The sequence below is a fragment of the Stegodyphus dumicola genome, chromosome 4 (genome assembly GCF_044657685.1).
Source record: "Stegodyphus dumicola isolate Sdum_Otavi_A_Nest chromosome 4, ASM4465768v1".
Taxonomy (NCBI): domain Eukaryota; kingdom Metazoa; phylum Arthropoda; class Arachnida; order Araneae; family Eresidae; genus Stegodyphus; species Stegodyphus dumicola.
Genome location: NC_140771.1, coordinates 75,847,329 through 75,919,417, shown reverse-complemented (window position 1 = coordinate 75,919,417; position 72,089 = coordinate 75,847,329). Strand labels below are relative to the sequence as shown.

General features: G+C 31.6%; 2 protein-coding genes across 2 annotated transcripts; one reads left to right on the top strand and one right to left on the bottom strand.

The window, feature by feature from the left end:
• Window positions 1–13,926: 13,926 nt before the first annotated feature.
• On the bottom strand, window positions 13,927–22,992 carry Clp (Cleavage and polyadenylation specificity factor subunit 4). Its single transcript, XM_085815100.1, has one exon. The coding sequence runs from the start codon at window positions 22,890–22,892 to the stop codon at window positions 22,044–22,046; it is 849 nt and encodes a 282-aa protein (XP_085671226.1). The 5' UTR covers window positions 22,893–22,992; the 3' UTR covers window positions 13,927–22,043.
• A 360-nt stretch (window positions 22,993–23,352) lies between these two features.
• LOC118200892 (transmembrane protein 208) lies at window positions 23,353–62,629 on the top strand. Its single transcript, XM_085815099.1, has 6 exons — window positions 23,353–23,509; window positions 30,224–30,322; window positions 38,549–38,608; window positions 43,820–43,956; window positions 46,274–46,358; window positions 62,364–62,629. The coding sequence occupies exons 1-6, from the start codon at window positions 23,504–23,506 to the stop codon at window positions 62,487–62,489; spliced, it is 513 nt and encodes a 170-aa protein (XP_085671225.1). The 5' UTR covers window positions 23,353–23,503; the 3' UTR covers window positions 62,490–62,629.
• The last annotated feature ends 9,460 nt before the right edge of the window (window positions 62,630–72,089 follow it).

Below are 72,089 nucleotides of genomic sequence, written 5' to 3'. Positions count from 1 at the left end.
TAATTTGTGTTTTTAATACATAAACTCAGTAATTTACACACACACATATATATGTATAATATATATATATATATTTTTTATGTTTTTATTATTATTATTATTATTATTATTATTTTGGTGTGTGCGGTTGTGGTCTTGTATTGTATATGGTTCTATGTTGTTAGTCTGCTGCTGCTTTTTGAAAAATGTATGAAAATGTTGGGAATGAAAATAGCATAAGTTACTTTGGTTAAATTAATATATACTTTTGTTTGATGACTTTTGTTGATATCTCAGAATGCAAGCATACATATTACTTTATATTTCATGCTTAATACCTTGATACGAAGCATTTTAACACCGTCAATATTTGTTTTTTCCCCAGTAACACATCTATTCACCATTACCAAACACACTCACTACACACACACACCTGTGAGACACTATTTATTGTAAATGAAGACAGATTCTTCTCCTTTTAACTACACTCATGGACACAATCGTATTTTAGGATATTTTCTACTTCTTTTCCTTTTCTTTCTATAGGCCCTTTTTTTTCCTCTATTATTTTTGGGCCATGCCATTTATTTAAAATTTTATTTTGTCCCATCTTTTCTTCCTGGCCTTTTGAACTCGTACAAGATGTACGAAGTTCCTTTTTACTCTCCTCAAATACGAAATTGCCCCTCTTTCTATATACCTTTCCTTTGCACCTATGCTTGATTTTTCGCCCATCGGTGCAAAACAAGACATCTGTCTGTCTGTCTGAAAAATGAAGAACTCTAAAGTAAATAATATGCTAGTTAAATAATTCGAACGCATAATATTATCGCATATTTAAAATGAATCTAAAATCATTATACTGCCACCATCTAATACATATATTGAAAACTATAACGAAGATTGAAAGAAATTAACAAAAGCAATACTTGTGCTGCTATCTAGTAGCCAGAGATAGAACATTACATAAAAATCCTGTACGTCGCAAAATAATAAAAACAGAAATAAAAGTGAAAACAAAAACAATATATATATAAGGAACAGAAATGGCCCTGTATTAATTCATATGTGCACACTAGCTGTGAAAGTATTCATATATTAAATATATGAACAAAATAGGAAAAGATTAATAGGAAGGGAGTAACTTCACTTCAGAGTTGTAGCTATAGTTTAAAATAAAATCAACTGATTATGTTATTAAAAGTGAAAGAAAAGCAAAAAATCATAAAAAAGACGTCTTTTACTTAAAGATAGATGTAAAACCCAAATTCAAACAAAGGTTTAGTTTTTAGAAAAAGGTTTTAGAGGATTAAAAATAAAAGAACTCGATTAATCGCTTTAATAAACTGTATCGAAAATCGAACTTAAAAAATATATATATATATAAATTACCTAATTACAAAATTACTTACACTATTTTTTAATAAGCTGCAAATTACTTACTCATAGTTTACATGAATTAATTTTCTTATTTCTGCATAATGTGAATACTTCCTGTTATTTTATGTTCCTACCATATGAAAAATATTTTATGAGGAAAATATACAAAATTATAATTTAATTTTTCAAGGCGAAGAAGCTATTTTAAGGACATCAGTTTTGCAGATCTTATAAGTTATGCACCTAAATTTAATAAAATATTTTTATTTTGAATATGTAACTTAGTTTCACCTATTGTAGATTACAAGACTAACTTGCTATTTATAAATACAACAGTTATATTATTTTCAATTGTCATTCATATTTGGATCCAAATAATACAAAAAATAAATTTAAGTAGAAATCTCAAGGGTTTGGCTCAGCAATAAAATTTTTTGCACAGTACAGTTCTGAGAGCTATAACATTCTGGTTGCTTCCTAAACAAGTGTTAAGTTATTAAAAGAGAATATTTTTATATTTTGCAACAGAAGAGAGGCTTGTTTTTAAATCTGTAAATTTTTTAAAGGTTCCAGTTAAATAAATAAATTTATATCAAAAACACATGAATTTAATTTCTATGTTTTTAAAATACAACATCTAAATTGGTTGTTTTAATTAACGTATCCTGTTACATTCGAATTTTACTAAAATGTAACTTAATATGACAATTTGTTTGATATGACAATATTATGCGAGGCATGGTTTTTTAAATAAACATATTTTTGGTATTACATAATTTTGTTTCCAATTTTATTTTTACATGAAAGCTTATGCCTTGAATCTATTTTTAACATAATTTTCATCTACATTAAGGCACTTATCGTATCATATAATCAACCTCTGAATTCATCTTCACAGAAGTTGATTTGATAACAATTTTTCATATCCAATGTGAAAAAAAAATCCAATAATCCAGGGGTTCTTCCATAATTTTATACTAAACATTTCTTGAAATTTCAGGAAGCTTCATTAGATAATGGTGAAATCATAATGCCTGTTAAATTTTTATCACCTTTGCACCAGATCATTAACTTATTGAAATACCATAAAAAAAAAGCTACTTTAGGTCATTATTATTTATTTTTTTTATTAAATGTGAACATTTAAACTTAAATGTTCCCTAATGTCATGATTGTTAAACATAATTTTATACATATGCCTGCTTTTTTAGACTATAATTAGCTTGTATTCATTTGTGTGCATAACAAAAAATTCTATTGGACTGTTGTATCTTCTTGAATACAGAGGTATGGTCTTATTTATTAGAATATTACCTAGTAATGGTATTTAATGGTACTTATTCAAATGATAAGAACTGTTGTAGTCATATGCATTTTTGGCTTGCAGTACTAAAATTTACTTATTTAGTGAATTTTAAAAGTGTCCATATTTATATCATGTCTTATGAATGAGAACAAGAAAAACTAATGAAATCATGGGACAGCATTCTATCTGAAAAGTAAGATGACTCATTTTTAGGTACTTAATGTAGATCTGAATCTGAAATGACTCCTACATCTATCTCTGAAAGACTTCTGATCCTGACAGTCCTCTCAAAAAGAAAAGCTGTAAAATACATATTGCCTACTCCATCAATATTAAAGCAATGGTGACTTATTCATAGACGTAGTAATTTATCCTTTATCTATATCAGTAGAGAATAAGACAAATCCTGATTATCAAAGTTTCACTTACTACTGGTTCACCTAAAAGCATTACTTCACTTAATTATACATAGAATTTGTTTCCTTTAGAATACACATGACCGAATCTGAATAGCAGATCACAGTATCCAAACTAATACAAACAGCCCATTAAGCCAATATAAAGCCTGTTAGATATCCCAGTGGTATTAAGGTTATATGTATTTCGATGCAAATAGCAGTTAAAGTGTTAAAGACAAATTATCACTCACTTCGCCCTTTATCATTACTTAGGAAATTTTCTCAAGTTTTAAGAAGTGTTTTGTACAGAACTGTAACAGAATGCTTAAATTGTTAGAAACTGTGCGTATACTGGTACCAAAAATGATTATCAGTTCAGGAGGCAGATTAAATGAAGATGGAATTCAGAAGCTGGTTGTATGATACAATAAGCCCCTTAATGTAGGTATGAACTATGTTGAATAGAAGATTAAGGCCTATGCTTTCATGTAAAAATGAAAACTGTGCTTATATCAAAATGGTAATTAATAAAAAAAACATGCCTCACATAATACTTACTATACCAAGTGCCCAACAAAATAATGCATGATTTATATACTACACTTAGCTGCTCGGACGTGGGCAAAACATTGTAGTACATGAAGTGTCTTGAAAAGATTGCATGACTAAATTTCTGTTGAAGGAATGGTCTATAATCACTCATTCAACGGAAATTTGGAAATGAATCAAACATGCAAGCCTTCAGTTTACAATAGTTTCAATCATATGATCCTGCTCAAAAAATACATACACAAAATCTTCTATATAATCCTCATAAAATAAAATAGAAAACAATTTTTCAAAGTGAAATCAGTTTCTATAGCCGAATTAGTGAACTGCAGGCATATGAAACAAGTGTCTCCTTGTGTGATCAACATTAACAAGAAATTCTTAATTTAACATTTTCAAGGATTGCATATAATTATTATCAAAGATAACTATGCATCTAAGTTTTCAAATTAATAATCACAGTAAAAAGGTAATCTAGAATTTAGTTAAATCTACTAGTTAAACTCATAATTAATTATTAGTTATAATCCACTAGTTAAGTTTATTATAATTAGATTAATCTGGGCCACCAAAGGTCAAGGGGTAATGTTGCTAAACATTAGTAGTTTTATTCTAGGTAAACAGGTTGGCTGCATGTGTAAATGCAGATATGAAATACTTTCCTTTCAGTAGTCCTCCATGAAGGCATCCCTTCCCTTAGGGAAATAGTCCTTGCATGCTTTGCCATAGTCATATAAACCAAACTATATCAGTTAAACTTATGAATGTGAAATCTAGTTTAATTTCAAATTCCCATTCATACAAACAATAAAAACATTTGAAATTCTTTACCTATGTAAATTCAGTTCTGATATTATCATAAATTTGATCTTTTAGGCAATATTTTGGTCATAAGATATTTAATTTTACACCACATATTTTTTAGAAGTTTTTCCAGTGTTAATTTGCATAGTAATTATTTTTTCACTCAAAAAACATTTCTAGTAAAATAAAGAAAAACATACTAGCTGGGGCTTCCACCGTGGAAGATGTGAATAAAAATTTTAATTTTGTACATTTTACTGAAAGAATTTGGATTTATTAATTAACGGCAAAGCACACTAAGGCTATCTGCCCAAGGAAGGAAATGCCATCATGGAAAGCTTTCTAAGGAGAATTCACTGAAATTAGTTTTGCGTATGAAGAAAACCATGAAAACATCCATGTAGTAGAGGTCACCGATCAGGATTTGAGACCAGGTTGAACAGCATCTAGTGGTCCTATCTGCTTGGCCAATGGAAGGCCTTTACAAGGAGTCATGTCATTAATCAAACCAGTTATAGTCTTGAAGCTTGCTTTGATTGATTCATTTCTTAGATTAGAACTTGGAGACATATTAACTGTTTAAGAGAATTTACTCCTGAAACCTTTTTAAAATATCTAGTATACAGCAACATATTACTAAAAAAATACCTATAGCTTTGCTTTTATTTTTCATGTTCAGAAATATAAAATATTCTCAAGATAAATCTTAATGAAATGGTACTTACATATTAGCACAACCACCTTAACAGAATTCGTGGAATTTTCAGAATGTGGCAGACTTTGGCAAACATGCCTATAACAGTTCTTCAGTTTTAATAAGCAACATTACCATTTTTAATTCATTTGTTGTGTTCCAAGTTCAATGATTTTTTTTATCAACAAATCATGATACTTTTTGCCTTCAAATCAATTTTAAATTAAGCACAAGTGGGATTTACCTGCAGTGGAAGAAATTGCAGTGAAATTTCTCTAGAAATACAGTATTTATCACAAAATCACTAAAGGAAACAATTACTCTGAATCTATTCTTAAAGCGATTGCCATACAATTTTCACCAGTACAAAAGAAACAAAACTTTGCTTATAAGTAGGGTTGTGGTTTGATTATAGGAATAAATGAAGGTAAAATGTATGTGTAATAAGCAATTCTTTATGATTTTAAGTCTTTCTTATGCAGAAAGTCACCAATTATGCCAAGGTATGCGTATTATGTAAGTACCAATGAAATAAGTATGCACTGAAATAAATAAATAAAATGAGATGAATGCAATTATTATTTCAATAAACCACTATTACTACTAGCTTACAACTAGCTCCATACTAGCAAAATTTGCTTTTTTCTTAGAAATAACTACATAAAATGTTTCATGGCGGTTTATTATTCACTCACAATCTTTAATATCATACAATGTTACAGTAACAAAAAATTAGCTAATTACACACATTAATGAAAAGACTACTGAAAAAAATAATGAAGTGAAAATAAAAGTAAATAAAAATCTAATTCTTAAGAATTCTTATAATACAGAAAGAAAAATGAAACATTTCTTAGATGTAATAATTTAAATCATTTTACATAAAAAAGTTTAAATTAGTAGTGATCAAATTCATACAAGTGGAAAATGTGTTAAAAATTATAATACAGTTTAAAATATACTCCTGCTCAATATTTTGATTCGTAAAGATATAAAATAAGTAAATAGAATGTAAGGGGAAAAGACCATGCAATCAAAAACAGAATTAGTCAACAAACAAATATTTAAATATAATATTTTTTTAATTAGTAGTGGGAGTTAAAGACATATAGGTGCAAAAGAAAAACAGGGGGAAGTAACTGGAAACTAGAAAAAAAGCTCATCACTGTCGAAGAATTTTGACTCTCATTGGTTGAAAGTTTGTAATCTCTAAATATAGTACAAAGTCTGTAATCTGGACTCATCGGGACTTCGGCGATTCCAGATTAAGGGTTTTTCTGGATTATAGACCATCAATTTAAATCTGGTAAGATAGCATGCAGAAATTATACAATTAAAAATATGAAACCGTAATTTATGAAATAAAGAGCAATTATGATCTAAAGGGTATCAAATTTTACAAAAAAAAGCTTAATATTTATTTGTTTACTTTATTAAACATTTCTTTCAACGCGCGCATGTGTAATGTATGCCCATTCTTTACGCGCATGCATAAAGTTTGTGGCTTTGAGGTCCGGATTATAGACAGGGTTCATAGCCACATTTTAGATAAAAATATAAGCACCTATAAGCACTTATCAAGCACATTTTGAGAAAAAAAATAAGCACTTGTCTAATTACATTATACACAACTGCATAACCTTAAAAATTAGACTTGTAGTTTTAAATAATGAGAAATGGAGTATTTATTAAGAGAAAATAAGCATTACCTCAACCATGGAAAATAATTACTTTTTTTTTTTTAATTTTAAATAACAGTCCAATTTACAGAACTAGTTTACAACGAGAGGAAAAAATCTATGCAGAACTAAACTATATTACAAGATTTACTGATAAAATTTCAGTTCAAAAGAGAGAAAATAAATAATAATAAGGAATATTTATTGTATTCGCTTGGAACCAAATGATAAATACAATTCATTTTCCCACTCATATTGATATTTAAATAATTTAAATCTAAATTCTGAACATTTTCTAAATTTTCATTGTATATCAGTTTTCCCTTAACAGATATTGCAAGCAAAGTAATTTAAGTAAAAAAGATTAATATTTCTGAAATCAGAAGACAGAAATTTGCTGCATGCAGTCATCCTTTTAAGAGTAAAAGCTTAACTAACCCGTATACTTGGAAATTGGCGAATATTCGGACATTCGAGCGTAACTTAAAAAAGAGGAGCGGAAGGAGGGTAGATTGTAGCCGCTCTTTAGATTTCTCCGCTAAATAAATGCTTTTGACATTTTGATATATGCATCATATAAAAATAAACCAATGGAACTGAAAAATATTATGCTTAGCAAGCACAGTAAAACTCTTTTAAGTGTTCATAAACAAATCTCGGACAGAACATCAAAATTAATTATCTCTGCAAGATATCGCAAACGTTATTGGGCAATACGTGCGCCGTAATTCTTCCCTACCTGATATTACGCAATCGGAATCAACAGCTGCCGGTATTGGGAGAATAAAGAACTAAATAACTGGGATGTTTTTCATTCTAATTTTCAACAGACGGGGTTAAATTTCCGGAATAGAATCATTCTTCGCTTGAGTTGGTAGACGGCAGAACTCTTAGTCCTATTTAATCCAGATTGGAAAGTGACAAAAAAAAAAAAAAAAAAAAAAAAAAAAAAAGGTCCGTGGCTTGTTTTGCAGCGAACTGTTAACAGTTTCAATATTCCAGATTTTGTGGAGAAAATGGAGAACCTCCCAATCTACGTACTGTATAATGTATTGGCCAAAAAAATGAAATTATTTTGACTATTCGATCGATGACTTTCCCTTTATTTAAGCCATTCCGAATATTATTCCTTAGAAAGCTAATCTGTGTTAAAACACAACCATTTTTAGAAGTTTACTATACTTCAGCAGTTACTGCAACTATGTTATTATAAACATTCATACATATGCTCATAATATAAGCATAATGATCATAATAAACACGAATATGAACTGACCAAGCGGAACGAGAATGCAAATTATTAAGATCTTGATAGAAATTCAAACGTCTGTAGTATTTGGGTGGGAGGAAAAGAATGCCGAATGTACCGGAATTTTCTACTGTATTCGCAATTCTTTGACCAATAGAACGACGGGCACCGGTCTGTACTCTTCGTGCACACCAAAGGTTATGTTAATGCAGAGATAGGGGGAAAAGCTATTTCCGGGAGTATGATTCACCATCTGACATTCCATATTAGGAAGAAAAGTTGTTTATTTAGTTTCGGCTTTGGTACCGGGAAAAATAGCGCGTTCATTAAAAAAAAAAAAAAAAAAAAAAAAGCACTAAAAACAAAAAAATAAGGGCTTTAAAGAAAAAGTAAGCACTTATAAGGGCGTTTATATTTTATTTTCAAATATAATAACTTATAAGCACTTATAAGGACCGCTACGAACCCTGATAGATCATTTCGGATAATGGACGTCTGGATTAAGGACTTTGTACCGTATTACATGCCGATATGGAGATTTCCTGTTATGTTTTTACCACCAATCCTCGAATTCCATATCACAGATTATGTTCTTACTGCATTAATATAATATTAACAAGACATGGTGCACAATAAAAATTAAGCTTTATTTAGGAACTTCGCGCACACTGCCCGACAGCCTGCCTGTTTCGCTCTGCTCGCTACTCGTAAGAAACTTCTCCTCTAGGGTTGCCACACTAATCGGAGGGCGCAAGGCGCGCTCCTTATCGCCATCACCACAGAGTTTCCCCCCAGTTCCTTTAATGGCTATTCAAAGGAACGACATAGGTTATGAAATTATCTCAGAGTATCCGTACTGTCGGGTATTTTTACATGATTACAAAATTAGAATATAAAATTAGAAAAGATCAAAATGAAATTCAATATATAACAAGGTATTGGCACATATAATAAACATGAAATAACAAGAAATATGTTAAGATATGAATTTAAAAAAAATGTTTTAAATTGTTATGTAAGAAGCATGTTTCTTAGGGAAGTGAACATGTCTTCCCGATCTGGTGACAGTTTGTGTCTTAGAGAGTTCGTTTGCAGATTTATTCTGCTGAACTGTCTTTAAGTCTTTATTTGTTTTCAGTTCAGGCAAATTAGAGTCCGAAAGCAAATAGGCTGGTTTCACACGGTCTAAAGACACAGTAGATTTCAGACCGTTAACATCAATTGTGAAAGTTTTGTCCGTTCTAGAAAGAACTTTATGCGGACCTGTATATGGTTGGCACAGAGGTGGCTTTACTCGATCGACACGTAAGTATACATGCGTACACGACTTTAAGGTAGCACTTACGTAACATTTTTCTTGGCAATGTGCAGATGTTGCTATTGGATTCAACTGTTGCATTCTATGCCGAAGATTCGTGATAAATTGTGTGTCATACGGAGATATCTTAGATGACGTTATCATATCACTAGGCAGCTTGAGAGTTGTGCCGTACACCAGTTCAGCACAAGATGACTGTAGATCTTCCTTTACGGCTGTCCGAATACCAAGCATAACAACTGGTAGTGTTTCAGTCCAGTTATTGGTCTCGTGAGCCTTGAGAGAAGATTTTAAATGTCGATGAAATCGTTCAACAATGCCGTTGGACATTGGATGATAGGCTGTTGTTGTGATTCTGTTCGTACCCAAAATGCGCGTAAATTCTGCAAAAAGTGCGGATCTCATTTGAGAACCTTGGTCTGTTGTTATGATCGATGGGCAGCCAAAACGAGATATCCAACAGTTGAAGATGGCTCTGCAAATGGTTTCCGTTTTCATATCCGGGATGGGAATGGCTTCAGGCCATCTGGAGAATCTATCTATTAGAGTCAAAAGGTACACGTTGCCTTCTGATGGAGGTAACGGTCCGACGATATCCATATGGATTTCTGAAAAACGTGCATCAGGAAGAGAGAATGTGCCCAGTGGTGCTTTAGTATGCCTAGTAATTTTCGATTTTTGGCAAGATTCACAGGATTTCACCCAATTTTTGATATGACGTTTCATATCGGGCCATACATAACGAGAACAAATAAGCTTCGTAGTAGCTGCAATTCCTGGATGTGACAGATTATGCAGATGATTAAAGATGAGTCTGCGAAAGGAATTCGGAACAAATGGACGAGGAATGTCTGTTGATATGTCACAAAGAATATTACCATCAGAATATTGGCACGGTTTAAATTCCAGTTTCAAAGATGATGTGTTGTTTTTGAGAAGGTCTTGTACCTCCGGATCATGCCGTTGAGCTTCCGAAAATTTTTTAAAATCCAAAAATGGAGATTTTGTTATGGAATCAATTTCGATTCTTGAAAGAGCGTCAGCAACGACGTTTTTTGAACCTTGCACATGCCTAATATCAGTAGAGTACTGAGAAATAAAATCTAAATGGCGCAATTGTCAAGGTGAACATTTATGAGGGTTCTGTTTAAAAGCGTATATTAACGGTTTTTGATCCGTATAAATTATAAAATTTCTGCCCTCTAACATGTGTCGGAATTTCTTAATTGCAGAATAAATAGAAAATAATTCCCTATCGTACGCGGACCATTTCTGTTGACTTTTACTGAGTTTCATAGAGAAAAATGCTATAGGTTCCCATGTTTGTTGAGACAACTGCATAAGTGTGCCGCCGATTGCGACGTCTGAGGCATCTACCCAGATGCTTAGCTGGGCTCCGGGAATAGGGTGTCTCAAAAGGGTAGCCTGAGCAATGGCATTTTTGGCAGCAATAAAGGCTTGTTCAGCATTCTCGTTCCCGTTCCAATTTAATTGTGGGGATGAATCCTGAACACGAGAACGAGATTTCTTTTTATTAATATAGCCTTCTAACAATTTTATTAAAGGAGAAAGAATATGTGCTGCTTTAGGTATGAAACATCTATAAAAGTTAAACATGCCTAAAAATCGGCGAAGCTGAGTGAGAGTGGTAGGTTGAGGAAAATCTAAAATACATTTGACTTTGTCAGGAAGAGGTTCAATTCCGTTTTCACTAAGGTGAAAACCTAAGAAATCAATAGATGTTTGACCAAAGGTGCATTTTGAAACATTTATGCAAAGTCCATATTCCTGAAGTTTGGAAAATAAAGCTTTCAAATGCCTGCAATGTTCCTCAGAATCTTTAGAGGCTATGAGCAAGTCATCGACGAAAGCGTAAACACCTTCTAAATCCCGCGTGACTTCATCTATAAAACGTTGAAAAGTCGCGGATGCATTGCATAAGCCGAATTGCATACGGGTACTTTCGAATAAACCGAATGGTGTGCATATGGCGGTTTTGTGGATGTCGGCTGGGTTAATTGGTATTTGATGGTATGCCTTAATCAGGTCGACATGACTAAAAATTTTAGTACCGTGCAATGCAGCAGTAAAATCGGCTAAGCATGGAATAGGGTATTTGTCTTTTATTGTTTGAGCGTTCAATGCTCGATAATCTCCTACAGGTCTCCATTCCAGACTTCCCTTTTTTGGAACCATGTGAAGTGGGGATGCATAATTGCTGCTCGAAGGTCTCAAATGCCCCAACTGCATCATAGTTTGAAATTCTTGTTTTGCTATTTTTAAGCGATCTGGAGCTAACCGACGAGGTTTTGCAACCACAGGTGGACCTTTAGTTATGATATAATGAACGGTGTTATGTTTAACAGGTTGGTTAGGATCTGGTAATCTAGTAACTGAAGGAAATTCTTTTAAAATTTTGTGATATGGTGTATCACTAAATACAGTTTTTACTGAATAAATGCTTGCATTTTTCACGCAACCGACGGTTTTAAAATGCGTTTTTAAATCTTTGAGACATTTGTTTCTGAGATCAGGCACCAATTCAAAGAAATGGAGAAAATCTGCTCCAAGAATGGGTGTACTAACATTTGCTATAAGAAAAGTCCATGTAAACTGTCGTCTTAATTTGAAATCCAAGGAAAGTGTTTTTTGACCATAAACATGAATAGTAGAAGAATTAGCAGCGAAAAGTGTTTGTTGGGACGAATTCCGTTTTTGAGAATTATTTGCTGGAAGTAAGGACACGTCAGAGCCGGTATCGACCAAGAATGAAAGGTTTGTTCTACGGTCACGAACGAACAGGCGACGTGAAACTTGAGGCAAAGAATAAGTCGCCTCTATTCTTTGCTGGTTTCGTTTCCCTGCCATGAACAAGGTTTTGTACATTTGTCATCTCTACACTTTTTCCCAAAACGTCTATGATACCAGCAAACAGAATAATCTCTCTTTTTGGAATTGCTTCTTTCCTTAATGCGATCTCCGCGATTTGGCGAGCGACCACGAGAAAGAGAAATGCGATCAATACGTTTGTTTAATTTTTCTATTTGTTTAAATAATTTATCCTCAAGAGACTGATCGACTGTGCGAGAAACGGCACAAGTCCCTGGGGTTGGATTTACTTCTAAAATTCTGTCGGCAATTTCTGCAGCTTTATCTACAGTTAAATTGGAAACCGCTGCCAAAATAGACTGAACAGTCGAAGGCAAACGTTGAAGGAATAATTCTAACATTAAGTTATCAGGAACATTTAAAGATTCTGCTCGACGTTTCATATTTCTAAGCAAATCGGAAGGTTTTCGAGAACCTAATTCTTCTCCAGATAATAATTGGCGAATTTCTTGCTGAGAAGATTCTCCTGAACGATTTATTAACTCAGTTTTAAGCTTTGCATATGGATCAATAGGGTCTGGTTTCATAAGTAAATCCCGTACTAGTGATGCGATATCTGGAGGAAGATGAGAAACTACATAATTATATTTAGTAATGGATTCTGTGATTGGTTTGGGGGTGGCAAGAGCAAAAGTACTTTCACACATAATAAACCATAAAGATGGGTCTGATCGGTTATAAACCGGAATTTGGACGGCATGAACATCAGACATTGTGCAAGGTTTTTAAGCCAAAATAAAAGAAAAAATTTAACTAAAGAAAATTAAATTAAATGATAAGTAGAAAACAGAATTATAAAATGATCTATAATTACTACTCATCTGTGATCCGGAGGATGAAAATCGATGTAATCCATTACTTCTGGTTTGGAGATCTTGAGTGATGGCTTGTAGTCAAAACCGAAAGTGCTTGAGAACTGTTCATACGATTTAACACAGTCCGGGTTACCATTATGGTAATTTCCTGTTATGTTTTTACCACCAATCCTCGAATTCCATATCACAGATTATGTTCTTACTGCATTAATATAATATTAACAAGACATAGTGCACAATAAAAATTAAGCTTTATTTAGGAACTTCGCGCACACTGCCCGACAGCCTGCCTGTTTCGCTCTGCTCGCTACTCGTAAGAAACTTCTCCTCTAGGGTTGCCACACTGATCGGAGGGCGCAAGGCGCGCTCCTTATCGCCATCACCACACCGATAACACATTTGAAATATTTATAAATGAAACTAAAAAATGCTAATGGTTTAAAACTTTAACTTTTGGTTTTGTCAAATTAAAAAATTTAAAAACTCTTCCAACTCCACATTTAGTGAATTTTCAATTTACAGTGGAGAAAAGAGTATATTAACCACATCTTTGCTGTCTAAACAAAAAAGTTTGCCTTGGACCAAGGCATTTTGATTACCGAGTACCTTTGCAATTAAATACAATTACTTCCACATCGCTATTAATAAAATTGAATCAAATAAAAATGAGAAAGCGATCACTTAAAAAAAAAAAAAAAAAAAAAAAGGAAGAAGCCATTGTGGGCTAAAGAAAGAAGCTAGTTACAAGGAATTGCCCTTGGATTGCTTGTAAATTTGAGTTTAATATGGACTTTATCCTCTGTATTACCTCGATCAATTGGTAGTTGATTGTAATTATTTTCATATTAAAGATTATTTCATACAAATACAATACTATCATTTTTAATGGAAAATTAGTGTACAAGACACTTGAAACTATGAAAAAATAATTAGTTTAAAAAGTTCATATCAATTACAGTTTAAAACATATTTTCAAAAGTGCAATAATAATGATATAACATAATGCAAATAAAATAATACATAAAGAAAAAGGTACTTTTATGTTAAAGCCATGTCACTTGGTGATTTCTTTATTTCGGCATATTTTCTTGCGTGAGATCTGATGAATTTGATTTGGTCTTTTTTCCTGGATGGATTCTTCTTTAATGCAATGGATTCCATGACTTGGGATTTGCCAAGAGATGAAAAAGTGGCTATTCAAATTTTTCCCGAAGGAAAACACCATTCCAATAGCCAACGTATGAAAATAAATTACGACTGAAAGTTAAAATGGCTCATCCCAGGAAGAGTAAAAGGTATCAGAGTGGAAACAGTTTGTTGGATTGTGCATTCCATTTATTGTTGTCATACAATATTGGTACTTGCATATTATCCTGTTGACCGTTAATGTTGGCTATCACTGAACCATGAAAGTTTGCCGAGATCCCACTACAGTTACACCAATCATTTTTATGGAATTCTGAAGGAAGCAATACTGCTTTATTTAAAAAATAATTAGTACTCAAACTGCTTTGCTTTTACAGTTTGTAAAAAAGCTTTCATCAATTTCTACTAATTTGAAAGGCTTTCTGATTTTACCAGAAGTACTGTTTACAATGCTATGAGTACCAACTTCATACAGGTAGTTGTACCAATCTATTAAATGTTTCATCAGCCACATTTAACTGATCATATTATGTCTATCAATACACACCTTTTTTTAATGATAGGATCCTTTACTTTGAAAATAATTCATTGCTTGCTTTGTAGAAGGCAGATCCAAAATTTTAACCACTTTTTTCAAAACTCTCCCAAAAATATAACAGTAACGGTTAATTTATATCTTTGTTCATAAAAACAAAATGTGGGTTATTGAGAATCTATCAGGGTTACATCAAATGAAAAAGCAAATTTTACGAATGCGTTTATTTATATCATGCTTATCCATAACTGGCACTAAATCCCAGTACTTGGCGAGAGTTTCACAGTCGACAGGATAATAGGCAAGTATCCAGTTTTACTTATATTGTCAGAAGTTAATAATATTGAGTTTTGCAAACCAAAGATTATTTCAAATGAGTCACAATACATGGACAATAATGGAATAATCACATTAGGTATCAATTTTTTATATGCATGTTCCAATTTTTTTATCTCATCTTCACATTAAAAGCAATAAATATTAAAAAAATTGTAGAAATTTATAAAAATTTATTCATGAGAGCAAAAAATAAAATAAGTCATATGGATTTTTGGAGGGATTTGTCATGAAATTAGAGAATGTTTCCTTGTTGCTGTTTCATCTAGTATCAAGACAAAGGTGTGACGGAAAAAATAAATCAAAATGCATTAATATAATAACAAAAATGGAAGGTATGGCTTTAATAAAAAAGGATCACAGAAAAATAACTGTATTTATACAATGTAAACATCAAAAAAGAAAAACTGGAAATATTCACATAATTACAGATTAATTTAGATAATCATTTAGAAATTGATTATTCTAAAAAAAACTGAAAACTGAAATTTATACATACATAGGTGATAGGAGACAAAAGATGGAAACACCTGGTGGCTAACACAGTTTAACCAAACATACAAAATAACTTTCATTTTCCCAATAGAATTTAAAAAAAAAATCATATCACAAATAATCACTCTTATTATTTTTATCTGATGGCAATACATTAAGTAAAAATGCCAAGGTAATATTAATAAATTATAATATTCAAAATGTAAATAGCTCTTATTTTATTAAAAAAGGAATTAATTACAATTAATTACTGAATGTTTATCCGAAATTAAGAAATAGCATATACAAATAAATGTTTTTCTTATTTAATATTTTTCCATTAATTAACACATATTCCCAAATTTGTATTTCATTATACAGACCCAAATGAACGATATTCTTTCAGTTTTCCCCAAAAAATGAAAGAAAAAAATTTGGAATACTTTGATTATCTGCAGCCATACCAAAAAGTTGCAAAAAAGCATTCACGAAGCAAAGCAGCATATTGCCAAAATAGCTATGTGCATAGCATATCTGTTTTAGCCAGTAAAAATGCTAAACTGCATGGATACTGTGTTTGTGCAATTCTCTCATTTTTCTTTTAAGCATAAACATATAACTGTGAATATGGGAAGAACAACAGAGAGAGAGAGAAAGAGAGGAGAAAAAAAAAAACTTTTAAAAGATAATTGTTTTATTACTGATTTTTCTCACTTTTAAAATTCTACTGCTCTTGTATGGAATTCTTAGTGTGCCACCATTTCGGAAAATACCCGTTTCTTTTGCACATTAACCTGAAAAAAAATTAGTCGGCAACGAGTCCACGACTTTTTGGTGAAGGTGCGGATATTTAGAAGGTACCAAATTTTGATTTAATAAATATTTTATTTTCATTAAAAAGTCAATGAATCAATCTAAATTTTGAAACTTTAAAACATCCCCCCTCAGCAACAATCATCTTTGTAAAAAGGAATAATCCTCACTTCGAACACTAGGATAGAAGAGTTACGTTTCTTCTGCCACACTTTGCAAGTGAACTAGCACCTTTAAATATGACAGTAATTTGATAATTTAAAATAAAGTAACTGAAACTATTACTCAAATAAATACTAAACGATTTCAGAGTATTACCTAAAGATGATTTTTATCCAAAATTCCTGAAATACAATTATTTGAAAAATTGCAAATAGTTGTTTTAGAAGAATTTATATTAAAATGCACAATCAATCTGTTATCCCATTAAACTCTCAGATGAATAAAACTTCTCAGATATATACTAGTGGTGCATAATGTTGACATTGGCCTTCAATAATGAAGCAAACAGTAAGTCTTACTCTGACAACATATAGGAAAGGAACAAATCACACTTAAATGTGCTCTTCTTGATCTAGAAACTAAAAAACGTTGTTGGGATATAAAAATAGAAGACAGAACATTTAAACTCCAAAATATTATTACAAAATGTGAAGAAAGCTGCAAAACATTTGAATATTTTTTAAAGAAAGCATTTTAATATTGGATCAATTCTCTGCACAGTAATGTATTACACAAAATAAATGGTAATTTTTTATTATCGGGAAGCCCACTAAAAACTTGTGAAAAAGTATTTGTAAGGCAATGCAGTCACCAAAATAATTATGTGGCAACTCATGATATCAGCAAAAATGTGACCCATGTATATGTGTAGCAATGTCTGTTTTGGTTAGTGTGCAATGCCTATGTTCTACACACTGCCAGCTGTACAATTCTCTCTTTTTTTTTAATAACAAAACAGATCACCTGTGCACATGGAGAGAACAACAGTGCCCCCCCCCAAAAAAAATACAGCAAAATTTTTCAAAAAAAAAAAAAAAAAAAAAGGTAAGCATTTTATTACCAATGATTTTTGCCATTTTAACCCTCTGAGTGTTATGAATTTTTCCCTAAAATTTCATGAAAAAGTGGTATTTTCTTGATCATAATTTCGAGATGATCCTCTCACTTTGTACTCTCAACTTTTTTCCTTTTAATAAACATAAAAAAAAAAAAAAAAAAAAAAAAAAAAAAAAAAAAAAAAAAATCAGATACATCAGGGGCTAGTAGAAATTTTCATGTGCTATGAATCGCAAAACCATATCTATATGGAATCTTATGTACATAACCACTGGAGCTTTAATTTTATTGACCGATTGCTCTTTTATAGAATTTTTAGTGTGTTGCTATTTTGAAAATGGTTCTTGCATTTGGCACATCAGTTTAGTGAAAAATCTTAAATCTCACCAAGAGATATGCTGTTTTGGTAAAAACCCTGCTTCTCTGGAAACTCACCAACAAGTTCCAAGACCTGTTGGTGCAGATGCAGGTAAGGAGAAAGTGCTAATATATGTTTTAAAATTCCATTCCAAAACTCTGTATGTAAAATATCTTTCATTTATTCATATTACAGATACCTTCATATTGCTATGAGTACATAATTTTTTAATTTTATTGCATAGTTTTACAAGTGTTTTACCAGCTCTTGATTTAACAAATTTCATGATCAATCAGATAATTCATCTCTATAGATTCAGTTCCATACAGAAAGTAACCAATCAAGACTGCATAAACTCTACTGAACAAGATTACTCACAATATACAAAAATAATCTAAGTATCATCTTCTAGTAACAGAGTTTTTCAGAAGAAACAAAAGATAAAAGTAAGACATAATATTTGGTATACATAACAGACATATATTTTAATAGTAACTTATGTATAAATTAGTCATAGTAATAAAATCTGTAACAACATTTTACTTGAATGTGACAATACGCATGATTAAATATATAGTTTCTAAAAAGTTACATAAAATTAGAAACAAGTTTTGTAAGCATTTTAATTTAATGCACAATTTATAGATATAATTACTCAGCGAATAAAATTTAAGACCAAATATATGTTTCCTTCTGAAAAAAACTTTTACCGTTACCATTAAACACTCATTCTGTATGCATTTACAGTAGGTGCTGCTTAATGTGATTACGTTTGCCCAAGCTATTTTGATAATATCAACCGAATGATAATATCAAAGAAGAAAAAATATTCTTCAAAACAGCAATGGAATTTAACTATTTTAATATAAATAAAATAAGAAAACATATTTAAGAAAATCAAATCTGAGAGTCTTCAGGTTTTAATGATCATCCGAAAGGGCCCTTTTAAAAGTTTAATATGATTTATCAGCAGAGATTACCAATAAAGATGGCTCAAGGGGAATAGAGAAACATTTTTACAGAATGTTACATAAACATGCATTTAGATTACCATGGGAATGTTGTGCATCCTCTATAATTTAAAAAGTGAAAAATATGTGTATAATCTATAAAAATATTGAATGTTTTTAATTAGATAAATCATGAATTAAATGTATTTATATTTAAATCAATCAGACAAAAGGTAGAAAAGCATATTCTTAAGAAGGGCACCTATTACTTTTAAACAGTTTAGCTTGCTAATTAATAACTGACAGCTTAAATATAAAAGAATATTTGGGTGAAGTGCAGAATTGCCCATTTATTTGGCACTTTTTACAAGAGTAAGAAGAATTGGATTTTTTTCAATTTCCTTTAACTTTTTAAGTGAAAATACATTGATGTATACATAGACAAAGTCAAGGGACTACGCAATGCCGAATTTGTGCAATTCTTTGATGTTTTTTAAGTGAAAACATGTTGATGTGTACATGGATACCCAATTTGTGCAATTCTTAAAAACGTGCCAAGCAGTGGGTGATTCTGCACTTTCCCCAAATATTTTGTACTTTTCCAAATGGCAACAGACTTGAAAGAAATGCAAAATCCTGTTACGAGACTAATAGCCAGTTTGAGCTAATAACTCAAAACATATAAATAGGCACTTTCACAGCCTTTTAATCACAGAAATGTTTGTTTAAAACGTATTCGTAATATTTCTGGAAATTATTTGACCCATACTGTAACACTAATCTTAATACTTTGAGGTCATACCTCAACGGAAGAGAATTTCTCAATGTAAAATTTAAAATTTGTCACTTTAAAATAGTTTATTTTATAGTTATTTTGATCAGAATAAGCAATGTATTTTCCACATTTTCATATACAAATGGGTGGGCCTTTGGCAGTTCATTAACAATAAACAAATAAGATTAGCTGCATTCACATTAAGCAAATTCTACTATACACCAAAAACTTTGCAGAGGTACACTGCGAAAAAAAAAAGGGACAATTCTATATCTTCTGTTCTACTGGGCCAATTTACGAAATTCAAATTGCGTTTTTCATGTCTTGAAAGCGTGGCTTAGGATATGTATTAGATTTATATACAGCATTGTTCTAAGATAGGTATTTTAACACAAAATCGGACTTTTTCTGAAATGAGATGCCAATATTTTTCCATATTTCAATTCTATGACACATATTAAATTTCGTAAAATTTGGTGCGAAATTTACGGAGAAATTCAAAATTTTATCTTGCCAAATTTTTTTCAGTTTTTTACCAAGAATAATTCACTTGGTGAAATTCTTAATTTACAGCAACCTAGTTATCTTTCCTTTTTTTCATTGTACACAAGTGGGAAAAAAGTCATCATTCATTATTTCAAATAATTTTAACAAAGTCTGTAAACCACACTTTTGTTATTATAGCTTATATTAAATATGGCAAATTTTAAAATATGCCAAAATGTAAATTCACGTATATCTTAGGAAATTTTCAATTAAAAACTCTTAAGTTTTTACAGATATGCTTAGAAATACATCCACTTTAAGATGTTAAAAAATTTATAGCTTATAATACAAATTCTTTTTTTTTTAAAAATTATAAAAAATATTTAAAACTACAAATTTTTAAAATAAAGAATAAAAAATGGGCAAATTATTTTGGATTAAGCCTAAATTTTGAATTCTGGAAGAAGGAATCAAGTAAGTTTAATAGAAAAAATATTAATGAATATATGTCAAATTTAATTAACATTGGAGTTACAATTTTGAGAGCTAATTTTTTAAAAACTACTCCTGAGATTTGTTACAAAACTTGGCAGTTTGGCATAATTTGAGTCGTAGAATTGAAATAAATTGGCATGCCATTTCAGAAAAAGTCCAACTTTATGTCAAAATACCTATATTAAAGGCAATGCTATATATAAATCTAATACATATCCTAAGTCGCACTTTTGAGACATGAAAAACGCAAGTTAAACTTTGTCAATCGGTTCTGTAGAATAGGATATATAGAACTGTCCCCTCTTTTTTTTTTCGCAGTGTACATGTCAATAAACTTTCTAAGTACACCCCAAATTAACATATTACAGAATATGAAATAAAAAAAACCAATAAAACAAACTAAAATTTCACTTTTATTTTGTGAAAAAAAAGTTTTTTTTTTTTTTTTTTGTAACATCAGGAAGTATATAAATTATGTTATATTACTTCACAAACAATAAGTGCTCCCCAACATAAAAACATACTTGAATAGCTCTATTACTGAATTAAAACATATCAAAATATTACAGAAATACTTCTACTAAACATGAAAATTAAATAAACTATGTAACTAATATTTAGTTAATTATCTTGCAAATGTAATTTCAGAAAAGATTCCAATGAGGAAATTCTGAATGTTATAGTGATAGAACACATCATATACATTAAAATTTACTGATATCGACAGACTCAAAGGATTTCCATAAATAGATTAAATGACTAAATAAAGTAAAACTGTTGTACAAAAAATATGGTAAATTATTAAATTTAATTTTAAATGTAATACTGTTATGCACAGCATAACAGCAAACATTTGCAAGTGCATATGTTGATGATCTTTAACGGGGGGGGGGGGGGGGAAGAAACATATTTGTAAATCAGAAATATCCACCGAGATTATTTAACCCTTTAAATGAATGATTACCGTAATAATTTCAAAAATAAATTTTCATACTGTTTATTTAAGACTTTTATGTCGAGTCAGCTTTTTTAACAGTGCTGCATCTGAAAAATCCATACCTTCTTTAAGAAATGCTTTGCAAGGATGCATCATTTATTAAACTGACATTTTTACAGTTTTTCTCGAAATAAAACATAATATTCCAGAAAAGAATTTTAAATATTTTTTCAAATATATCTGAACTGACTATTTTATAGGCATAGGTGAGTTTATTAAATATATATTTCTCAAACAGCTGCTGAATATATATTAAAATGAGAATAGAAAATTCTTGACAAAAATAGTTTTAAGCCTTCAAAATATATTTAAATGCAACGAGAATTTTTTCAATGTTTTCTTTCTGAAATAAATATTAATGTATTTACTTAAAGTGTAAATACAAATTTAAGCATTCTGAAATATGAAAAAATTTCAGAAACAGAAGTGTAACAAATATTTATCACTCAAAACTAATCTTTGTGGTGATTTTTATGCATAAAGTTTTATAAACTTCTTAGAATTTAAATTTTTTATAGTGTCTTCATACAGTATTGATTTATTTTACACTTCAAAATTATTATGTTGACTGCTGTAACTGTGGTCGAGGATTATTTTGTAACGCTACACTAAGGAATGCTAAATGGCCTTTAGGGCATTTATTTGCATAATGTCCCTTCTCACCACATTTAAAGCAAGTTACTTGTTCAATAGGCCTATAACCAGCCTTAAGGCCATCTTGCAATTGAATAGTGACTAATTGTGCCTGACTATTTGGTACAGTTACTCTTTGACCATGATCTTCCCTAAGTTCTGCAGGCATATTTGGACATGCAATAGCTTTATGACCAGGTTCAGAACAGTAATGACAAGTGATAGTTTGCTTTTTTGGCTGCGTACCTGGATCTTGAATAGGTAAATCAAATTTTGGGTGCATGAACTTACAGTTTGGCCCTTCAATACAGAAACCACACATATAGTTTGGGCAGATTACTCTTCTTGTATGTCGATGCCTACAGTTAGGCCCATGTCTACAAAACCCCCGATCATACCACGGGCAATCTTTGATTTTTGCTTCTGGATCTATGTGCAAGAAAGGGCATTCCTTATTACTACAGGCATTAAACCTAGAATAAAAGTAACATTCAGGCATTTTACTCATATCATATTCGTGTAAGAATTCACACTGATCGCCCTTCTTGCAAAGACCCCGAAGCCAATGTTTACATACAACAGTTCTATCACCTTTAACATGACGAAATGGACAAGCAGACCCTTTACTACATAAGCCCCGTAAGTAAAAATCGCAAATAGAGGATCCCGATTTGTCCATGCCGGGAAATGGCAATGGTAAAGCACCCAGCTGTTGTTCCAGGGCATGTTCTATATCAAATCTTAAATTATCTGCATAAGCGACAATATCTTCCATAATTTTTATTTTTATTCATAAACAAACAAATAAATAAAATACTATCTTTCTCTTCCAACCAGTTTACGCATTGCCAAACAATAAAGCTACATGCAAACAACTGTTGCCATTTCTTTTCGAACGAATATTCTGTTTTTATTTTGATGGGAATGATTCCACTTTTGGTTTTAATGAACAGTCGAAAGTTAATAAAATTCGATTCAATAAAATGCAGATTAAAATAAATGTTTAAAAATACATAGCCCTTTAATTCTAATAAATTACTCTTAAAATAGTTAAAAGTATTATCAGAATATTTATCATCCTTTATCATGATCAAATTTCATCTGATCTAATTTTAAAATAGAGATTTGATTTATGAAATTATTAAAATTAAATTAATCTCTTCATTTTATTGTTATGAAAAGTTTCCTATTAGCCTTCAAAAGACAGACATATGAAATAATATTAGCGAAATATATCCTGCATTTGGCAATGCTGTCATTTGTACAAGATTTTGGCGTGGAAATGTTGGGGTTGCTTTGGTAGAAAGTTGTGCTCAATGTAAAATTTCAGAAATTGAATAATACAGAAATAATTTTTTTCTTTCTTTTCAATTGCATCTCAGTAACATGGCGGTAAGCGAATTATCATTTTACATAGTTTTACATCTTACTTTAAACATAACACATTTCAAAACTTTTACCAACTTATCCCATGATTTTATTGCCTATCAGAAGCAAACATAAAAATCAGATCTGTCTCAACAGCTATGAGTAATAAACTTTTGTTGAAGTATTTTATTCTTGATTCAATAACATTTAATTTGGTTTCTTAAAATAATGGAAACTGTAAAAGGTTCTCTTGTTAAAATTTTCAAAGTGGTATATTAATGACGCAAAGAAATATGTACATTCAAAGGGTTATGTTTGCAAATTTTCACAGGACTAGTTTCGATGGTTTTATCGAAGTATCAGCATAAGCTGCCAAAATGCGAATGAACCAGATAAAATATAGTGATAAGACAAGAATGGGTGGATAAGCTACAGGCGCCATTTATTGATGAAACAAGAAAACTAAAACATAATTTCTTTAAAGGCTGAAGGTAAAGATGGATTGGAGTTAGGGTCGTTAACTTTAACAGAAAGATTTGCTTGAATCTGAAACCGCTCTAGAAAATCTAACTCACCAATGGAAGATGTTTTTTTGAGTAATTTTGGTTGCAGAAAAATGGAAAATGTAATTTTTGGGCCAACAATGCTGGGCGACAGAAGACTTCTGTATTTCCTTTTTCTTAACATGCTCCATGTTCTTTAAGGTGAAATTTTACGACTCTCTTAGTTTGGCAAATGTAAATTAAAACCATACTGGTAAGGAATCCTGTAAATGCACCAGGAATTCATATCCAGAATGGGGTCCTTGAGTATGGAACTGGGAAATTTATCCATAGAATAACTGATCCGAAAGTTAAATTTCTGTAAAATACATACAGTTTTATAGCTTACTGATGGAAAGATGGGAATGAGAACAGAATTCTTGTTATCTCCTAAAACAAGAGTGTACCTTTTGGTTTGTTGAGATGAGAGTTTTTTAACTGTTTGATTAATAATGTTGGGTGAAAAACTCCTGTCAATAGCTACTGCTTTTAAATAATTTAGTTCTTGATCAAGAGCCAATTTGGAGGAGCAAACTTGAAGTGCACGGAAAACATAGGAATAAAATGAAGCAAACTTTTACTAAATCCAGTGTTTCTTAAAATGTTGGTCGCAACCCCCAGGGGGTCGCAGGACTTGCAGCAGGGAGTTGCCAAAAAATTTTGCAGTTTTGACATTTCTTTAACCAATTATAATAATTTCAGAATTAACAAATATTTTTACACAGTGTATCTGAAAATAGATAAAGATGAGATAATACCGACAAAGAAAAAAGGAAAGCGTTTTGATGCATTCTTTTTATAATAGAAATGTTCATTTTACTTGCTTTGCACGTGACGCTGTCATTTCGTCTGTTATTTATTTAAAATTTTCACATTTTTCTATGTCTTAAAATTAGAAATTAAAGTTAATGACCTATAACCGCAATAATATATTAAAGTACAAGTGCAAAAACTGACAGTTTCACACGCACATGTATTGGATTTGCGCAATGCTTATGTTGTCCCATAAAATTTCATAAATATTATGGGATTCTGGGTGTCGCGAAAGAATCTTAGTGATAAAAAAGTGTCGTTTAAGAAACCCTGACATAGTCGGATGACATGATTTAAAGTGTGGTGGAAGGCAAACCGATGAAGGCTTATTTTAAATCATCATACTGAAGTTGGATGTGTTATGTGGGACCAAAATCTTGAGGAACAGAAGAGAATTGGGCTAATCTTTCGAATATGGTAACAGCTAGTTTGGCAACATTTTGGTAAGGTGATAAAGGTTACTAGCTAGGACTTTAGCATTGTACATGGATAAAGTCAAGAGTATGCACAATGCCTTTTTCGTGCAATTCTGGGATGTTTTTTTTAAGTGAAAATAGGTCGATGTGTACATGGATACAGTGTATGTGCAATTCTTAAAAACGCGGCAAGCACTTTGTGATTCTGCACTTTCTTCCAATTTCGTACCTAATCTTCGTCATGATTAAGCATTTTTGTTCCATAAAAGTTCTAGTATAAGCATAATTCGGCTAGCAGATTGTTGGGGGAAAATGTTGAGTAAAAAAAAACATGCCTTTACTTCACGAAAACAAAATGACGTCCAAAACAAAACTAGCAGGTTGCTGTAGCAGGGTTGGTCGCCAAATTTTCGCCAACAAATCGCCAAGTTACCATAATCCAAAGATTAACCGAGAATTGCATGTGTCAAGTTCAAAAGTGAACTGAATAGCAGGATCAATGGAACTCATTATTGAAAGAACTTTATTTAAATAAAAATAAAAAATATCTGATTAGTTTCCATAGCTCCTTCTCCTCACTGTAAATTACTGTAAATATCCTCTTTCTCTTCCCCAATATTAAAACAAATATATGGTTGAAATGTACATTGGTATAAAAACCAACATCTGGTGGAATTGTCATGTTTTTGATTTTATTAAATTTACTAGTATATGGGAAAGACTTTAGATAACCCATGCATGAATGTATCAAACACATTAGTAACTGTCAGTAGTAAAAATGGGTACTCTTCTTTTATAGGGACCATAATAAAACACCTAACTATTGTTAATGCCAGTGATGTATTGTCTAACTATTGTTGATGTCAGTGCTCATCATATCACATTTATCTTTGCAGTGTTTGGATGTACAAGGTACATCCGTAAAGTAACTAGACAAATTAAAAGAGCAAACGGTAAAGTAAAAAATTGAAAGAATAAATGTGTGTTTAGGAAGAGTAAGGGCTTAACTGTTGTTAAAACCAGTTTAAACTGGTTATTTTGTTGTTTGCATAATAAAATGCTGAAGTTATTTTTATTTACTGAGAAGACATTGTACAGAAAAATTCTGCTGCAAGATGCTAGAACATTATAATGTTAAATTTTGTTACAAATTAAGTAAATCTGCTACTGAAACATTAGAGATCATTCGAACAGTATATGGTGATGCATTATTAGCAAGAACACAAGTGTATGAGAGATACAACCATTTTAAATGTGGGCACGAAAGCACTGAAGCTGAACCAAAGATAGAACATCAGAACCAAAGATAGGAATGAGGAAAACCTGGAGAAAATTCGCTTGAATTTTTCACCATGAATTTGTCCTTGAAAATGAATCAATTAATCATTATTTTTATGAGGATATGCTTTTTTGATTTAGAAGCAGGATAAGACAAGTTAGAAAGGAACTTTTAGTTCCTATGGCTATAAACTGTGTTTCGATGACATAAAGAAACATTGGATAAATTGCATAGACTCTTCTGGCGATTATTTCCCATTTTGAAGGAGATAACTTTATTTGAAGGTTACTAATCTTTCTCTATATAAAAAATAAATTACTTTATATGGTTACTTTAGAGGGGGCACTTTGTATAATTTATTCTTATTTATTGTATGTGATTTCCACACTGTCTTTTCTAAAAATGAAATTACCAAAACATTTTCTTAACAAAAAGTCTAGCAGATGATTTACTCAAATAGTGGTTTCGGCATGAAATTAAACATAATAGCCAAAATCCATACAAGGGAACTTTAAATACTACCAAAGTCTTTCCCAGTGAGGTTATATATCTCGGAGCAATTATCTTGGTAAAAGTACATTTATGGGTACCCCTTGGCGATTTTTGGTGGTACGTGGATACCGATTTTGTGCAGTTCTCTCACTTGTTATTTTGGCTTTGTGTATCAGTGATTTTAGTGCCAAAAATCACCGCTACACAAAGACAAAATAACAAGTCAAAGAATTGCACAAACTCGGTATCCGTGTACACATTGACCTATTTTCATAAAAAAAAGTCACAGAATTGCACAAACTAGGCATTGTGTATTCTCTTGACTTTATCCATGTACACGTTGATCTATTTTATTTTTTAAAAAAATCAAAGCATTGTACTCCCTTGACTTTATCCATGTACACATTGACCTATTTTTATTTTAAAAAAATCAAAGAATTGTACAAACTTGGCATTGCGCACTCCCTTGACTTTGCCCATGTACACATCGATATATTTTCACTTAAAAAATCAAAGGAGCACCCAATTCTAGAGTAAAAGCAAACAAAAAAATAAAGAACCTTAATAAACTATATTTTAAACCAAACAAAATAACATAAAAAGGAAAAACCTCTTATGGATCTAGAAATTTCTTCGTCTTCAGTCTGTGGCATACAAAATTCCTTAACAGTATCCAAAAGCTTCTTAAAATTATCTGAACTCGAATCTGTATATCGACGTTGCCACATAAATTCACAAAAATAAGAGTAATATATATCCACTGTAGTTCCGGACTGTTCAGAAAATGGCTACTAAGTAAACCTTCATTTACACACCAGGAAACAAAAGGGGGAAAAGAGCATTACCTTCATTAATGCTCTTTTCCCCCTTTCGTTTCCAAATTGTACAGAAACTTTTAATTAATCTTACCACATTCAGCCATTTTACCATCTAAACCACAAAATAAGCAATATACTTCTTAACCAACACACACCACAAGCCCTTACAAGAATTTACCACAATCGTGCAACTAATTACATCGTAATAAGGTTTCCATAACATTCAACTACTCAGGCTACCATAAATGAAACAACAACGTCACGATAATACAAGGGGTATCCTTTTCTCTAGTCTAATTATTATCTTAATCTTTTGTAATAATAGAATTAATCAGAAATCTCTTTCTAGTATGACATTTACTATTATGCTAGTTTTTACTTACATAGGTTTAATATCATGTTTTTGCATTTTAACTTTTTAAGTACTAAGTATCATACTTAATCAGCTAATTTTTATTTCCATATGCTTAAAAATGCTTCCATCTGCTTTTCTTTTTTCTTTCTCTTGCTGACTTTATTTTATATGCATTGAATTTAATGTTTAATGAACTAAATTTTACTAACATATGTTCAATATTATCTTTCCCTCCTCCTAACTTTGATTTATATATTCAAAATGCCATATTTTATTTTATATGCATTGAATTTAATGTTTAATGAACTAAATTTTACTAACATATGTTCAATATTATCTTTCCCTCCTCCTAACTTTGATTTATATATTCAAAATGCCATACTCAATACACTTAATTTTATTCCCGCATGCTTAATATGCGTTTCCTCCTAGCTGTAATTCATACACACTAAATAACATGTTTAGTTAGATAAATTTGACACTTTGGAAAATCTGCCTAGTTGTGTTGCTTTGGTGCATGAAGATGATCTACTGAACAGAAGAAATCATAAGAAATATGTAGTAACACTATAAGAGATATAGCAAAAATCAATAACATTTGTGAATTTTCTTATCATTGATCGATCTTTTGAGCTTTCTCATCAGGAAGGGCTTTTTAATGGCCTATTGTGTCATGCATGATTATAAAGGTACAAGAAAGATTTTAAAAATTGTAAGGATTAAGTCTCACTTTTCTTTTGCGATAATGCAGTGGTGGTGATAAACTGGGAGTGCTTTAAATTAAGGAATCAATAAAGTGCGGGGAATCCCAAATGATTACTATGAATTTTCTGTGCTACACAAAAATAGCATGGTTGTGTGGTAACTGATAGATATAGGAAAATCACAATAATGTGTAATAAACTTTAAAAAAAAAAATTAATATCTTATAAAAATGCATGTAAGAAATTTAACAATATTTTATGATTTGCATAAATTTTAATGAAGTTTATTTATTCCACGTTTCTCATAAGTATTTTTGTCATAGAATAAAAACTTGTATGGGTTATTTATCTGATTGAATTGTATTTACTAATAAAAGAGTTTGTTAAAACATCAGCACAGGGGGGAATTCTTATCAGAGGAAATTTCTTAATTTCAGGAGAGAAAGGCAGTGAGCCTTTTATGTAGCTGTTAAGTATTTAGTTTTAGTTTATGAATATAAACTACTACTTTTATTCAGTTTACCATTGGAAACTATGATCATTCACTTTTAGCAAATAAAAAGTCATGTTATGTGGAGAGAAAAAATGCTCTTCATAAGAGAAATAAAAGTATGAATTTATTTACAGAAAAATGCAAGTTCATTACAAGTTACGGTTTCACGTAGTGCTGTCTTACACGAGTAGAACATACTGTTGTAATCTCCTGCAGCTAATTATTGGCATCAAAAGGTGTGGCTTGTCAGTAGCGAACATTTACCAACATTTTCTGTACTTTTTTGATGTTTAATTTATAAAACATGTTAGAAAATAATCTAAATTTAAATAAATGTAAAAGGTGGAGGAATGGTCTAGCAATGGTGAAAGGGGTGCCTGGGGCAAAAAAAGGTGGATAACCCATTGCATTAGCAGTAATATTTGCATACTCATTTTTAGAATTTAATATGAATAATTTGAGAAAACTTTGTTCAAAGAAAAGTTGGCATGATTTCAACTTTAGTCTATATTCTGAGTTTTCAATTAGAAAAGGACTGTTACCTAGGATTGGATTGGAATAACATTGGATGAATAATTGCCATGGCTAATTAAGGTTTTATTGTATATGAAAAACTTCAGGAAATTGATCTGATAGAAGTAATTAGAAATTTACTTCAGGATTTAAAATACAGAAACCAGTTAGAAACTGCTTAAAAGTAATGCTTTTTTATTAAGAGTTTTTATTTGTTTATTATTTTAAGTCATATTTATATCAAATATGTTATAGATCTTTATCCAATGTAGTATATCATCTCACAATATTAAATTTTTTCTCTGTTTTTTAGCCTCAAAAAGGAAAGCAAGGCACAAAAGGCCAAAAACAGATTGTTGAAGAAAATAAAGGAACTTTAAGGTTTTATACTATTATGGCAGTTACTGCTGAAGTAATTTTTTTAGAATTTTGTGATCTTAATAATCCAGTAATTTTTTGTATGCATTTTTATTACCTTGTCATCCTGGAAAGTTGGTGCTTAACATGGAGAGTTTGCTTCAGTTATTGCAGCTGCCAAAAATCTTTAATAGCAGCAAATAAGTCCTTCTGTGAAGCTGCATTAATGCATAACGTAAATGCAAATAAATAAGAATCAATGCTTTCATGTGGCTTCATGTTATTTTTTCATTTTCTTGAACTTTATTACCTTACTTTATGAATTTGTGTAGGGGCACCAGATTGTGAATCAACAAAGTTACGTATGTGACTTTTATGATGCTTGAATTCTGAAGCTCTTAACTCTTCAGTTCCAGAATCAGAAAAATTTTACTTCATTCCCAGTATTTTAAGGCTTTCATAAGTCTGCTCTTTTGTCTAGAAATTTTACAGCAAAATTCTATGTAATCAGGATAGAAAAGTATGTGTGCAGGCGTCTTGCAGATAGCTGTTCCAATCAGCTGCCAACTTATTGTCCAAATCCAGCTGCTGGTTTTTCCATGTAATAAATGTTAATGCCCTGGATCAGCTGTTTATGAAACTAAGAAGTCAGCTGTAGTCAGGAACATAATTTTGGATCCATCTGAACATATTGTTAATGGATATTCGTTAGCCACAAGTCTTTATATTGCATCATCATGGTCTGTCAGTGCTTAAAGAAGTGTTAAAATTATTAACATTCTGATTCTACAGAAGATAGTTCTAAATTTTAATAATTATTTTCAAAAAACAACAGAAAAGCAGAATAGTTAATGTAAATGTTTTTAAATGCTGCACAATATGGGGGAGGTGCTCACTTTTAGAGTTGCCTATTTGCAGAAACTTATGCCAGAATCATTTAGTGCAATGTTTGATGCAAATTCATCATATTTGTGTCAACTTTCTTGAGCCACTTGAGTGAGTAGTAATTCTAAAGTACTTATTTTGATTTAACATAACTTACATATGTATGCTTTAGTCTGAATAATGTTCTTTACTTTTATGGAAATTACCATATTTCTTCGTGTATAAGACTTTCCTTGTCTTGTTATGCTGTCGTGTATAAGATGCACCTTGATTTTGGGATCCAAAAATTGAAAAAAATAACGAATTATTTGCTTTGCAGACTAGTTTTTATTAATTTGATGGATAACAATAAGAGAAAAATATTTTATAAAGTTATTGAAGTCAACATTTATTCAGTATAGAACTCATCATCACTATCAGAAGTCCCACCTATTAGCTGGTCCTCATCTGTGTACCCCCTAAAGTACACAGTAGCTTTAGATGCAGTTTATTAAAATGTATTGCATAGTTCATCTTTAGTATAGATGATTTTGTTCTAAAAGGATTCTTTTTTGTCTCCTTATCTTTAGGTTAAAGGTTACGTAGTATACACTCAAGGGAACGGAGTTCTTGTTTAGAAACTAGAATCGATATCATTTAAACCTTCACACCTCTTTGTTCATTGATGAATGGGGATGGTGGAGAGAAATTTGCTCTGAATATCAAATGGAATTTTGAACATTTATTTATTTATTTATTTATTTTTTTAAGAAACAGGTAAGGGAAGGCATTGACATTTTAAAGGTTAACATATGCGCCCCATGTGTATCATCAACAGTCTTTCATCCTTGGTTTCATTCGACATAACTCCACAATGGCATTTCCATTACTGCCAGCAGCAAAGTGATATAAGATGTATTAAATTTTTAATGAGAAAGTTTGGGTAAAAATCTATTTTAGGGTGCCCCTTGACAATTGGCCAGCAAGGTACAATTTCAAGATGGCCACTACACAAAACCAAAATAATGAGTCAAAGAATTGCATAAACTCGGTGTCCATGTACACATCAATATATTTTCAATTAACCTTTTAACTATCATGTCCAAAGTTATCTCGGGTACAGCACTGGTATTCCAAAATGTTGCGCCCAAATTTTACTCGGGCTAATTTTTTTTTAGTGCATCGTATTATTATATCCAATTATATATCATAAGAAGTTTATTTCGGCATCAATTCAACAGATGGCAGCACTTTACTGAAGGTTTCAAAGGATAGAGGTTGAAGTTCAAAGTGTGCAGCATTTTTTTGATTTTTTGATTGCGAGGCAAACATTTCATTTTTGGAATAAAAAAAATTGACAATTTATGCACTCAAATCATCAAAATAACTTGACAGTTAAAAGGTTAAAGAAACATCAGACAATTGCACAAACTTGTCATAGTGCACTCCCTTGACTTTGTCCATGTGCACATCAATCTATTTTCACTTAAAAAAAATTAGGAGAATGATGATGTCATATAATGTTAAAAAAAGTTACTCATCACCAAAATTGAACAAAACTTGTAGCCAGTCGAAGCTCAATAAACTGCATTTTAAATCACACAATGAAATAACATTAAAAAGGAAATACATGTTATCGCATATGCGCACTACAAAAAGAAAATATTGACGTACCATATTTAGAAATTTGTGGCACACAAAATTCCTTAACAGCATCCAAATGCTTTCTAAAATTATCTAAGCTAAAAAATGCATACAGCTGTCACCACATAAATTCACAAAAATAAGAGCAAAAAATATCCTCCGTAGTGCCGGACTGTTGGTGGCATTTCTTGCATGAACCTTTCTTGTAACAAACCCATTCAAAGCCATCTGAACAATCTTTACACTCAACCATATGCATTCTCTTGCATTTCCTTCATACAAACAGGACACTTATAATGACTACTAAGTAAACCTTCATTTACACAGCAGTCCATTAATGCTTTTTTTCCCTCTTTTGTTCCATATCATACAGAAACTTCCGATTAATCTCATCACATACAGTCATTTTACAGTGTACAGCACAAAATAAGCAATGTTCTTCCTAACTCACATCCAAGGCAGAAATGAGCCCTTACAAATATTTTACCATTAGTCAAATTCACCGCAATCACACAATCAATCACATCATACAGTACAAAGTCCATAATCCAGACTCTTCGAAACTTCGGTGATTCCAGATTAGGGGTTTTTCCGGATTATAGATCATCAATTTAAATCTGGTAAGATGGCATGCAGAAATTATGCAATTAAAAATATGAAACTGTAATTTATAAAATAAAGAGCAATTATGATCTAAAGGGTATCAAAATTTACAAAAAAAAAGAAGTGGAATATTTATTATTTGTTTACGTTATTCAACATTTCTATCAATGTAAGTTGTTTAAGTTGCTTTGTTTTTTGTGCTAATACTTTCTCTTTAATTCTATAAGCAGAAATAATTCCTCGTTCAGTTACAAAGTTCCACGGTCCAAGTTCTGTAATTGCTGTGCCGAGAATACTGACTAACTTGTGAATCAAATTTTTTTGTTTTCTATAACGTTCTCTGTTACTTTCTACACTATCGGAAAGCGCGTGGGTAAACGCTTTACTGGCTTTATGCGCATGCGCGTGCATCAAACGCGCATGCGTAAGTTTGTGGCTTTGAGGTTCAGATTATAGATCATTCTGGATAATGGACATCTGGATTAAAGACTTTGTACTATAATAGGGTTCATAACATTCAACTACTCAGGTTAATATAAATGAAACAACAACATGGCAATAATCCAAGGGGCAGCCTAAAATATAGACTAACCAAAAATTTGTATTATATATTGAAAAATAGGCAATTTATCTTAATATTGCCATGATCAACCAGTTCTTGTAAATTTTAGGTAAATCTAGGTTAATTATGAAATTCATTTGTGTGTATACATGTTTCAATACTAATGAAAATATAGTAGAAAGTATTTAACTGTTACATAATTTAGAATATTAATTTTTTATTGTGTTCTTTAATTTATCTATTTTCTTTAGTGTTTAAATAATCAGGAGGTTATTTACTTCTAAAATAATAAAAGGTAATGGCTCTTGTTCTGTATTCCCCCCCTTTCTTTCCTTCTCTTTCACATATACATCTTATTAAAATAGTTTTATTTTGAAGATATGATTTGAGTTTATTAAATGGCTGCATTTAATAAAAGGCAATGTGCGTATTGAAAGTTGTGGTATTAAACTTAGCTAGTAAGGTAATGATAACTATTATCCAGTTTAAGTACAAGCTAATCTGACAGTTAATACCTAAGAGAATAATTAAAATTTAATGATAAAATAAAATTATTTATACAATTTAAATTCATTTAATTACTTAAAGTATTTGATTACTTATTTAGTAATTAATACTTTTCAAGTAATACATAAAAATACTTTTCATAAAAGTATTTTTATGTTTTTATTAAAAATACTTTTCATAAAAGTATTTTTATAAATATGTATATGATTTTTTGTTAAATTTTTAACTTTAACAAAAAATTGGTTTGCTTGTGCTTATTTCGAATTGCTCATCAACATTTTTTCTATTCTCAAGATCATAAAATTGTCTGTTTATCACTTTTCGGTTCTAGAGTTTTTCTTAGAATTTGCAGTGCTTTTGTTTATTTGATTGGAGTTAGCAACCATCACTTTCTCCCATATCACATTCACTGTTAGTTTATTTCTGCAAGTCCTTTAACTTTTTTTGCAGTACTGTAGTCAGTTTTTTTCATATTTTATCTTAACATGACCTGCAATATATTCTAAAAATGAAGCTTCATAACTGACCTCATTCATGTCTAAAACATTGGCATCAATGAGGCTTGTGATTCCTATGAGGCTTTTCTAAATAGAAAATACAGTTTTGGAAGCAACTTTTAACTGCATTTTAAAAGACTGTTCCCTACACATTGACTTTAGTATGCATAGCCCCTAAAAAAAGATACTGAGTTATGTTCTTTAAAGTACTTGCATTTTTACAAGAATTAGTGTTATGTATCCTTTTTTTTTTTTTTTTTTTTCGAGTGACTTCTTTTATGTTATGGCCTTTGAAAGCTTATACAGTACAAAGTCTGAAATCTGGACGTCCATTATCCAGAATGATCTAAAATACGGGCCTCAATACTGCCAACAACGTTTTTTCTCGTAGGCTTTACGCATGTGCATTTGATTCCCCCCTCCTCGCATAATAAAACATCTGGAGTGTCCCGATTCTTAATTTCACTTCGACGCTAAATAAAATACCTTGTTATTGAAGAAGCAATCAAAATTTGATAAAAAAAATAAATTTGTACAATCAGTAATTTGGTTTCATTCCTGCGTATCTGCTTGGCACTCATCTCAAACCGAAACATTCCACATAGATACATGTTGATGTAATGCCAACCTGGTGAATCATTATTTATTATACTTTCCTTTCATCACCGCATGTTTATCAAAACATGACATCTTGAGTAATGACTCATGTAGCAATGCCTAAACAATTTTTTTTTTTTTTTATGTTAGTAATTGAATAATAAAGGAGTATGGTAATCTTTTATGTTGACATTACGCTTGACGATGATCACAGGTTTAAGTTAAATGCGCTAAAAAATGTTCAGAAGGAAAAATTTACGAAACATTTCTTTCCATATGCTAAAAATAGATTTTGTTGATGATACTTATAGCCCCAAATATTACATTTAGGGCTATTTGAATTAAGAATAACTGATTTGTTATTCTCATAAACCCAGAACCAGCGCCAGGGCTCGTATGGCCGCACCAAATCACAGAAGTTAGGACCCACAGAGACTGTAAGATATCTAGCGCCTACAGACTCATCAAGAGGTACGATATCTAGCGCCGGCCCTCAATAAGGCTTAAGTATATATGGGAATTTATTTATTCAGAACTCTGATAAGCCTTAAGCATGTGCAAGAAATAGACATAAGTATAATAAATAACTAATACAAATCAGGCTTAATTATCTCAGTGCGCGATAAAAGCAAGATAAAATTTAACAGAACAACTTGTCGTTAGTCGCCAAGCTCATGATGCATAGCCAAGTATGTGTATTGAAGAATAGCTAAATTTGATGATGATAGGAGCTAATTTTAAAGGTTTTGGGATATTGCAAAACAAAGGTGAAAATTTCCAATTAAAGGATTTTATAAAGAAATGTGGAGAAGCGGTAATAAATGAAGACGATATTAAAAAAGTTTTTCATTATGATGACAATGCTTCTCAATCACCAATCAATTAACGAATGGTGAAGTCTGTAGTATGGTAGATCTAGAAAATACCACTACCGACAGTTAAAAAAGTGACAGAGAAGTTACTGAAAACGAGAAAATTTCGATTGACAAGTTAGTCGGAATTCTCGAAACAGCAGTTACAGGACTTCAGCAGTATAACTAAACAAGAGATTATGTCAGTCTACAGAATTAAAGAGAAAGTATTTGCACAGAAAACGAAGCAACTTAAACAACTTACTTTGAAAGAAAATTTTAATAAGGTAAACAAATAAATATTAAGCTTTTTTCTTTTTTCTTTTCTTTTTTTTTTTTGTAAATTTTGATACCCTTTAGATCATAAATACTTCATTATTTCATAAATCACAATTTCATATTTTTAATTTTATAATTTCTACAGGACATCTTACTAGATTTAAACTGATGATCTGATATCCGGAAAAATCCAAAGTCCGGAATCCCCAAAGTACCGATGAGTCCAGATTTTGGACTTTGTACTGTATAATACTTATGTCTAAAGCCTGAGTGATAGAAAAAACACTAATTTAATGTTTTTTAAAACAGAATCAGAGGATAACAGTAAAGCTACGTTTTCAGTTTGCTATCTTATTTTAAAAGAAAATCTGTAAAAGTGCTACTTTATAAGTATTCATAAGTTCTTATTGCTGTTTTAGTAGTTTAGAGGTAAGTTCTTGATTCTTTTCAGACGTCAAGATTCTTTAGCCAATAACCGATGATGTTTACTTACTTTCTGCATCCATACTGCACATTAATAACACAGAAGCTAATTCATTCAGTTTCTAAAAATCAACTTTTGCTTTGTTTTTAAAAATCAATATTTGTTATTTTGATGGTGTGTAATACAGATTGGCATCATTTGTGTTATAAATCTTGTGTGACTTTTTATTCCTTCACCGGCCTAGATAAAATGTCTTTTATCCAGTTCTCACCCTGCAAATTCTGATGAACAATGTTATTTCTTGTGATTCAATGTTATTTCTTTCTTTTTGTAAGCCATCCAACAGTTGGTACAACATTCTATTTTAACATTTTACTGATTTCCACAGCTTTTATGGTCAGAAGAGCTGTAGAAATAAGGACCTATTTTTCTCTCATCTCGTAAAACCATCATAAAAGAAGAGTTTCATCATTTTTTGGTTTTTTATCTCCTTTTGTGCTTCGTTAAGCCATTTGCATTTTTTTGAGTTCTTCTTTTTAAGTACACTAATGTTGGCTGCCTTTACCACGATAACCATAATCTTTTAACAATTTATTCTTTCATGCATAAATCTTTTTACTTATGCATTTTAAAAATGTTTTGCATGCAACAATTTAAAGATGCTTCTTCTGATGATTTGTTCAGTTTCAAAACTCATGTTTTTATCAAGCAAAAAGCACACCTTGTCTATTAAGTTGATCTCTTACTTCATAGTTACAAGCTTTACCAGTGCTTTCTTTTCTCTTTCTTCAACCTACTCTAATCATTTCCTTTCAAAAACTGATGATGTACAATGATGCTAGGAAGCATTTCATTAAAGTTTTCTGAAAACTTCTTATGAACTAAATATGTATATCCCAAGATTTTGAATGTGGAAACTTTAAAAGATGAGATGCAATCTTCCAGCGCCTCTCAGATAAAATTTTAGAAAGAAGATTTACTCATTTACTAAGCTTCAAGAATCGGTCATTCATCAACCTGAGTTTTAAAAAGGGTGAAAATGTGTTTAATAAACTGTAGGTATTCTGTTGCTTTATATGCATTTGTTTTGGTTATCGAGAATTTGAACATAAGTGGTTGATTTTATTAATGAGTTCAATAAATAGTGGTTACAGTAGGAGTTTCTTAAGTTCTTTTAAAGTTTATCAAAATATTTTTCTCTGGTATTTTTTTTTTTTTTTTTTTTGTTTTGTTTTTTTGTTTGTTTAAAAATGAAACTGTTTGGATATAATATTAACCGTAAAATTTTAATTTAGATTCCTTTTCTAAATTTTATATCATCAGTGTTTTGTATTGCCATACTATTTTGATTGCTATCTGCTATGATAGATTTGGATGTTTTTTCATATTGTTCAGTAACTATGATTGTAATTCTTTGTTTTTATCAAACTAATGATATTATGTCTCTTTGTAGCTGTTATACATTGTTGTGATGATATCAGTATTTTGGGAGGCTTATACAATTTTATATGTAGTAAGTAAATAATATATATAATTTGCATGCATCATTTGGAGATTTATTTTTATGTATGTCATGTATTTTAAGTTGAAATGTTTGTTTGTGTTCTCTTTTTCTTACTAATTTTACCTCTTAAAAATGAAGAGAGGAAAATGGCATAGCATTTGTATTTTCTGAGAGAAAGGCCTTAAAGGAAAAATATAACACATTAAAAAGCATATATGAATAAAATTATTAATATACTGTGTTCTGCACTTAGGCTAGTTAACCCTTTCGCTGCGCATCCCGTGATTTTCACGGGCAATGTAAAAGTAGCAAAATTTGCACAAGCCGCGATTTTCGCGGGGATGAGTTTTTGCCATCTATTTAACTGTGCAACCCACTCTTTCCCCGTTCAAGGTTTCCTTTCGGCTTTTCTGTGATGTTTAATTGTTTATTTAGATGTGGGCTAACAGATGGCATTAGTTGTCCACATTTCTGCCAAATATACAAGAATACGTAATGTAGCATTTTGCATGTGCTTTTCAGAGTTCAAGGATGTCTGGCGAGTGATATAACCTATATTTCTGACGATATTTCCGACACTAATAGTAGTTCTAACTCTGATTTCAAGTATATTAAAGATACTTATAGCAAAACTGATGAGAATTTCTCGGATTCTTCTGCAGACGGTGGTGAATCTGAAAATTCAGTTTTTATTGAAAACCTTCGACAGTGGTGCAAAATTGATATGCACTATATGTATTACATTATGCAAATATTTTCATTAGTATAACACATTGTTCAATAAGTCTTGGGGATAACCAAAAGATGGTGTTAGCAATATCAACGTGACTTCATTGTTCGAAAGAACTAACCTTCAAATGTCATGTGTCTAATTTTCAAGGCATTCGGACCAGAAACAGCAAAACTACTGTGGTGAAAGTGACACTACTTGTGCATTTGGTAGACAAAATGGAGAAAAACAAATTTTGAGTGTTGATCAAACATTGCTATTTAATGGGCAAAAATACTGTGCAAGCTCAGCAATGCCTTGAAAAATGTTATCCATACACTGCTCCATCAAAAACAACCATTTGCCGTTGGTATGCTGATTTCAAGCACGGTCGCACAGATACAAATGATGTGGCACTCTCGGGTAGGTCAAATGAAGCAGTCGCTCTGGAAAATGTGAAACAAGTGTTGAAAATCTAGATGAATGACCGCAAAGTGAAAGTTCGTGAGGTTGCTGATATGGTAAACATATCAACTGGAAGCGTGTGTATGATTTTATATGAAAAGTTGGGAATGAAAAAAGTGTTTCCCAAATGGGTGCCACGTGTGCTCACAATGGAACAAAAGCAACAAAAAGTCGATGATTCGCAGAGCTGTTTGTCACTGTTTACTCGCAATAAACAGGATTTCTTGCGTCGATATGTGACGATGGACGAAATATGAATCCACTATTTCACTCTGAAGTCAAAGCAGCAGTCAGCTGAGTTGTGTGCAGCCAATGAAAGCGTCCAAAAACGCAGCAGTCAGCTGGCAAAGTGATGCCGTCTGTGTTTTGGGATGCGCGAAGAATAATTTACATCGACTACCTTGAAAAGGAAAAAAATCTATCGATAGCGCATATTACAGTGAGTAATTGATGTGTCTGAAGGATGAAATCACAAAAAAAAAAAAAAAAAAAAAAAAAAGACCGCACATGAAGAAAAAAAATCATCTTCAGTTAAGACAATGCAAACACTGGCTACAGTGAACGAGTTGGGCTTCACTTTGCTTCCCCTCCCACTATACTCCCCAAATCCAGTCCCCAGTGACTACTGGCTGTTTGTTGATCTCAAAAAGATGCTCCAGGCGAAAAGATTTGGCTTAAATAAGGAAGTCATCGCTGCCACTGAAGCTTATTTTCCAGACAAGGACAAACGTTTAAGAAGCATGTTATCGAAAAGTTAGAAAAGCCTTGGAATGATTGCATAGCTCTTCATGGTGATTATGTTGATTAATAAATGTGAATTTTTTTTAATGGATGTTGTTTTCTTAGTTAGTCCTGGGACTTATTGAATGATGTGTGATATGTTTTACCATTGTATTTTATAAAATAAATCATAATTTAACCAATATTAATTTTCAAAATTTTCATTTTATATCATTATTCTTCAATTTCAGTATTCTGACAACCTTTTTCTATGATCTAATTCTATATTGAAAAAAAATCTTTAAAAAAAATTTTTGTTTTAAAAAATTTTTTAAAAAATTTTAGCTCTAAAATATATGTAGATTTGAAATATGTAATAAAAAATAAGCAATTTTTAACATATTTTGATAAAAAAAGTACGCGGTGAGAGGGTTAAAATTATTAATTTCAATAATATTCCTTTTATTTACAGTATGTGCTTTCTATCTGTGCATATGTTTTACATTTTTATCACAAATCAAGAATTTCTAAATCATATGCTGAAAAAGTTGAGGGGATGGAAGAGGGAAGTTTAGATGAGGAGTAGAAATTTGTGAATAATATGGTACAGTAAAACCTCAATTGTCCGAAAAGCTCAGGAAATGCTGAAATCTGAATAGTTGAGCATATATAAAATAACATTCAATTTAGAAAAGCCAGATCAATGGGCTAATTTCCATGCTAAAATTATAAAAACAACTACAGTCAAAAGTCGTTAATTCGGACACCCATAATCCGGACCTCAAAGCTAAAAACTTTCTGCCCATGTGCCGTGTTGACATAGGCGTTTACGCGTGCACGTTTAATGTATAACAAATGGTATAAGCTAAAATTATCTAATTATCTATTTCAGTTAATGTTGATGATTGCGTTGTTCCTTAATCTTCGAACTGGATCCGGCTTATTACTTTTTTCAGACTGTAAGAGCAATTTTATAAAAGTAAACTTGAACTTTCGATTATGTCAAATAGAATTTCCGATGCTGGAGCTCCCAAAGGATCTACAAAACGAAAGTATGTTTCGATGTCCATCAAACAAAAAGTGGAATTGCTGCAAAAAATGGATAAAGACATGAAGGTGACAGAGAGGTTAGTGAAAACGAAAAAATTTCGATTGACAAGTTAGTCAGCATTCTCGGCACAGCAATTACAGGACTTGAACAGCGGAACTTTGTAACTGAACAAGAAATTATGTCTGTTTATAGAATTAAAGAGAAAGTATCATCACATAAAACGACGCAACTTAAACAACTTACATTGAAAGAAATGTTTAATAAAGTAAACAAATAAATATTAAGCTTTTTTTTTTTGTAAATTTTGATACTCTTTAGATCATAATTGTTCTTTATTTCATAAATTACGGTTTCATATTTTTAATTTAAGAATTTCTGCATGCCATCTTACGAGATTTAAACTGATGATCTATAATCCGGAAAAATTGATAATCCGGAATCGCCGAAGTCCCGACGAGTCCGGATTAACGACTTTTGACTGTATCTTGCTTGTTACCAACGTGAGTATCAAAATCTACATTTAAAATTATATAAAGTTTTTTAAAAAAGTCATTTCAGATATAAAAGTATTTCATAGGTCTTAAACATAAAAGTAAACAATCGTAATTTGATTATTAAATCTTGATGCTGAACATGATAGTTGGCAGCAATGTTGGCAATCATTTTTAGCAGAAATTTAAACCAACAGATTGTTCTTTAGTTAGTTAGATAATAAAGAGATTCAAATTATGAATATAGCATATAAAAAATTAATTTTTTATGTTACATTGTCATTGTTTATCCGTTTTCAAATTTATGTGTTACATCTTTTATTGATGGCTTTTATTGATTATTGTAAGTTTAAAAATACTTCACTTCTTGCAGTCTCAAATATTAATCTTTTAAAAAATAGTACAAGGAAAAAATAGAACTTTTATCAAGAATTGACCCAATACTTACATTCTTTTAAATGCTACATTAGTAATAAAGTTTTGGAAATCACAATGTGATAGTAATACATAACTGAAATAATGCTTAAAAAATAAAGACTTTTGAAAAAATTACAAAGTGATGGGAATTCTTAGCCTTCTTAATTTCAATTGCTTTTTGTTAAATAAAATATAACTTAATTTTTAAGTTATACTTTCCCGACAGCACACCTTTGTTTAAGACGCTCGTGCGGAACAAAAGGGAATCAAAGGCAGTCACCATACAGAACTAGGGTTTTGCATACCTAAGCCTAATTAAAATATATATATATATCAGGGGGAAAAAAGTTTCACTTCTAGCAGTGTAATTTTTGGTATCATTTTAGATTATTACTTGAGCTCTTATATATGTTAAAATTAGCATTTAATAACCTTTCTTTATTTTACATGAAAATATATTTAAAAGATTGCTTATCTTGTAAAATAATTTTCGGAAGTGCTATTCAAATTATTCCAAAATTTTAATTGATAAAATTAATTAATAAAATTTAAAATTAATAAAAAAACACAATAAAGACTATTTACAGTAAGAAGTAACAACTTTTAAATGAAGACTGTGGTAAATCTCGAAGCACGGAGAAGTATCACTTTCTAACTCTTTAGAAAATGAATCATCTTTCTCATCTGTATTAGTAAATGGTTCATTAACCATATGAGTGTATTCTTTCTCTGATAAATAGCGCCTTTGCGCCATAATAGACTGGAGGTAAGGCTTTCCGAAATAAAAAGAGGACTCGAAATATATCTGAAGGTAATGCAAAATGTAACAAGGCTCCACATGCTAACCCTAAAAGACCCTACATAGTAGAGGAAAAAATAGAATATAAAAAAGGAATTGGTCATAAAATCAGATGCACAAATGTTTATTTCACGGCAAATGTTTATTTATATTAACACCCTTGGGGATTTAAAGAGTCCTCCTCTGTTTACGCTTCCCCCCTCTCACCCTCGCAGTAGTTGATGAGTAAAATAAAGTCAGGAAGAATATATCAAACTCAAGGTCAGGAACCTAAAACTGTGTTCATTTTGAAAGTAATAGACATAGGGTGCCATCTAGTGATCTCCAGAAAAACATTCCAGCTTAGAATGCGTATACGCATTGCCCTTCCTCTGAATTCAATCCCTACTGATGCGTGGATGGGACACCCGGCTGTAAGAGACGTTCTTAAGGAATGCGTATATGGGACGCCCGTCTGGAAAGGGTTAATAAAGATTGCTTTAATTAGAATTAATCTTAGAATGTGTTTAGAAACGAAATTCTGCATGTATGATTTTCAAAACATTTTTCTTTTTCTTTTCTTTATTAGTTTCTGACACTTTTAACTGTAGCACTGTATGGAGGAAGTCTTCAGTTTATGTCTTACATGGCTCGAGCATCTTATTCAGAAACAGGTCAACTCTTAGATGGGGGTATTGATCTCAATATGGAATCTGGTATTGCAGAGTAAGTGCTTTTGAATTCTTTAAGAAGAAATTTCATTTTACTGAAAGATTTAGAAATGGTATGGATTACATGTTAGCTAATGAAAGCATAATTTGAATACCTATCTGCTAAATAAAATAATTTAATAATTTATATTGCTGTTGAGCAAAGATGTTGCTATTTTCTGATTATCCACATCCCCAGCAAAAAGTCGCAAACTCACTGCTGACTTTGGAGAGTGCACTTGAGCTTGTTACTGACTTTGGATAGGATGTTTGTGTAAGTGTATTCTTATGTATTGCAATGATGAATCTAGCACCACTCTTTTTTTTTTCCCCATAGACTAGCCACTTGTGAAACTCGCTGCCTAAAATAGTTATTATAAAAAAATATATGTAATGATTTTAATGATTCCAGCTAATGAAATTTCATTGTGGATCCATGAAATTTCATTAGCTGGAATCATTACATATATTTTATTAGTAATTAATAATAATTAATTACTAATAAAAAACTGGGACAATTATTATTAATTAGTAATTAATAATAATTGAAATATATGTGTTTATTGCTTTTTAGAATGCTTAGTTGGTTAAAATTATTATTGCATATGTTCTGCTTATATTATTATGTGCATTATAGTTTATTCCAAAAATCAATCAATAAATCTACTTACAAACACTTTTATTTTCCCCTGTCCTGGTAGAAATTTACGGCAATCATTTTAAGAATAGCCACAAAGCAATTGTTGTTCCTTTTAGTGGTTTTGCAGACAAATGCTATATTCTTGCAGAAATTGTGCCACAGATTTCTTCGACGGTAATTAAATCTCACAAGCCATATTTTAAAATCAAGTTTAAGACAAAAATATACCACTATTTTTCTATAAAAAAAGTCTGAATGCAACAAAAGGAATGCATACGAAGATGGTGACATTGTATAATAAAATTTATGAACTATTAGACACATAGCTGAAGAACTATTCACTTGATTGCTGAAGTTTGGCATTTTCTGAAAATTTGACGACTTCTACCAAGGTGACTGCACTCATACTTAAGTGCTCAGAATTTAATGGTGCTCTACATGTATGAATTTCTTCTAGTGTAAAATTAAAAGTTCCTAATGACTCAATCCAAAGGTGGTTCGAGATGTTTAGGTGCAGAAATTTGAGCCTAAAAAATGATGCCCTTTCTGAATGACTATTTAGACACCTATTAAAAGAAACTGTAGCTGAAAATCCAAGTTATACAGTTCAAGAACTATCAGACAGAATAAATATTTTTAAAAAGTTACAGTACATGATTGTTTGAAGATGACCGGTGTGTAAGCCTGGACAGTGTATGGGTCTTTACTATATAACAGCCTATACTTTAACAACAGAATATGCTGGCTTGTTTTGGCATGTGATTTTTTGCTGGAAAAAAAAATAAAGAAGCTCCTTTTTTGAAACAACTCAATACCGGAGACGAGGAATTGATACTATGTAATAATGTTACAGGAAAAAGATCATGGGCGATAAGCCAAAAGAACATCTTTTAATAACATTGAGAAGAGGGCTGCATCCCAAATTGTGGGACTGCATATGAATTGTGACCATCAAATCAGACTGTAAATTCAGAAAAATTCTGTTTCCAAATGGCAGTTTTGAAAGCAGAAATTGAAGTGAAGCACCCAGAACCTGACCAGTCTTCAATGTTTTCTTCCATTGTGACAGTGCTCCACTCCATATTTTGATGAATGTTAGACAAAGATATAATGAGTACTGTTTTATGTCACCCACTCATATTCACTAGATTGTGCACTCTTGGAGTTTCATCTCTTCAAATCACTTCAAGATTCTTTGAATAGCCTGAAGTTCACTTCTTTGGAGATCTCTTCTCCAAAGAGCTCTTTTCTTGTTCAAACAGTTTATCAAAAACTTTTTTTATGAATAAACCTAATGACTTTTCTAAAAGGAATTTTTCAGCTGTGCCAGAGATTGCAAAAAGTCAGAATGAAATGGTCTCATGTTATTTTATGAAAGTTTGTTATGTTTTTATACTGCTTCATTTCTATTTAGCGTCAAAAAACCCCAAAACTTTTCTATGATTTAAAGTCAGAGGAAGAAATACTGATTTATTCCATATTTAGAATGAATTTGTATTAATTACATTAGTGAGTGTAGTAGGCAACAATATTCATTCAAAAAGAAAGTCAGTCCAAAAGTACCATTTTAGAATTCTAATTATTTATGCAATGTGTTTAATTTGAGTAATAGAATAAAAATGCATGTCTATTTAAATTTTAATGACTAGTATCTCTAATGGCTAGACTTAGATTAATTTTACTTTTATTTCAGGCATTTGAAAGATTTAATAATACTCACTGCTGTTACCCAGGTGTTGTCTCTTGTATCTAATTATTTTTGGATATTATGGCTTTTGGTAAGTATGCCAAAACCATGCTTAATTTTTTCAAGATAATGTTTCCCTCTCATTCCTATAAATTTTGGGTTATTTTTCTAATAATTAAGGTATAAAAATTATTTTATTAAAATTAGTACTCATGTCATCAATTTCAAGTTCTGGCTGTTTTTAATAATTTTGAAATTTTTGTATTTACATCCTCTCTTTTCACCAAATACTAAGTTCTTTGTGATGATATTATATAAGCACTAAAAGTAAAGGACAACAATTTGCCCATTAAACTGAATGTGATTTCTGACTGAACTGAAAAACTGAACTTCTTAGGTAGCAACTCTTCCGGTTTTTCATCACACTCCTCAGGAAACATAGGAAATTTTTTCAAAAAGTCAGACAAATTTTAAAAAAGGTACAGACCAGTACTTTGAAATACACGTGTTAAATAGCGGCCTTGCTCAACCGTCTGGCTGCTTATTCTGCAATTTCCATGAGCAATATGAAAGTAACAAAATTTGTTCATCTAGCAATTTTCATAGGTTTGCAATTTTCCCTCTATTTAAAAGTTTATTCCATTTTTACCCCCATTTATTCGTTGATACTGTACTTTCTATAATATTTAAACTTTGAGTCATATTTCGGTCAACTGATGGCATTATTGTCACCAGAATTTTCAGATTTGTATAGATACATTTTGTATACCAGGAAGACCTAGATTTACTCCCTGAATCCTTTGAGTACAAATTAATGGCAGTTACCAAAACCATATTGAGCAAGACATCATTGGTTATTAACTTTATAGCTGCATGAGGGATTATTAATTTTTTAACAAGGTACATAGACATAATTATCTGTTCGAGGTTGTTTTGGAAAGATACATAAAAGGATTAATGAGTGTTTAACACTCAATTAATCACCAAAAGCTGATAAGCATTATTTTTTAAATAAATGGTGGTTTTTTTTAAATAGTTAGACAAAAATAATTTTTAACATCATCTAAAACCTACAGAGTTTTAATTGCTGTATTATTGGAATTACAATACATAATTTTCATATGATTGTCTATGTTTTCTTCTGTTCAAAAATTTGTTATGGATCATAATTTTGGAATATTTGTCTCTTTGTTATGCTATATCTTGGAACCTATATAATGAATTTGATTATAGGTTTTGTTCTTTTCGGAAAAATTGCAATCTGTCTCATTCCTCCTCTCGGCTACAGCCTTGTTATGTATAGTATTTTAAGCTAAACATTCAGTTCGCTCTGGGTGGAATTTCTCAGTTTATATTTAGGCTTATTAGTGTTGTGTTGTCTATGCAGCTGAAAATGTTGAAGGGGAAGAAAAGAAAAGCTATAGATTTAGGTGTTGAATGAAATATTAGGAGTTGTGAATAACACATCCCTACTTCTGTAAAACTTAACATCCTTTCAGTCCAAATTAGGTTGAGTTCCACTGTGTTCTTTTAAAAATATATATTACACATGTATTTTTCCACATGGAAAACTGAACTTCTTATTTGGCAACTCTTCTGGTTTTTCATCACACTCCTAGTAGATCACCAAATCTTCTGGTTTTTAATTTTTACCCTTATCCAAGGAAATTGTTTTTCAGCAATCAATGAAATTTATTGAATTAATAAAACTCAAGTCTGCAAATTCCATTCTTCCACCTTCTAGAGATTTTGAATATAATTTTTCTTATTAAATTTTACTTTTTCTGAATAATCTTAATCTTTTATAAATATATGTAAAACTTTTTATGAAGGTACTGCTAATGCTTAATCAGTTAATATTTTTATTTAATTTTATTGTGCATTAATAAATGGTACATTACTAAATTTATGAACACAATAGTATATGCATTAATTATTAATTTTATTTTTGTCATATTTAAAAGTATTTTCATAAATAAAAGCATTTTTTTTCCTGTTCAGTATTTTCTCAAAAAGTTAAGAAAATTACAAAATGAAATTAGCCAAATAGTATAAAACTTAGAATGTTTAATTAAATATTAATATATTTTACATGAGAATTGCTTTATAAACAGTGCTGTATCATGAAATAAATTTTAAGTCAGTATGGAGCTCTTTCGAAATAGTGTTGCTTTGTAACATAAAACCCTTCCAGTTTTTCATATTTTGAGATGGCAGTTATGGAACGTTCAGTATAAATGAACTTAATTATAAGCATAATTCTCAATGGTATTTCAAAGTTCTCTCTGTGTCTGATTAGTCTAGATTACGCTTTTTGCAAGAGTAGTTGTGGGGGCTAAAAGCTTGTAATTCCTGTAGTGAAGCAGTTACCAGATCCATGTAATCTTACATAATTTAAATTAATTCAAGAATTGGTACTTTTATGTATCTTAATTTACACTCACTTCCAAAAGTTAAGCATGGAGGGGAAAATGCTAATTTCCAGAAGCCAGTCAGAATTGAAGAGGATGCTGGAAGTATGCAAATATGTTAGGTAACAGCCAACCACGCCTTTCATGTCAAGAAATATGCAAAAAAGGCAGTCTTATAAGAAGCCAGCTTTATGAAAGGTTACAGAAGTTGATTGTAATAGTGAATAGAAGGTGTTTAAAACTTTTGTACAATTTGTTTTCAAGACATACGTGTTTCTATGACTTCCAGAAGACGAATGGAAGATTCTGAGCACTGCCGTGCTGTGGGGCACATTGAAGCAGGACAGTTGATCACAGATGTTGCCCTTTTCTTCGGTGTTCATCATTCAGTAATTTCACATTTATGGAAACAATTCTAAACCACACAGACAGTTGTCCGAAGGCCCATAGCCAGTCACCCAAGGGTTGCAACCCCCGCAGAAGATCGATCTATTGCTATTGTAGCCAAGCAGAATCGCAGAGCGACATCCACATGTGTGACATCTATGGTTACAGCGTCTGTTGGTAAGGCGATATCTGCAGCTACTGTACACCGAAGATTACATATGAATGGACTGTACGCCGGGTACCTCGAGTTTGTGTTCCTCTATTCGTCCAATCAAGAGGAGCACAATTGCAGTGATGCCAGGAACATGTCAATTGGAATGTGTCTGACTGGGGCAATGTCATGTTTACTGATGAGTCAAGATTTGCTCTGGAGCCAGATGACAGGTGTATAAGTATATGGCGTGAACAACGAACACGCAATCAAACCCAAAACATCACCGAACATCACGCATTCCGAGGCAGAAGCATTATGGTGTGGACAGGGATTTCATTAGGATACCGCACTGACCTGCACGTCTTTAAATGGGATTCTTTGACATCTGTCTAGTATCGAGATGAAGTTCTAGAACCCAATGTGAGATTGTACGCTGCAGCAGTTGGCCCTACTTTTGTTTTAATGGACGATAACGCACGTCCCCATAGAGCTGACATCGTCGATGACTACCTGGAGAGTGAAGGGATTGCACGTATGGCATAGGTAGCATATTCGCCCGACTTTAATCCCATCAAAAATCTTTGGGATGCTCTCGGCCGTGCTGTATCTTCATGTTTCCCACCTAAAGCCACTCTTATTGAGCTGGAAACTGCTCTACAAGAAGAATGGCGATTGCTAAATTCTGCAGTGGTTGACCACCTAATTGAAAGCATGGTTACAAAGTGTATACAGATGAGGAGGGATCACATACCCTATCAATGTCCTTTTTTTTTTTTTCATTTTATGCTGTTTATTTTCACTTTATACATAATTCTGCTAAAGTCTCCAGTATGTCATTATCTGATAACTTACAAAAATTCAATATTGTTTTCATATCATATAATTATTGATTTTGTTTTATGCATTTTGTAGCATAAATATATATGCTACTTTCCTGCCAAATTTTGTGTCAATCAAAGCAGTATTCGTTGATTTTTTTTGCATTTTACATCTTCGTGCTTAACTTTTGGAAGTGAGTATATATTTATTAATTGAATTTTCTTCCTCCTCCCCCCTAATTTGACATGGTAAAATTTTTTAAACTTTGTTAAGAACAACATGTTTCTTAGATTTTAAACTCTTTTGAGGTTTATTTGCGTTTTTGAAGAATAGACAATGGGTACTGAATGCCAAAGTTATTTCAATAATTTAAAATTTTTTCATAAGAACTTTTTGTTTTAAATTTGTATTATGTTTACTACATTTTTTGAGTATTCTTTATTTAAAATTGTAAGCACCAGAAGTGGTGTGGATTTTAAAATACTTTAAAAAATATAAAACTTTTGGTTTAAATTTGTGTGATGTAGTGACCAAAACCGCTACCCAAAAGCCCGGTTGTGATACAGGGTTGAAATGAATTTCTAACTCAAGTTCTAACATTGGCTTCATCATCATAGACCTGGGCATTAAGAATAGCCTGCCTAATTTCTGTTACTTTGTTTGCCTGAGACACATTTGTATCAAACTCCTGAGCTAACTCTAATAGCAGAACTTTAGTAAAATTATTAGTAACTAATTTAGTAAATTAATAGTTAATTAACATGCAAATTTTTCCTGCACTATCTCAACTATAAAAATTTTGTCCTATAACTGTGAAGTGATTTTTTTTAAATTAAAATTTTTGTGTTAAGTATACCATTATGATACTTTAAGCAATTTAAAACTGTTGCTAGAATAATAGAACCAATAGTTAAATTTCAATTAAGAAAAGTTTAACCACAAGAAAACTTTTAATCCCCAATAGTAGAGCTATACCCAAAATCAACCTAGTCTCAAATAATTGGCAACTTATCTAAAATCACAAAAATGTTACTCACCAATTTGAAGATGCCTTCAATGACTGTACTGTCACAAACTTGGTCACAGGTATCTCTCGCGGGAAAATTTCACTGCTTTGCAGCACTGGATCGCACTTCCTTCGGCATTCCCTTCTGGCACACGATCATTTTCTGAAGAGGCTTTACCATGCGAACTGGTCTTGCACGCAAAATTAGATCTTTCTTGTGCCGAGAAGAAAGTCTCTTGACTATTCACATAAAGTCATTTACAACTCTGCCTTTACTGTAACTTTCATATGACAATCCAGAACACTTACACTATGAGGTGTATGGAAAACAACATAAGATGTTAGCTGAAGTCCACAGACGAGAAGTTCATTCCTGAATTTACTTTCAGGAATAATTCCTAAATGCTGCAATTATAATATTATAACATAATATTAAACACCAATTATAATATTACTGCTGTGGTGTAGTGGACCAAAATCCCAGTTGTGATACAGGGTTTAAAGGAACTAACTGAAGTTCTAACAATAACATTAATTTTAATAAAATTAAAACATTAACAGTTGCGGTTCATGATGATGTGGGACTTGGATACATTCAGTCCCATAATTTTGTAAATTTGTTAAACTGGAAAGTGCACTATTCAGTACATACAAGGAGTGATAGTTCTAGCGGTTCAAAAGGGCCATAGCTCCAGCAGGAAGGTCCTGGCTCTTCTCAGTAAACCATCTTACTTTCTCACTGCCAAAACTTTACTAACTCACAGTGTTGTTACCTCCGCTGAACTCGGGAGGGGGGGATTCTTCTCCTGGTGTCCACATTCCACACAATAAATGTGTCCACATTCCAAAGCCGAAGTATCTCAGGAACCATTGGAGTGACCTCTGAGGCTGCAACCGGAATAATTAACAAAGGGACTTCATTAAAACATGATTTCTCCTCTGATGTGAAAGAGGTACCATTGCATTCAGAAATCAGTCCCCTCTGCAACCAGACACAAAGAATAACTATGCGACCTTGTCACATTTGCATTATGTTTACTACATAGATTGAGTGTTCGTTATTTAAAATTGTCAGCATCAGAAGTGGTTTGGATTTAAAAATATTTGAGAACCCAATTTTAAATCTAAAGTTCCTTTAATTTTCTTATCTGAGGAGAAAAGTCTCATACACTGCGAATGGAGAAATCTTGAAAATACATATATCATACTTCTATCCTGTTCTGAAATTAAATACTAATTGTGGATAAACTTCCATTATTTAATGGTGTTATTGGTGGAATATTAATAATTTAACAAATGGTAAGCTACTTAAGTAAGTGGTAAAATTAGCTAATGAAATAGTGATAAATTTTCTAAATAAATATTGCAGTTCGTTTTTAACAACTGCTTTATTAAGCTGAAAATATTTTGGGACATAGATCTACTTAACTTTGCAAATCAGCTGAATCCCTCCACTGCTTTTTCATTCTTCACTGTTAAGTGTCATAGATCAGTTATCTCAAATTAAAATTGTATGTGGGCTGAATGCACAATTGATGAAACAGCTGATGGGCTGGATTTTTTTAAACCAAAATGAAATATTTTTAAACTAATTTTATACTTCAATGTAATTGGCAAAATTAAAAACAAATTTTTTATTTATTTTATTATTAATTAAATTTTATTTACTGAATATTTATCAAAACATACATAAATGGTAACAATAATGGCACAGTGAGAAAAAAAATTTCAATTTATATTTTCTATTTGAAAGTTTTAAATATTGGGATCTGCAAGAAATTTCTGTTTGTTACACTTGGTAATTCAAACATATCGACAGCTAGATGCTAAATTTTCAGACTGATCTTTATTTGAATAATTCTAATATGTTGCATTAACCACTAAATAACTTACTTAAATAAATTATAAAGCCTTCTCAGATGAGACAACACTTAAGAATGAATGATGATATCTTTCTTTTATTTATTGATTTTTCCTGTGATGCATACAGAAAAAATACACATATTTTTATGTAAATAATTATAAACTTCTTTATTTCTTTCTACAACTTTTAGCTATGTTTTGATTTCAATAAAGTTTGTAATATTGGGAAAAAAGTTACTAGAAACTGTCTTTATCACAAATTATACAAGAGTTGCCAACTCTCCCGATTTAGGCAAGAGACTCCCAATTTCCAACCATATTTCCAGAAACCTGATTTACAACATATTTCTCCTGACTGTATTTTAAAATTTCACATGATTTTTATGTAGCTTGGCCTTAATATTTCATTATTTGCACCTATACGAGTGATTTTGGGCTTCTGAAAGCATTGGTTTTTCTCTAGATTGATTACATATGAAAGAAAACCAAAGTCTTTTCAACTATGAGATATGGCCCGTATCTGCTTTGTGTGCGAGTCCAAAAATGTGTTTTAGTTTTTGAATGAGCATCAAGCACCACTGCGGGTCATCTGGTATATTTTTGCCTGTGAGCACAAAGCAAGGTCGAAATTGTTATTTTGTTCATCTCGCCAATGAGTGTAAGTTCTGTGTGCTTCCAAGAAACAATTTAAGAAATTGTCATCCTTTATCTTAGTTATGTCTGCGGAAAAGGTAAAATGCCCGTGTATTTTCCAAAAATCGTATACTGATGACTTTCTTTCTATTATTTTGTCAAATACGATAGATTTGCAATGTACAGCGTTTGTCATTGGAATTTTTCGATTTTGTCCGGTGAAACTTTTGCACCATGGATGTGTTTAAATATGTGCATACACAAGGACAAAATGAGTTGTACTAAAGAAAAAAAAAAAAAAAAAATTAAACTTTTCTGTGGAAACAAAGGACCAAAAAGTTAATGCAGAATGCCTGTTCTCTTTCATTTTACTGGAGCACTACCTGCCACTGAATGCATAGGATCAAGCTGCAGTTTTATTTAGATAAATAATTTCCGTCAGTGAAATTGTTAAGAAATACTCAAAAATGCAAGGCTACAATTGCAGAAGAAATGGATTTAAGAAATAAATATGAAAAATAAATCTTCAGTTATTGATTGCATTAAAACAGCCTCTCTATGGATGAAAGTAATAATAACGATGTAAAACTGTATCCAGTTGTTATTTCTTTTTCTAAATCCAGAGTCTTCAGAAACTGAGTGTAGTTTACTTTCTGTTCTCTTTTAGAAGGAGATTAGGCAGGTTTTAATGTGACACAGCTAATTATTAAAACTAAAAGAAAATGCATTTCTTACAGATAACTGCTTAGCACTTAGTGCCATCGAGGCACCAAAAATGGTAGGCTTGAAGACTAATGTTTCAGATATCTTAAGAAAAAAAGGAATTTCAGATTTGGAAATTACGAGTCGCATTCGAATGCAATGGTTATGCACTCTTAAATTTAGCTGTTGAAAAAGGAGCTTCTTTAGAAATAGGTGTGGATGAACACATTGTTGATATTTATTATTATCTTGAAAAGAGTTCTAAAAGGAAAATAAAATTGAAAATTCCAACACATGCATAATACTGAAATAAGAAAAAAATTGAAACATGTCTGTACATGTTGCTTATGTTTATGTAGAAAACTGGTGTTGCTTAATAAATAATTTGTAGGTTCGAAAATCTGAGCCGACACATTTTAAAAAAAACAACAATTATTTTTCATGCCATTTCTCATTCTACAAAACCTTAAATGCAACTATTTATCAAACAGAAAAGCAGATGTAGACGTAATGCATCTGCGCACGTGATCCTCGTGACAGACGAATTCTTTAGGGTTGCCACAATTCTCCCACCTTTTGAGTGGATGGCTACACCCTCAAAACATAAAACTTACATCAATATAAATGAGGGTTATATAACAAAGAAAATTACTTAATACTTAAATCATATTACTTGAAAACAAAATTAATGCTGATGAATAATACAACAATAAGAGCACGACAAAATAAATTATAATAATTCAAAGACATAATTACATTATTCATGATTTTACAACTCTACCACTACTGGTGGTGAAAGGAACTTGATCATTTTGAGTATTATGTATTATGTTATCTAGTTCTAATCTAAACAATCTCTGTATTGGTCTCAAGAACTCTGAATTATTACTTTTTACAAGAGCAACTCTTATGTTGTCATCTTGACCAGGGATCACCCAATAATGCGTGCTAAACTCCAAATATGCATGGTTTTTATTTTGATCCTCCAGCAAGACAATTTCTCCTACAGAGAGAGGTTTGCTTTTGTAATTTCTGGCAGAATGCTGTCTTAACTGCCCTAGATATTCAGAGCAAAATCTCACTCTTAACAATTCTCTTATTTTCTGGAGATACTTCGCTCTTCTACTCAAATTTTTCTTTGTCCACATTGGCAATATTAAATTTCCATTTTATTCTCTTTTCAGCAGCCTTAGAGCAGATACAGTCCCAGTCAATGGTTTGCAGAACTCTTTCTCCACCCACAAAATTTGTCCCATTATTGGAATATATGGTGGTAGGGCATGCACGACTTGCGATAAAATGCCTTAAAGCCTGAAAAAATGATTCAGTTGCTAATGAGGTAACCAGTTCCATATGGATAGCACGATAAACCGCACAGGTGAAGAGCACAATATATGATTTTCGTCCAACCTTTAAATGCAAGGGTCCTGCAAGATCACATCCTACGATTTCAAAAAGGGCTGAATCACGACCCGTATCATTTGGTAAAATGCCTGGGACTGTTTCACCTCTTTTAGCCTTAAATCTCTTACATGTTATACATTTTCTTATATAGTTTCTTATAGTTTTACGTGATTTTAAAATCCAGTATCTTTCTCGTAAATGTGACATCAACAGTGTAGTACCTGCATGCAACAAATCTTTGTGGGCACTTAATATCAATAATTTGACTACTGGATGTTCAGAAGGTAATATGATGGGGAATTTAAAGCTGCGAGAGTCGTCACAATAAGCAACATTAGACTTAGCTCTTATTAGGCCCTGACTATCGACAAATGGTCTGAGTCGTCTTAGCTTATCATCTGTTTCACCATTAAACGACTCTTTTTGTATTAATAACATTAAAGCTATTTCTCCCCTTTCTATTTCAGATACAGTCAAATCCTTAGAATGGTTCTTATTATTATTCTTACATACATTATTATAAAATCTGAATATCCATGATAACGTTCTTACAATTTTCTTAAATGATGAGAAATACTTATAGTACCATCCAATACAATTATCATTCTTTACGAACGTAACAATAACTGTCTTATGTATTTCTGAATTAACTAAATCCTTATCTGGTTCATCATTAGATTTAGGCCAATTTGCCTCATCTTCCAGTAATCAATCAGGTCCCTCCCACCATTTTCGTTCTATTAATTGATCTGCATAACATCTAGAAAGTTGGTCAGCAGGATTGAGACTACCAGGGACATGTCGCCATACATTGGGGGAGGTCAAAGACCTGATTTCCTGTACCTGTTAAAAATGAATGCTCCCCAACGTTGATTTCACCGTATCCAACTTAAAGCCGTCGAGGAGTCAGTCCAACAATGAATACGAACTTCCTGTAGGCCAATATCATTAATAATTGAAGACAATAACCTAGAACCAATATTACAAGCAAGAAGTTCTAATCGAGGAATCATAATAGTTTTTAAAGGCGCTACTCTCGATCTTTGCGTGTACCAAACTAACCTTTACCTTTTTGCCACTCTGTACTCTTAAAAAGATGCATGCACCATACGCACTTTTACTACTGTTACAAAAGAGATGTGTACTCACAGCTTCATTAATAGATCTGAGACCTATCCATCTAGGTATTTGGATACTGGATAGCAAGTACAACTTTTTACGCCCAAACCTAAACATTTTGGTTAATTCATTGGGAAGAACATCGTCCCATTTAAGCCTTAAATTCCAAGTTTCCTGTAAAATTAGTTTTGGATGTTATAGGACTGTATGCCCTATAACATCAAGCACCTGATGAGCTACTGCTAAAACTAGTCTTTTAGTAACTGGGTCATCCAATTTTATATCTTGACGTATTTTGCAAGATAAAGTATCTGTAACTGTATATACAAGGCCCAAAATAGACACATCTCCTTCCATGGAGGAATCTTCCTCTGGCACAACACTTCTTATATTGGATTTTCATAATCTTAAATTAAAATGACCCGAAGCCATAATTATTTGTAGTTCATTTACAAACTTTCTCATTTCTATTTCTGAATCTATACTAGCCACACAGTTATCTACATAAAAGGATGTTTTCAAAATCTCCGCTGTATGACTTAAGCTTTTGGGAACTGCACTCAAAGGATATTATATTGTAGCGTCCAATAAATGCGGACTACATGTAATACCAAAAACTACCCTTCTGTGCCGATACAGGTCAACTTGTTCTTGATTATCCCTACTGAACCATATAAATCTCAAAAAGTCTCAATCTTTTTCCCTTATAGATATTTGCAAGAACGCTTTTTCTATATTTGAAGTGACGCCAAAGTAATTCTTGCGAAACCGATAAAGAATCGAAGGTATAATTTCAATTAAATTTGGTCCAGTAGATAAACAACCGTTCAGTGATGGTTAACCAGGCAAATGAGAATTTGTGTTAAACACTGGTCTTATACTCATGCTACTATTTTCTTTAACAACCGCTCTATGAGGCAAATAATGTACACCCTTATATTATTCTTATCCGGTACTTTTTCAATTATCCCGAGTGCTAACCAGTTGTGGAAAACGTCTCCGTAAGCATCAAAATTTCCCATAGTCATTAATTTTCGTTTAGTACTTAACAAGACATTTTTCTGCTATCACTTTGTTTTCGGGTAAAAGCGAGCTATCCGACACCCAAGGTAATGCTACTTCGTAGTTTTCCTCTGAATTTACCGTAAGAGTCTCTTCAAAATATTTTTGCATATCCTTCTGTAACTGAGTTTTGGTTATACTTACGGAAGGTTCACTAATACCCAAAACATTTAACTTCCAGAGATCACTAATACGTTGACCCTTCACTAACAGAGAAGAAATTAGGAGGGATGCAGTATTTATCATAGTTGATTCAGTGTTAGTAAATTTACCCATAACAGTCCAGCCTAACTCCGTATGCACCGCGCTGACGCCGTACGTAAGGGGAACAATTTTTCCAGTTAGCAACTTACCAACAAAATCCGCACCAATTAGTAATTTTATCTCTTCATCGACATTACATGGACCATTTTCTAAATCACTTAATTTGATACCATGTGACTTTAAGTTCGCGTAACCACGAACCAGATGGAAGTTGTTTAATTTCAGAACAAATTTTGTTTTGACCAAGTACCTTTAATTTACACTTATATTTACTATATATATTGCTTACTTCAATAACATAGTTTTTATACACATTTTCTGAAGTCTCAACTCTACCAAAAAGAAATTGCTTAATTTTTGATTCACTAATACACTTACAATTTAACCTTTGAGCAACATCATTACATAAATATGATTTCATAGAACCACTATCATAAATTGCTCGTACAAACATTTCTTTAGAACCATTCTGAATTTTTACAATTTAAGTTTGAAGATACACATCCGATATCTTAACATAGTTATTAAGAATGCCTGTTTTGTTTTCATCATTCCCTGACTTTGTGACACTTTTTGTTTTGTTAGAAGGCAAATCAGGGCACATAATCACAAAATGTCGATTTTTACATAAGGTATACCTATGTTTAGCTGTATACTGATTTGCTCTGTGGTTTTTCATAAGACACACAAAACAAACATTCTTTTTCTTAATGCTATCTTTCTTACATTCTAAACTCATTAAAGATGCATTCTTACAACTTTCAGACAAATGGGATTTTTCACAAAAAATACAAGCATCAGACTTTTTATACTTTTTAAAATTTTCATTACACTTACTATTACTACTATTTGCATTAATTAGTTCACATGCAGTTGGAACAACAGGTTTTGTGTCAGAAAAATATATTTTTCTTATTACTTACTTACTCAGAACCGAAAACATCATGGGTAAGTTTAACTCTAAATTCAGTTTCTACTTCCCTTTTTAGAAAATCAGTTAATGACTCCAAATCACTACCTGTTGTTTCAGGAGACATACCTCATTGTCTTTGCCAAATTTGTATTAAGTCAGCAGGAAGTGCAGATTTTACTAAAGGAAATAAAACAACTGCAAATTTATCTTTAGTTAAACTGAGTGATTCCAATGCGTATAGTTGATTTTGCAACTTGTCATAAAGAGTTAATGAGTCTGTCTTTTGTTTGTCATTGATTACCAGTTTTAATAGCTCTCTAACATAAATTTGAATTAAAACATTTTCATTTTCAAATCGTTCTTTGAGATATTCCACAGCTTTTTCGTAATTTTCTTCCGTAGCAGGAAAGCTTTCCACTTTTGCTTTTGGCACAGTCTCGGATTTTGTAGATTGCAGTAGATAATGAAACTTTTCTCTCCAGTCAATGCGAGTATCTTCGTGTATTTTACTAAACCTCGTCCAAAACGTCAGCCAGTTTCGGGGGTCTCCATCGAACTTCACCAGTTTGATCTCTGGCAGTTTTTGTTTTGCGGCTGTAACTATTCCTGATGAAGGACCACTATTTGTCGAACCAGTAGAAGGCTGTGAACACTTATCCTTTTTCCTGTTGGCTTTCAACCTAGATAATTTATCGTAATATTCTTGAGCTGCACTAAATTCCCTTTCGTATTCTTCTTGAGTACAGCCTTTTTTGTGTAGAAGTTCCAAAAAAGAGTCGTCCGTATTCCGTAAAGTTTTATACTTCTCTGAAATTTGATCTAAAGAAATTTCTAAATCATCCAAATCCGTAGAATCTGTTTATATCAGTTCTTTCAACTATTATGTTGTTTAATAAGTAATTTATAGGTTCGAAAATCTGAGCCGACACTTTAAAAAAAAAACCAACATTTATTTTTCATGCCATTTTTCATTATACAAAATCTTAAATGCAACTATTTATCAAACAGAAAAGCAGACGTAGCCATAATGCATCTGTGCATGTGATCCTCATGACTGACGAATTCTTTAGGGTTGCCACAACTGGACCTACGGAACCCACTTCTTACATTTTTTTAAGAAAGAAAGTAAATGCTTCTGGAGTTAAGATAAAAGGCTGTACTGAAAGTTATAAAATTTCTAAAATAAATGGAGATGTAGTTACTGCTTCTTTTTATTTCTCTAGAGCATGTAGCCAGAGACATTGGACACACCATTAATGAGCGTAAAACAAAATTTATGGCAGTAACTAGTAGAGTACATAATCCCTTCCTACTGCAAATATACTTTCAAAGGCATTTCTCAGTTTACATATCTCGGTACTATCATCTCTAACAATAATAATATATAACTTGAAATTGACAATAGATTATTTAGAACTAATAGGTATTATTGTGGTTTAAAGAATTTTTTAGCATCTAAATTATTAAACTTCAAGATCAAAATTAAATCTTTATAAAACTCTTATTAGACCCTATCATATTGTATGGTTGTGAATGTTGGCCGTTAACACAAACAGATGAAGAAAGACCTTCTAATTTCCGAAAGGAAAATACTGCGAAAAATGTATGGCCCAATTAGAGAAAATAATAGATGGAGAAATTTGTTTAACCATAGAATAAATATATAGAAGTTACAAACAACCTAATATTATCCGAGTGATGAAATCTTATTGTATCAGGTGACTTTGACATATTTTTAGATGTGACAGCTGTTAAAAAGGTGACCTTTGCAAATGTAGAGGGTAACAGGAAAAGAGGAAAATCTCACACAGGATGGATAGACTGTGTGGAGGCAGATCTCAGGACTCTAAAAATCAATGGTTGGCAGACCATAGCGACTAATTGGGTCCGTTGGAGGAAGCTTGTTGAGACGGCCTTGGCCTGTGATAGGCTGTAGTGCAACTGAAAAAGAAGTTACCGCTTCCAGTGTTAAAAATACATGTGAGAAAAATTACGTATATTCTGTACCTGTGAACAATTGAATTGACATTTCTCAAAATAATATTACAAAATAGAAGTATAAAGCTCTCCCAAAATTAAAGAAAAAAAACTGCCTGACAAAGGACACATTTTCTGATTATTGTAAGTGTATCTTGTGAAGAACGAATATTTATGTTTTTGTCTTCGGACCTTAATGAAACAAGAAGCTTTTTGTTTTTTTGTACACTCCATTTTGGCATCATTCGATGTTTTTGACATAGTACAGAATTCCATTAACTCATGTTTTGCAGCCAATGATTAGTGATCTGGTTAAGATATTATTTAAGGGTTAATGAAACTGATTAAAATATTTTTCTCTTAAAAGGTGCATATGATAAAAGGGCTTTTTTACATGTAAGTATTTATTTGCATTTATAAGGATGTGTAACTGAACTTTCAGATATTAATTGGTTACTATTTAAATTTAATTCATTATTAAAAAAATAAATTTTCTTTCAATATATTTTTATTATTTAAAAAATCTTTTTGTCGTTGAAAAAATTCTCCTGATTTCTTTTATTTTTGACTGTCATATGTTGGCAAGTGTGATTTTAGATGTTAATTGATCACCCTGTTCTCCTCTCCCCCAAGACTTATAAATTTTCAACTGGTGGGGGGGGGGACTGTTGACAGACAAATGCATTCTCAAAGTCAAGTGATTATTCTTATTGCAAAATTTAATAATCGAGGATATTTATCTTTCCAGATCTGTAGCTTCAAGTTTTTGAATAAGATTTATATCATAATGCAGATTTATGCTCCATTTACAGATTATTTGGAATGTTACACACATTCATTTTTAAGGGTAAGGAAAAAATATAAAACTGGACTCCTAAACCTTTCTTCAAATTCCTGCCATAATAAATAATGCCATCATAATTTACAAAAAATGTATTTGTGGCCAATACAAAAGTACTAAGGGGGCCACCAGTTTGAGCCCACTATCAGATTATTAAATTCAACTTATAGTATGAGAAATAATTATTGTGTCATTATGCTAGTAAAAACTGATCACAAGAAGTTTACTTCGTACACAATAAAAAACAATTTATTAATCAAGATTGATTTACATGTACTCTGTCTTTTAATATTTTTTTCAATTTTAAGGAATTTCATTCTCAATTGGAATTTTTTAGCATCTGTTACGGAAAAAGTCAAATTCTTTAGTTAGTAATTTACAGATAAAATATGCAACTGAAATGCATTGTAATATTTTACAAACACTTTTTTTATGCTTATTTCAACTGTTTAGGTTGTGTGGAATAATTTACTACCAAAAAATTAATACATCTTTCATCATGTTTCTCATTTTTATTGTTGAACATTTTTACTTTGTGCAGGCTCCAGGTCGTGCATTTTATTTGTGTTGGGTGAATATCCTTGCTCCATGGATTTTTAGTCCTGCCCCTGAAGTGGATGAAAAGAAGCAGAAAAAGATGGAACGAAAAGCAGCTAAAAGACGATGAAACCATTTTGTGTATTAAATTATTCCTTTGATTTTTGTTAAAAACTTTACAAAGCATTTTCTACTTCCCTTTAAATATATTCTAATGTTATTTGTATTTATGTATTTATTAGAAAATAAATAATAATTTATGATTGTTGATTTTTCTTAGTTATATTTTTGTCTTTATTAACTTGCAGATTAATTTTTAATTCATTATATCAGTTATTTCAAACAGAACTTCCAAATATATCAAAGGACTTAAGAAAATCAGATTTACATTATGCATTAATGTGTTAAACAGCATTTGCATATTATTGACAGTACACTCAAATTATTTTTGGATTTCTTTCTATGAATTTTTAGTTTATATGCATTTAAGCATCATGGAAAATTTAACTGACAACATACTGTTAATGCTAAGGCATTCAGTTCACACGTTTTCTTTATAACGTTTTCCTTTAGTGTGGGAGACTGAAAGATGTAAAAGTTATTTTATAAAGTCCCAAATATTTTTTATATTTTAATAATGTTTAGTTTTCTTGTATAATATGATTTTTTATCTTGAATGATCTTTCTGCCTCACATTAATCTTTCAATAAAAGTTACCTATATTCAGAAAATAAATGTTTTTCTTCATCTTTTTAAAGAATATAATATTAAATGCTCTTATTTCCTCAACTTGTACTAAAAGCGAAAATCTTGGTTAAATCATCTTATTACTCGGCTTTCGTGGGGCCAACATTCAAGGATTTAGTGTATTTCCTCATGCACGTTGTCAAAGTGTTAGTGCAGCATGTCTAACCAGCTAGTAAAAGATGTGTTTAAATTCCAAAAAGGGCAAAGTTGTTTTCTCATTCCTTCCCCCCCCCCAAAAAAATAAAGAATCCTAGTCAGGCTTTAAAATTTTGTGGATGATATTTTGGCAAAACTTAATTTAATTGGTGGGGCTTGTACCTTTCTTCAGTTGCCAGGAATTATCACTTTTCCTCATATGGTGCTGTTGTGGAGTAAGTGAAAACATGCTTAACTACCGCACTTGAAGATCCATGGCTTAAATTCTGATGAGAGCAGTGTTGCTTTCTTAACATTTCTCACTCAAAAGAATATAGCATAAGCAAATAACTAAATATATTGTGTTTCAAGCCTTTCATATCACATGTATGCAAGAAAAATATCTGATTTTAAAATTAAGGAAAATAAAGATTGAAATTATAGCTATATTAATTTGATTGGTGCCAAATATAACTTATCCATAAATGATTTTTTATCATTTCTCCCTTAAGGTGGAGACATTACTACTGTCATCTCTAAGTCTTCCATTGTGTTCACTATTTTCCTATTTTTGAAAATGAAATTGCTATGTACATATTTAATTTCTAAAGAACGTGTACTATATTATTCCCTGTTCTAATGTTATTTAAGGTTTTTAAGTGTTTTATGGTATGATAAAGTACAGCAATTCTCAACCGGTGGTATGCTACAGAAAATTAAATGCTATATAAAGAAAAAAGTATTTTTAACTATTGAATTCAAAAATTAAGTACTCCATCTCCTTTAAGTTTTTCTTTAACATTCATAAATTTATGCAATTTGAGCTTTGTTTAAGATCATAGCCACTCATAGGCTTCAGCAAAATAATCCATTTTTATTTTCACAAATATTCTTTTAGCCATAGATATAACAAAAGTTGTCATAAATGATGTTTTTAAAAGGAGTAATAGAAATGGATGCTGTATTTAATGGAAAATAAGTTATAAAAAGATAATAGCATCTCATTAATTCTTGTAGAGTTGATCGATTTATTACCCTGTCTACACTTTGTCACCACCTTTTCTGAGCTCATATTGCTGTATTTTAAATTTGAATAAATTTTTACGTCAATTTACTGTCGCTAATAGCAGGCATTTTGTCTTGTTGCTTTGTATTCCTTTTCTACGCGATTTTAGAATATCAGCATTGTTTTTGAAGAACTGGTAGTATATAGCATATTTAAGTATTTGTGAAAAATAATGAACAAACTTGGATTTTCAAAATGGAAAAATAACTAAGATTGACTAAGTGGAAAAGGGATGATTCACAGATGATGGATCCAGGACAATCTACTAGCACGTTGCATATTGAAAAGAAAAGAAAAATTGTTTATAGAAAATATAATTAAAGTTATTTATCATTTGGGTTTACTTGGAATGGAGATGAAATGGACCTTCAACTTCAGTGTGTTATTTGCGTGAACTATTATCCAATCAAAGTATGAAACCATCATTTCTTAAACAACGTATTGAATCTATGCATGCCAATTTAATGGATAAATCTGAAGAATATTTTAAGAGAAAATTATCGGAGTTCAAAAATGGTAAACAATTCATGAAAGGTTGTTATTTCCAAGCAAAAAAGCTTTGGAAGCTAGTTACATAGTAATCCTAAGAATTGCCAAGACTGGGTAGGCTCACAGTATTGGAGAAAATCTTATATTACCAGCAGCTAAAGTTATCGTTTTAAGGTTATTCAATGAAAAAGCAGCTAATAAACTTAATAATATTCCATTATCAAATGATACAGTAAGTTGATGAATTCATGAAATGGCAAATTCTGTTAAAGAGACAGTTATTCAAAAAATAAAACAGAGTGAATATTTTGCATTGCAATTAGATGAAAGTACACAGACTTTTTTCAATTATTAGTCTACATACCTTTCAAAGAAGGTAAACGAATTGCAAAGAGTATTTATTTTGTGATCTCTTCATGATAGAACCAAAGTAATTGACAATTTAATGTCTGTGAATGAAATTCTTTGGAATAAGTGCAGTGCCGTATGCAGTGACCAAGATTGAGTTTAATAGGAAAAAACTGCAGTGTTATTTCTCAAAGAAAGTCACCCCTCAAACTAAATTTACTCACTGTTCCATTCATCATGAAGCTTTAGCAGTCAAAACAATCCCCGAAAACCTGAGAACAATCAAGCTGTGAAAATTGTTAATTTTATTAAGCTAAGTTTTAAATTCAAGAATATATACGATTTATGCCAAGAGATGGGCAGTGAACATGAAATGCTTTTGTTATATTCTGAAGTAAAGTGGTTATTCAAAGGCAAAGTTTAATTTTTTTTTTTTTTTAACTTTATCAGAAATTCAAATTTTCCTCTGTGATTCAAAATTTGAATTGCAAAAATGTTTATTTAGTGAATTATGCTTGGTGCATCTAGCATATCTGATATTTTTAGAAAGTTAAATGAATTAAATTTAGGATTACAAGGACAAAGTATTGATTTGTTTACCATTACAGATAAAATAAATTCAATGACAAAAAAACTCAAACTAATAATTAAAGAATTACATAATAACATGTTAAACATTTTACCACTTTTAAAAAGTTTTCAAAAATGATTTGAAAATAAAAGAAGAATTAGCATCTGACATTAAAAATCATTGTTTTTCATTAATAAATAATTTCAATATGTATATTTAAAATTTTATTTCACATCTTTTTGTCTTTTATGCAAACAATGCCTGACCAAGAAATCAATGAAACGAGGTCGTCTTGAGACACATTTGAAGGCGAAACATAATGCTCATATTAATTCAGATTTGAATTAATTTCAAACTTTAAAGAAAAATTTTGAAAAAAGAACATTAAAGTCTCTATTTACTGCTCATAATGCAATTGTTGATAGTACGCTTGAGGCTAGTTATGAAATTTCATCATTCAAATTTGGGAGAAGTCATATTATAGGGAAGAATTTAACCAAATTATCAATATCAGCATTTCTTAAAACGGTTCTGGAAAAAGATGTTAAAGCAATACCACTAAGTAACAATATTGTTATCAGAAGAATAGATGAGTGAGGATATTGAAATTCTTCTCGTTGAAAAGCTGAAAACAAGAAAATTTTCATTGGAAATGGATGAATCAACTTTGAGAGACAGTGAGGCCATAGGCCGTACTTACAAGTTATGTAAGAATTATTGATAAATGTGATTTTGTGAAGAAATGTTCTGTAAATCATTAGAAAACACCACTACCAAAGATGTTTATAGTAAGCTAAAAAATTATTTAGATGTTAAAAATATAACATCCTGTGCTGCAGATAGTTCTCTTAATATGATGGGGAGAAAAAGGGTTGCTGAAAATTGATGAAAGATGATAATACAGAAGTGCTTCTTGTGCATGGTGTTATTCACAGGGAAAACCTGGTAGTTAGAAACATTTCACCTGTTCTAAATGAAGTACTAAAATTAGTTAAAAAGTGTATCAATGCTATTAAGCTAGTACAAAATGTGAGCGTCTCTTGAAGTTATTTTATGAAAACTATATAGACGTATAACTTCACACTGAAGTAAGATGGCTGTCGAAAGGAAACTGCTTGAAAAGATTTATAAAACTATTTGATACTCTTAGTTATTTTTTAAGTGACAAACCTGAAATAAAAAATCTGTTAACGTTTTATGATAAGGCATTTGCAAATTATTTAGCCGATATCTTTGAAAAGCTAAATATATTAAATAAGTTCAAATCAAGGGGCAAATGAAACTCTTGTTCGATGCTAAAGAGAAGATATTTGGTTTCATTACCTTTATTGTATTATGTCAATAATACTGACAACAAAAATTTTGAAAGTTTCATTGGCTCCAAAATGTGTGAAGTGACTGATACCGCTATACTTGTCAATGTAGATCATCTGAAAATTTTATCGGCTGATTTAAAAGAAGGGTTTTCTGATTTGAAACAAACTAATTTCCCGTCTTGGATGATGCAACCAGTTTTAGTGGGTTTGGCTGATATTTCAAATAAGCAGTATCAAGAATAACTCGCAGAAATGCTAAATGATGAGTCAATTAAAACTTTATTTAATATAAAAGGAGCAATGGGATGGTTTAGTAAGGAAACCGAAATTAAATATTCAAATGCAACAAAATATGCCAGAGAACTATTGTTACCGTTTCCATGTCCATATTTAGCTGAATACGGATTTAGTGCCATACATGATTTGCTGCTTAAAAAAATTTTACTGTATATAATAAAATGGGGAGACTTGAGCCTGAAGTTAACTAAACTGGAACCTGACATAAAATCTATTTGCAGCAAGCATCAAGCGCAAGGATCTCATTAAATTTAAATAATAAATAATTACTAATACTTAAAATAATTGCAGAAAAAAACTGTCATTAAAATTATTTTGTACTTAAATTTCAGTTCTCCATTATATATTTGAAAGTTTACTTGCTGTGTTTGCTCACAAAATTTCTTAATGATTTTTCCCTAAAACCTATCACTCAAGTTTCTTTCGTGAACATTTCAATTTTTGAACATTAAGAATTATGCTAGGGGGAGCATAAGAATTTTAGAGGATTAGGTGAGACATAGCACAAAAAAAAGCTGGGAAACGCTGCCTTAAATTCTATTATTCTAAACGGAGTTCTTAAATTTCGGTACTTACGTATTAACGCAACCAGGCCAAAATTCGCATAAATCGCCAAATTTGGCAACCCTACGTGTTATTGTACCTAACAGAAGCGCCGTTACCCTCATGGAAAAAATTTGCGAAAATATCAAGGAAGGAAGCATCATTTATTCGGATTGCTGGAAAGGATACAATACAAGTGAGTTCGAAAATGCTGGATTTCTGCATGGAACTGTTAATCACAAATATAACTTTGTGGATCCCAACACGGGCGTTCACACACAACATGTAGAGCGCATGTGGGGCTCAGCCAAATGGCGCAACAAAAAACAGAGAGGAACAGCCCGTCATCATCTTGACTCATACCTTATCGAATTTATATGGCGTCAAGCTCAAGCTGTTAATGGCGAAGACGGTTTTCAATCAGTGCTAAAAGCAATAGCCAAAAGATTTCCGCCGAAAAAATAATTCTGTAACTTATTCGAATTTGAAACCGGAAGGGTTTAATTGCTATTTTATATTTTAAAACAAAATAATATAAAAAACTGTATTAAAAATTATCTGTAATTAATAAATGTACATTTTGTTTCTATTCATACTTTTTTACTCAAACTTACAAATCGCGTCAACCTGGTTGCGATAATACGTAAGTACCTAAATTTCTTACTTTGTTTTAACCCTCTAACCATCCAAAGGTTTGTAGGGTTCTCCACTGTGTAATTCTAAGTTACCGTTGAAAGTGAAGAATCTTAAGAACTGATAAGCGAATAATCGCTCGAGTTCGTGTGACAGGAAACAACAAGATAGAAGGATAAAATGACCCTTTATAATTCCAATCAAGTGTAACAGAACTCCGTCTTGGAGTTGTACAATAAAAGAAAACACTCGGGCTTGAACTTAAACTAAGAATTAAACTAAACTAATCTTAACTAAAGGGATATAGCCGAAGCTATCAAAATTCTAACAGAATTGGCCCCTTAACGTTAATTGACTGCGAAGCTATCAAGGGCCTAAAGTACGACCGAGCGTAATAATAGCTTAGGAGAGAGTAGCCTAAAAAAGGCGGTCGCGTACAGTCAGAATATCTGGTATTTCTCTCTTCAAGATAGTAGAACTTCGCAGTTAAATAGCGCTCTTCCTCAATAGCATTCAGACGCGATTCTAAAACTACTTTCTGGTCGGTGGTAAGTTGAAATTAAGAAGCGATAGGAAAGGGAGGTTAACTCAAAATTTAACTGTTAATAAAATTAACATAATCCTTACAAATTAAATAATTTTTGGTCGCTTACTCAATAAATAGTCTGCAGTGTTGCAAATAGCAGAGGTGTAAGTTATGCCGTTTGTTTTCAATAAGTACTACAGCTTTGTAAACACTACTTTAATATAGTGCTGTAGTACATGTTTCATGTACAAAATTTCTTGTTTAAAATTTTTTAATCCAAGGAATACTTGTTTCAGTACCTTCAAATTTTGTGTTGCGACTTATCTCACTTGTGCCTGTCGTCGGCAAGAGCCATGAGCAGAGTACGGGTGACAATACGACTTCGCTCGGTTCCGCTTCACCGCCCCTAATTTTGATGGAGAGCACCCCTTGGGTCGGGTCCGAAGGTCTCCCACCCTTCTTCCCCTACCGTCAATCTCTCGAGAGGACTTCCGGGCATGCCGCATATTTAAAGTACCCTCATGCCGCAAGGACACTATACATTTACAAACATCTATGCCTTCTCCGGGATTCGAACGTAGGACCTTTGGTACTCCAGTAGCTCCCCTAACTACTATACCGTCTGTCCAGCAGTTTCAAATTTTGGTTTTGTTTCTTTAATTATGAAAAAGGCAATCCGCTTAAAACCCTTATCACATACGATATTTGTTGCCGGAACAAAACGGTTGCAGCAACAGATCTGAGAAACGCCCTTTGGCGAAATAGGGTTACCATCTTCACTTGGTAAACAGGCTGAAAGCCAAACAAGAATCAGTTATCGCTCAGATTGGCGAAAGTGACGTTTCGTTTCAAGTGGCATTCGCTTCTTCGTGTTGTTTTGTGTCGCTCATACACTTTTCGTTTTAAACTGTATTGTTAGTAATAGAAGATAATAGAAAGGTGATTGCTATCAAGTTAATCACTTTAATCTCCACTCAGGCACTTCAAGTAACAGATAAACGCACTTCTGGTTATAGTAATCAATTACATCAGTAATAGCCAAATTCTGTATACACTAAAAATAGTTTAAAACGTGTGCTGGATAAGTCTATTTATCAGACATTATTTATGCGTATTTTCTGTTATCTGCGTTGCAATGAAAATTTGATTGCTTACTGGAAAATTTGTGACCTGGTGACCACCTTCTGACCTTGACTAACTTTCTGGCTCATAATTACTGTTCTGTCCATTCAAACAAACAAACTGATAAAAAAAAAAAAAAAAAAAATCCTTTTATGACAAAATCTATATGGCTGATATTTACATCCTCACAGCCAGCACATACTATTCAGCAAAATGAAGATCAAATAAAGCATATGAATACATGAGCAATCAAATATGTGCGAGTTGTTTACTGTCTCACAGAACACTCAGTAATACACCTAAAACACATTAGTTATACCAACTCTAGAAATTAGGTGGTGCACATCATGAGTTTGTTTTATGTGATTACGGCAAAACCTCGAAGGATATCTGCCTAACAGGAGGGATCCCTTTGTAGAAGATTTTTTAAAACTGGCTCGTATACCAGTTATAAATGGGGCAAACCAAGGAAACGTCATGTAGCCAGCCCGTTCGCGGCATTCTAACCTGAGACAGAACTACCGGTGTTCAACGACACTTCGGCCCCTAGTAGGCCCGTGCACTTAATTGGAAAGTGCAATTCATTATGTAAACAGACATGAAGTTGATAATCAGTTGTGCACTGTTTTAAGTAATTAAATGCACAGCTGTTACATTTCTTATTATTTATTAGTCATGTTTTTATTACGTAGATCATATATATGATATAATTATGAATTAACCCAATAACAAAATGTGTACACTCTTTAGTACTCAAACACTCATCAATTATTTTTCAACTGATTATTACATACCCATAATAATTTGCAAAGAACTGATAACTATAGTTGCTGCCAAGAAATTTGAATTGCGAAAAAAAAAATAGAGGGTTGCTGTAGCATAGTTGGTTGCCAAATTTTCGTCAAAAAATCGCCAAGTTACCATAATCCAAAGATTAAAGAAAAGGAAAAACATGTTATACATTTAAGCACTACCAAAACCAAATATTCACTTACCATGATTTTCGAGTTCGCTTCGTACACCCAGAGCCACGTAAAAATCAAAATATCAATCATACTCAAATGACTTTTTTCAAACCAGGTACTCTTTCTGATCGAACGCTTCACATAGTGACCATCTGAACCTTTCTTCCTACAAACCCATTCAAATCCATCTAAACGGTTTTTACGTTCGACTAGACGCATATCCTTCCTACATACAGGACACTTATAATGGCTACTAAGTAAACCTTCATTTACACACCAGTCAATTAAAGCTCTTTTCCTCTTTCGCTCCAAATTGTATAGAAACTTCAAATTACAAATTAATCTTACTACATTCGGCCATTCTACCGTCTAAAGAATCAAACCAACACATACCACAAAAACGTTCCAATTCAAAATTTCCCAGAATCATGCGCCCTATTACGTCACAGTAGGGTTTCCATAACATTCAACTACTCAGGCTACCATAAATGAAACAACAACTTGGCGATAAATGAAACAACAATTTCCCCATAATACAAGGGGTACCTTAAAGTCTACTCTACCCCATGTTTTTCCTTTTTTATGTTATTTTATTGTTTGGTTTAAAATGCATTTTATTGAGATTATGTATTTTTTGTTTGCCTATATTGTAGAATTTGGTGCTCCTTTGACTTTATAAGTGAAAATATATCGATGTTTACATGGACAAAGTAAAGGGAGTGCGCAGTGCAAGTTTGTGCAATTCTGGGATTTTTTTAAGTGAAAATAGGTCGACGTGTACATGGATAAATTTAAAAGAGTGCGCAATACCATTTTTGTGCAATTCGGGGTTTTTTTATTATTATTATTTATTTATTATTATTTTTTTTTAAGTGAAAATAAGTCGATGTGTGTACATGGATACCGAGTTTGTGCAATTGTTTGTCTTGTTATTTTGGCTTTGTGTAGCGGTGATTTTTGGCGCAAAAATCT

Coding starts and splice junctions, on each gene's coding strand:
- LOC118200892 (XM_085815099.1), top strand. Junction 38,609..43,819: donor CTTATACAATTTTATATGTA/GTAAGTAAATAA, acceptor TTTCTTTATTAG/TTTCTGACACTTTTAACTGT. Junction 43,957..46,273: donor ATGGAATCTGGTATTGCAGA/GTAAGTGCTTTT, acceptor CTTTTATTTCAG/GCATTTGAAAGATTTAATAA.
- Clp (XM_085815100.1), bottom strand. CDS start 22,892: ATGGAAGATATTGTCGCTTATGCAGATAATTTAAGATTTGATATAGAA.